Below are 70421 nucleotides of genomic sequence, written 5' to 3' on the forward strand. Positions count from 1 at the left end.
ACTACTTATTCCTTACTTATCTACAGATACTTTCATACATTGAGTCATACAAGTTCTGCATAGAGGTTATAGTGACCAGCCTAGACGTTGCCCGTGACAGAGCACTGGCCAGGTGGCCTGGACACGAGAATGGAGCCAAGTCCGTGTCAGATGCGCATCCGATGCTCCTGGAGGGTGGTGGCAGAACCGGAGACTGAAAGTTCTCAGTTCTCAGAGTCCATTTTTATAGGAATTTAGTCCTATGCCAGCTGTGCCAGTTAAGGGCTTTCCGCGGTTGTTGTTACAAAAAGTGCCAATCTCCATTACAAAGTATCAGTTTACAGAGTAGAGTCAATTGAGCAGAACCAATTGAGCAAGTCAAGTCAATTGAGCGGTGTCACGGAGTCCCTGGGCGATGCTCTGGAACTGCTCCCCATGAAGTCAGTCAGGACTCTGGCGTAGTCGCCTTTCTGTGAGCAGCCTGTCTTCAGGACACACAGCTCACACAGCTTCCACCTTCCTGGGTCTGACCTCGGAGCATTCAGCATCCTCTGCCCCTCCATGCGCTTCCCACAGCGAGTCCGCTCAGGCGGGGCTCCTGGGGAAGCCAGAGGGTCCTGCACCCCAACTTCGCAGTCAGACGTGACTCTCAGCCAGCCAGTAAAACAGAAGGTTTATTAGACTACAGGAACATGGTCTAAAACAGAGCTTGCAGGTGCAGGGAACGGGACCCCTCAGCTGGGTCCATTCTGGGGGGCAGTGAGCCAGACAACCACGTCTGCACTTCACTCCATGTCCCAGCCAGCCCCAAACTGAAAACCCCCTCCAGCCCCTCCTCCTCTGGGCTTTGTTCCTTTCCCGGGCCAGGTGGTCACCTGATTCCTTTGTTCTCCAACCCTTTAGCTCTCACCTTGCAGGGGGGAAGGGCCCAGGCCATCAGTTGCCAGGAAACAGGGTGTTGGCCATTCTCTGTGTCCAGACTCCTGCACACACCTGCCCTCTAGGGCTCTGCAATGATCATACACCCTTACCCCACCCCCTAGATACTTAAGAACTGCCTAGGGGAAACTGAGGCACCCCCACACTATTCAGAGGAAACATTAAGAACAGTCCCACTTCGTCACATCTCTCCCCCCTTCGAGATCGAACTGAGCGGGGTCACTTTAGCCGGTGACCTGGGGAAGTTCGAAGCCACCAACGTTCCCATGGATGCCCCAGCATCTCTCCCATTCCTTGGTAGGAGTTACACCAGGCCCTTCCAGTTTCACACCCTCCCTTAGGTCAGGGGTGGTCGATAGCACTCGCAGGCCGCATGTGGGAAGGTTTATGCAGCCCATGTCCTTTGGCCACCCCAAGAATGTCTCCCCATTGACCATCACCTTCTGCTCCCACTGGAGGTCCGAGGGGCCTGGCCCCAGGAAACTCCACACAGACATATAGGTTGGGGTCAGGAGTGGGAGCCTGTCCACATCCCCAACCATCTGGCTGACGGAGTCTATGGCCTTGGGACCCAGCAAGGGAGCTAGACACCGGGGCTTTTCCGCAGGGTCCCCCTGGTTCAAATCGTCAGCCTGCTCAAAGGCAGTGAGGTGGGCATCCACACCCCCCCCTCCTTAACCAGGGGCAGCCATTTAGTCTCGAGGTTCCCTGCGGAACTGGCCCCCCGGGATCTATCCCCACTCACCCCTGGGAGGTCCCCTAGGCCTCTCCGCCCCACCACCGCCAGTTCATGCTGCTGCTGCTTCTGCAGCTCTTTCTCGGGCTCTCGCTGTCTCCCAGGGTCCTCTTGCTCTCTCAGACTCAGCTCCAATCCCGTCCATCTCGATCCCCCGATGGGGAACCTGATCGTGAAGACCCCCGTCTGGTCGGGGACAGGAGTCTTGGCGATGCCTGGCTCCCGCTCCAGCTGCTCCCAGATCCTGCTATAGCCCCAGTTGGGGTCAGGAATCTGTTCCTTAGAGCAGTCATCCTCCTCCAGCTGCACGATTAACTCTGCTTTGGTGAACTTTCCAACACTCAACCCTCTCTTTTTGCACAGGGTTACAATGTCCTTCTTAAGGAGAAGGTGACAGGCCATCACTCCGCTCCTCCCAAGTTGTTGTGGACTCACAGGCCCGTGTGTTCTCAGCTCCCCACGGTTTCCAGGGAGAACCCTTAGTGTGCCAGCCCTTCTCGAGGTCACCACCTCTTTGCCAGGGTCGAGCTGCAGACTCCTCCGCCCCTAAGACTGCTCACTGCAGTCCCCAGGGGGACCCCATTACTGCACAGTCCTTCTCGCTGGTCACACACTCCCAGGGGTTAACCGCCCCCTGAAACCGCTCCTTTCTGAGCCTTCAGCAGGCCTGGTCCTCGGCAATCCCCCTTCGTGTTACTGCTCCCCAGTCACTTACTGCAGGAAGCGCCATCCACGGGGTGCAGTACATCCCACCGCTGCCACCAGTTGTCACGGAGTCCCTGGGCGATGCTCTGGAACTGCTCCCCATGAAGTCAGTCAGGACTCTGGGGTAGTCGCCTTTCTGTGAGCAGCCTGTCTGCAGGACACACAGCTCACACAGCTTCCACCTTCCTGGGTCTGACCTCGGAGCATTCAGCATCCTCTGCCCCTCCGTGCGCTTCCCACAGCGAGTCTGCTCAGGCGGGGCTCCTGGGGAAGCCAGAGGGTCCTGCACCCCAACTTCGCAGTCAGACGTGACTCTCAGCCAGCCAGTAAAACAGAAGGTTTATTAGACTACAGGAACATGGTCTAAAACAGAGCTTGCAGGTGCAGGGAACGGGACCCCTCAGCTGGGTCCATTCTGGGGGGCAGTGAGCCAGACAACCACGTCTGCACTTCACTCCATGTCCCAGCCAGCCCCAAACTGAAAACCCCCTCCAGCCCCTCCTCCTCTGGGCTTTGTTCCTTTCCCGGGCCAGGTGGTCACCTGATTCCTTTGTTCTCCAACCCTTTAGCTCTCACCTTGCAGGGGGGAAGGGCCCAGGCCATCAGTTGCCAGGAAACAGGGTGTTGGCCATTCTCTGTGTCCAGACTCCTGCACACACCTGCCCTCTAGGGCTCTGCAATGATCATACACCCTTACCCCACCCCCTAGATACTTAAGAACTGCCTAGGGGAAACTGAGGCACCCCCACACTATTCAGAGGAAACATTAAGAACAGTCCCACTTCGTCACAAGCGGTTTGCGTTCATAAGCGTTGTCATAAATATAAAGGGAAGGGTAAATCCCTTTAAAATCCCTCCTGGCCAGAGGAAAAACCCTTTCACCTGTAAAGGGTTAAGAAGCTAGGATAACCTCGCTGGCACCTGACCAAAATGACCAATGAGGAGATAAGATACTTTCAAAGCTGGAGGTGGGGAGAAACAAAGGGTCTGGGTCTGCCTGTGTGATGCTTTTGCAGGGGACAGAACAGGAATGGAATCTTTGAACTTAGTAAGTAATCTAGCTAGATATGCGTTAGATTCTGATTTCTTTAAATGGCTGAGAAAATAAGCTGTGCTGAATAGAATGGATATTCCTGTTTTTGTGTCTTTTTGTAACTTAAGGTATTGCCTAGAGGGATTCTCTATGTTTTTAATCTAATTACCCTGTAAGGTATTTACCATCCTGATTTTACAGAGGTGATTCTTTTTACTTTTTCTTCTATTAAAATTCTTCTTTTAAGAAACTGAATGCTTTTTCATTGTTCTTAAGATTCAAGGGTTTGGGTCTGTGGTCACCTATGCAAATTGGTGAGGATTTTTATCAAACCTTCCCCAGAAAAAAGGGGGTAAGATTTGGGAGGATTTTGGGGGGAAAGACGTTTCCAAACAAACTCTTTCCCAATAACTGGTGTTAGACGTTTGGTGGTGGCAGCGAAAGTCCAAGGGCAAAAGATAAAATAGTTTGTACCTTGGAGAAGTTTTAACCTAAGCTGGTAAAAGTAAGCTTAGGAGATTTTCATGCAGGTCCCCACATCTGTACCCTAGCATTCAGAGTGGAGAAGGAACCTTGACAGGGTCAATCTCAATTACAAGCAAGCGAAAGTGTCAACTCAGAGAGAGTATCCAGTGTAGCAGCCGTGTTAGTCTGTATCCGCAAAAAGAACAGGAGGATTTGTGGCACCCTAGAGACTAACCAATTTATTTGAGCATAAGCTTTCGTGAGCTACAGCTCACTGCATCGGATGAAGTGAGCTGTAGCTCACAAAAGCTTATGCTCCAATAAATTTGTTAGTCTCTAAGGTGCCACAGGTCCTCCTTTTCTTTTTTCAGAGAGAGTAGTGTCAATTGAGCGGTTTGTGTTGTAAGGTGTCCAAGTCAATTACAAAGAATCATAGAATCATAGAATATCAGGGTTGGAAGGGACCCCAGAAGGTCATCTAGTCCAACCCCCTGCTCAAAGCAGGACCAATTCCCAGTTAAATCATCCCAGCCAGGGCTTTGTCAAGCCTGATCTTAAAAACCTCTAAGGAAGGAGATTCTACCACCTCCCTAGGTAACGCATTCCAGTGTTTCACCACCATCTTAGTGAAAAAGTTTTTCCTAATATCCAATCTAAACCTCCCCCACTGCAACTTGAGACCATTACTCCTCGTTCTGTCATCTGCTACCATTGAGAACAGTCTAGAGCCATCCTCTTTGGAACCCCCTTTCAGGTAGTTGAAAGCAGCTATCAAATCCCCCCTCATTCTTCTCTTCTGCAGGCTAAACAATCCCAGCTCCCTCAGCCTCTCCTCATAACTCATGTGTTCCAGACCCCTAATCATTTTTGTTGCCCTTCGCTGGACTCTCTCCAATTTATCCACATCCTTCTTGTAGTGTGGGGCCCAAAACTGGACACAGTACTCCAGATGAGGCCTCACCAATGTCGAATAGAGGGGAACAATCACGTCCCTCGATCTGCTCGCTATGCCCCTACTTATACATCCCAAAATGCCATTGGCCTTCTTGGCAACAAGGGCACACTGCTGACTCATATCCAGCTTCTCGTCCACTGTCACCCCTAGGTCCTTTTCCTTCAATCTCCCTAGCATTGCTCCAATGCCTTAAAGGAACAGGGCACAGGTAACTCGAACCCCTTCATCCTGATAGATTTAATGCCCAAATAATTCCATGTAGACCAGAAGCACAGAGCTCCTCTGAGTGTCAGCCCTATCCCGGTGTAGGTCCCCAGCAGTGAGTGTGGCCTACAATGCAGAGGTCACTTTTTTATAGTTTGAACATTTGTGGTTCTCCGGTGGAGTTATTGTCTCTCATACGGCAGACCACTAAATCCCACTGGGGATCTGGACTGTGGAGCTGCCATGCAATCTGTAGCCGGAGCAGGATATCACTGTGAGGGGTGAGCCGCCCCAATGTGATGTTCAAGAGACAGTGACTCCGGAAAGGACTTCGGAGACATGGTGGAACTGAACATCAGCTCCCATTGCGCGGTGGTGGCGAATGGGATCCGTGGACACCTCCTTTCCATGTGTCAGTGCTTTGCTGGCTGGGTTGGATCCAGAACCCTGAGTCTGTCATGCTGAGTCATGTCTCCGAACACATTCCTTCCCCAGCCCCGGACCTCATACGGCCAGTGAAGAGCTGAGTATTATTGTCCAATGTAGAAGTTACAGAATTTAAACTAGGAAGAAGGGTCAATTTTCCCATCATTTCACATCTTTACGTCCAAACAAGATGATTTTCTGAATGACCCATCCTCGTTCACGCAGAAGATGTTGGGGGTGGGATGTAGGAGTCACTGGGGAAAACACAGAGACACAATTTCCTGCTCTTGTTAGTCCATGAAACATGCAAGGCTGAGTTCATGCACCAACCCCCTGAAAAATGTCCATGCCCCAGAGAAATCCTGACCCCTGCTATTGGAGTGATGTGCTGGAGATTTGACTTGGAAAGGGACTGTCTGAATTGTCAATTTGGGGAATGAACAATGATCTACAGCAATGTCGTTAACACAAACACACTCTCATCGTGCTCCAGCCGGAAGGGAAAAGGGCAGGAATTCTTGCTATTCAGCCATGGACACACTTACACTAATGCACAGCCGTGATTGTGCTGGGGAAGTGGATCTGAGCAATTTGAAGTGACAATTCTGTGAGAACTGAATCATAGTGTAGTGAAATAGCCATACATCACGTAGTTGTGGCCGAGTGGTTAAGGTGATAGACTTGAATTCCATTGGGGTCACCCCATGCAGGTTCAAATCCTGCCAACGATGGAAGCACAAGAATGTTATGACTACTGCAATCTTAGTGCTGCAGCATGTGAACTGGAGCCAGATCTGGTCTCACTCTGAGGTTGTCTACACTTCTTAAAGCACTGCTGTGACACTGCGATAGCACTTTGGAGTAGACAGTTGCTACAGCGAGTGGAGGGGTTTTCCCATTGCTGTAATAGTTACATTGACGGAACAATTTTTCCTTCTATTTAGCTCTATCTAACCAGCTGGCTTAGGTCAGCTTAACTATATTGGCTTGGGGGTGTGGATTTTTCACACCCTGAGACACGTAGCTCTGCCAGTTAAGTGTCCAGCGTACACCAGCCCTTAGATCCCTCTTAGGATTTCCATGCAGGCACTGAACTGTGAGAGGAAAACATCAGCTCACAAACACAGAGACTGAATTCCCCACAGTTATTCTCTCTGCACTTTCCAGAATGTCACAAAATTCAATTCATTCCTGCTAGGAGAGAGAAAAAATAAGTGACGCAAAGTTTTTGGCTTGATTAAATAAAGTTAAGATTTTAATTACTACAGTAAAAATATGTACCGATTCCTCTAAATAACACCATAACGTGAGATAAGAACAGAGACAAATCTTGTCAGTGACGACTAATTTAACAAATGATCTTCCCATTATTAATTTCCACTGTGCCCCCACTGCAGGTCTGGGCCCCTCCAGTGTAACTGCTCTGCATTCGCCTTCCCGTTAGAATTGGTTTTGGACACTCCCAACTTTGGAAAATTGTGCAATTCAGAATTTGAATAGTGACACCGGCTCCTTCCTGCACCTGCTCTACATCACTACACAGCACCTTCTCCACCTGCAGAGTCACCCGCAGGGTTCAGCCGGGACCCCTGGCAAGGACAGTGGGTGCAGCTAACAGCCCGGTGTGCCTGGCAGTGAGGCAGGGTCAGCCCGAGGCTGGAAGCTCTGAGTCAGCTGTGGAGAAACACCCCCCCACACACGAGTACAGCGATTGAATTCCCCAACTTTAGCATCATGACGCCCTGCAGAAAGCCCCACGTGTCCGCTGTTTTTTCACAGGGCGATGCAAAAATCAGGTGACACCAATTTTGAAGTTTGAGTAAATACAGTTTCGGAGATAGTTATTAAGCTCGCAAAAATATGCCAAAGATCCCTCTGCATAACACCGGAAGGTGAAATAGGAACAGAGACAAACTTTGCCAGCAAAGGCTAATTTCCCAAACGATCCTTGTTAGAATAGAGATATTCAGGCCCGCCTGTAAAGCCTATACTTTAAGAGTACAGGCTTTTTTTTATCACAGTGTATTTTTACTGTGTGTTTTCATCACTTAGCTAGTTACGGGGTGCAAAACAATGAATCAAAATCACAGTCTGCCTGTGTGCGGGCCTTCTCTCCCAAGGAGAGTCTGAGGTTGGGTTCTTAGGCTAAGGCCTTTGGCTAAGCTGCAGGGGCAGCCATAAACTGGGAAACGAACGGTCACATCCTCACATCCCCAACCCGTCCCACTGAAATACGGTGGTACTGGGCGGTTAGGAAGACGATCCTGTCCTGATAGTGCCCATCACTACCAGATACAGAAACAGATCTTAAGAGAGCCTCCTGTCTGGCAAGAAATCCCTTCTCAATGGTTGTGGTTGTGAAACCCTCATTTCAATATCTTTTATCTTTATGGCCCCCACTTTTCTGTTGTCAATCTGTCTGGTTCTCTAATTGTTTCTGACTGTTGTATAATTAATTTTGCTATGTGTAAGTTCATTAGTGTAGTGGGATATAATTGGTTAGAGAATTATGTTACAATATATTAGGATTGGTTAATTACATTTCAGTAAAATGATTGGTTAAGGTATAGCTGAGAATATTACCATATAATCTGGAGTCAAACAGGAAGTGGAAGTGGAAATTGGAATCATGTTTGCGAAGTGGGGGAATGGGAACAGGGAAGAGAGACACAGGCAAGGCTCTGCAGCATCGGAGCCGGGAAGGGGGACGCGGGGTAAACGCTTTGCAGTGTCGGAGCTGGGAAGGGAACACTGGGGAAAAGAGTCTATCGGTGTATAGAGATAAGCCCCAGTGGTGTGAAGGGCTTCAGAATATGCTTCCTTGGAAACTAACCCCAGGAAACATCGCATTGTCTGCACTTCGGACTTCTGGTCTTTTGCTGCTTGCTGCTTGCGTGACAAGAACTGGGGAAGAGGGCAAGGGAAGAGAAAGCCCTCTAACAAAATGGCTACCTTGCTTCTTTCCCTCCCCAGGCGTCAAGGATCCGCAGGACTTGAGGGATCCTGGCACAGTGGCTGGTGGGGGAGAAAGGATTGTAGATTCTGACCTGCACTCTGGAGGGGAGGGAATAATTGAAGGGGGCATTTTTGAGTCCTCCCCCATCCTCAGTGTCCCCCGGGCTGGCATTCTACACTCCACAGGGCCAAACAAACAAGTGGGTGAAGCCATTTGGTTAATGAAAACCAGTGCTCCAGGTGAGGCCTGAACTCACAACCTCAGCATAGCTCTTCTCAGCACTGCCCTATCAGTGCTGCGCGCTAACCAATTGCACCACTGGGGCACCTGGCTATGGCTGCTCTCCCAGGCCCCTAGGGTGAGAAAGGCGAGGCGTGACCCCCCAAAACTTCTCAGTGGAGCTGAGAGCGGGAGGAGACAAGTGTTGGTCCTTGGTGGGGTGGGTTCTTCTGAAGGGTTCCTGGCACCATTTGACCCTCTTGTTCTTCTCTGTCCGATACCAGAGCTGACTGAGACTCAATGGAGAGTCTTCACGCAGATCAACAGATCTGAAATCCCCAAGAACCAGGTCTAAGCGTTAGACCTGCTTTGGGACAGTGTCTCTCAGGCAGGAAACTGCCGAGTCTGCGCGAGCCGTGAGGCTCCCTCGCTAACAGCTGAGATCAGTGAGAGCTGTGTGAAGCGCCGGGACCCAGGGGTGCGTGAACGGGGGGGCACAATGCTCCAGGACTTTTAGAAATGGGAGGGCTCTGCCTTACCACTTTGTAATGACCGTAATGGCAAGGGAGGGTGGGGAGGGGGCGGAGAGCAGTGATCGGGAGGCGGGGTCTTGGGGGGAAGAGTCAGCGCAGGAGTGGGGCCTTGGGGAGAAGGGGTGATGCAGGTGCATGGAGTCAAGAGGAAGGGATGGGGCTACTGTTCGGGCTCTGGTGGCCGCTGCTTTTAGGGAGCCTGCACCGCTCTTAGTGGGACCGCAAGACATCCCAGAGGGGAGAGGGTGGGCAGCAGAGCAGTGACAGGGTGGAATGGCAAGTGACCGGCAATGTGGGCAGACAGGGGAGGGAGAAAGGGGCTTTCTCCCCAGGAGGTGAGAGGTGATCTCTGGGTTTTCATTGACCCAGGACAGCAGCTGGGAGTGAGGTGCAGTGAAGGGAGGGGCTCTTCCAAAGAGCTTTTGGTCTCTGGATTTCAGAGCCCGAGGCAAAAGGACACCGCCCAGCGTACTGTGGGTGGGTGTTTTGCTCATAGTGTCGTGTTATGAATCCTGATTGTGGTGTTTTCCAAAGTTAAGACAAGGTGATTTTCCTCCTTTTTATTAAAGTTTCTTTTCTCCACTCAGTGCTGGTGAGTGGGGAAAGTACTGCCTCTTAGAGGCACCCAGTGGCCCTGGTTAGTTTCCCCAGATTACTGGGTGGGGGCTTAAGCGGACTGTGTGCTGTACTGTTGAAGAGGAGCCCCAAGCGCCCGAACAGGGAATTGTAACTTCAGCCTTCAGATTAAGAGCCAGATGAGGGAAGAGCATCTTCGCAAGCAGGCTGGCTAATCTAGTGAGGAGGGCTTTAAACTAGGTTCACCAGGGGAAGGAGACCAAAGCCCTGAGGTAAGCTCTGAGCAGGGCTGGGGAATTCTGAGGGGAGACTGGGTGAGGAAAGTGGTCAGTGGAAGCATGTGACTAAAAGAACCAGGCAGAGGAAAAGACGGGCTAGTGAAGGAGAAATAGAGCTTAAGAATAGGTATGCAGAGTTGGAAAATGAAGAAGGGGCTCAGCAGGTAGTCACTGAAGGTGGAAGGGCAAGGAAGAAGAGAAGAGCAGCTAGTCCTATAGGAAAAAGGGGAAGAGTTAATGGAGATTACACCAAATATGGGCCCCAGGAGGATACAGGATGGGTTAAAGAGGATTACAAGGGAGAATAGGAATGGAAAGAACTTGCAGCCAGAGGGAACAGGAGATAGACTGGAGAATAGCACCGTCACTAGGAAAAGACAGGTCTATGTGATTGGGGACTCTTTACTGAGAAGAATAGATAGGCCTGTAACCAGAGCTGATCCGGAGAATAGGAGGGTGTGCTGTCTTCCAGGGGCTAAGATACGGGATGTAGACCTGAGGTTGAAAAGGATTCTAATGGGAGCGGGAAAGAATCCCCTAATTATCCTTCATGTGGGAACAAATGATACGGCTAAATTCTCGCTGGAAACTATTAAAGGAGACTATGCTAGGCTGGGGAAGACGCTTAAGGAAATTGAGGCTCAGGTGATCTTTAGTGGGATTCTGCCTGTTCCTAGAGAAGCACAACAAAGGTGTGACAAGATTATGACTATCAACAGATGGCTTAGGCAGTGGTGCTATAAGGAGGGCTTTGGGATGTATGGCCACTGGGAGGCATTCATGGAGAGAGGACAGTTCTCTTGGGATGGACTTCATCTGAGTAGGGAAGGAAATAGACTTCTCGGATGGAGGCTGGCACAACTGATTAAGAGAGCTTTAAACTAGGAATTAGGGGGAGATGGTTGGGAGATGCCCAGGTAATCTCCACACCAGAATTTAGCATTGAGAGGAAAGAAAATGAAGTAAGAGTGGATACAGCCATGGGTAGGAGGAAGGGCAGTATAGATACAAGTCTAATAGGTTATACTGGTAGTAAAATGACCGTGCCTAATAGGGTACAGAATGTGAGCGAGGCCAAACAGCAAAAATTAAGATGTTTGTACACTAAAGCGAGGAGCCTGGGTAACAAAATGGAGGAACTAGAGCTAGTGGTGCAGGAAGTGAAACCACATATTCTAGGGATAAAAGAAACAGGGTGGAATAGTGGTCATGACTGGGCTACAGGTATTGAGGGGTATGTGCTGTTTAGGAAAGACAGAAATAAAGGTAAAGGTGGTGGAGTAGCATTGTAGATCAATGATGAGGCAGATTGTAAAGAAATAAGAAGCGATGGGATGGATAAGACAGAGTCCGCCTGGGCAAAAATTAAATTGGGGAAGAAAACTATTAGAACCTCCCCTGGGATAGTGCTTGGGGTGTGCTATAGACCACCGGGATCTAATTTGGATATGGATAGAGCCCTCTTTAATGTTTTTAATAAAGTAAATACTAATGGAAACTGTGTGATCATGGGAGACTTTAACTTCCCAGATATACACTGGAGGACGAGTGCTAGTAATAATAATAGGGCTCAGATTTTCCTAGATGCGATAGCTGATGGATTCCTTCATCAAGTAGTTGCTGAACCTACTAGAGGGGATGCCATTTTAGATTTGGTTTTGGTGAGTAGTGAGGACCTCATAGAAGAAATGGTTGTAGGGGATAATCTTGGATCAAGTGATCATGAGCTAATGCAGTTCAAACTGAATGGAAGGATTAATAAAAATAAATCTGCAGCTAGGGTTTTTGATTTCAAAAGGTCTGACTTTCAAAAATTAAGGAAATTAGTTAGGGAAGTGGATTGGACTGAATAATTTATGGATCTAAAGGTAGAGGAGGCCTGGGATTATTTTAAATCAAAGCTGCAGAAGCTATCGGACGCCTGCATCCCAAGTAAGGGGAAAAAAATCATAGGCAGGAGTTGTAGACCAAGCTGGATGAGCAAGCATCTCAGAGAGGTGATGAAGAAAAAGCAGACAGCATATAGGGAGTGGAAGAAGGGAGAGATCAGCAAGGAAACCTACCTTATTGAGGTCAGAACATGTAGGAATAAAGTGAGACAGGCTAAAAGTCAAGGAGAGTTGGACCTTGCAAAGGGAATTAAAACCAATAGTAAAAGGTTCTATAGTCATATAAATAAGAAGAAAACAAAGAAAGAAGAAGTGGGACCGCTAAACACTTAGGGTGGAGTGGAGGTCAAGGATAATCTAGGCATGGTCCAATATCTAAACAAATACTTTGCCTCAGTCTTTAATGAGGCTAATGAGGAGCTTAGGGATAATGGTAACATGACAAATGGGAATGAGGATATGGAGGTAGACATCACCGTATCTGAGGCAGAAGCAAAACTCAAACAGCTTAATGGGACTAAATCGGGCGGCCCAGCTAATCTTCCTCCAAGAATATTAAAGGAATTGGCACAAGAAATTGCAAGCCCATTAGCAAGAATTTTTAATGAAACTGTAAACTCAGGGGTTGTACTGTATGATTGGAGAATTGCTAACATAGTTCCTATTTTTAAGAAAGGGGAAAAAAAGTGATCTGGGTAATTATAGGCCTGTTAGTTTGACATCTGTACTATGCAAGGTCTTGGAAAAAATTTTGAAGGAGAAAGTAGTTAAGGACATTGAAGTCAATGGTAAATGGGACAAAATACAACATGGTTTTACAGAAGGTAGATCGTGCCAAACCAGCCTGATCTCCCTCTTTGAGACAGAAACAGATTTTTTAGACAAAGGAAACGCAGTGGATCTAATTTACCTAGATTTCAGTAAGGCATTTGATACCGTGCCACATGGGGAATTATTAGTTAAATTGGATAAGATGGGGATCAATATGAAAATTGGAAGGTGGATAAGGAATTGGTTAAAGGGGAGACTACAACGGGTCCTACTGAAAGGTGAACTGTCAGGCTGGAGGGAGGTTACCAGTGGAGTTCCTCAAGGATCGGTTTTGGGACCAATTTTATTTAATCTTTTTATTACTGACCTTGGCACAAAAAGTGGGAGTGTACTAATAAAGTTTGCGGATGGTACAAAGCCTGGGAGGTATTGCCGATTTAGAGAAGGACAGGGATACTCTACAGGAGGATCTGGATGACCTTGTAAACTGGAGTAATAGTAATAGGATGAAATTTAATAGTGAGAAGTGTAAGATCATGCATTTAGGGATTAATAACAAGAATTTTAGTTATAAGCTAGGGACGCATCAATTAGAAGTAACGGAGGAGGAAAAGGACCTTGGAGTATTGGTTGATCATAGGATGACTATGAACCGCCAATGTGATATGGCTGTGAAAAAACCTAATGTGGTCTTGGGATGCATCAGGAGAGGTATTTCCAGTAGGGATAAGGAGGTTTTAGTACTGTTATACAAGGCACAGGTGAGACCTCACCTGGAATACTGTGTGCAGTTCTGGTCTCCCATGTTTAAGAAGGATGAATTCAAAGTGGAACAGGTACAGAGAAGGGCTACTAGGATGATCCGAGGAATGGAAAACCTGTCTTATGAAAGGAGACTCAAGGAGCTAGGCTTGTTTAGCCTAACCAAAAGAAGGCTGAGGGGAGATATGATTGCTCTCTATAAATATATCAGAGGGATAAATACCGGAGAGGGAGAGGAGTTATTTAAGCTCAGTACCAAAGTGGACACAAGAACAAATAGATATAAACGGGCCACTAGGAAATTTAGACTAGAAATTAGACGAAGGTTTTTAAACATCAGAGGAGTGAAGTTTTGGAATAGCCTTCCAAGGGAAGCAGTGGGGGTAAAAGATCTATCTGGCTTTAAGATTAAACTCGATAAGTTTATGGAGGAGATGGTATGATGGGATAACATGGTTTTGGTAATTAAATATTCATGATAAATAGGCCCAATGGCCTGTGATGGGCTACTAGATGGGGTGAGATCTGAGTTACTCAGGAAAGAATTTTCTGTAGTATCTGGCTGATGAATCTTGCCCATATGCTTAGGGTTTAGCTGATCGCCATATTTGGGGTCGGGAAGGAATTTTCCTCCAGGGCAGATTGGAAGAGGCCCTGGAGGTTTTTCGCCTTCCTCTGTAGCATGGGTCACGGGTCACTTGCTGGAGGATTCTCTGCTCCTTGAAGTCTTTAAACTACGATTTGAGGACTTCAATAGCACAGATATAGGTGTGAGGTGTTTTTTTTTTTAGGAGTGGTGGGTGAAATTCTGTGGCCTGCATTGTGCAGGAGGTCAGACTAGGGTAGAGGGTGGATAAAAATCAATGACTTTTTTTAAAAAATCAAATAATCTGATTTTTTTTATTTAAATTGGATTTTTGAGGAAAAAATATCTAAAGATTGTTTTCTCATAATGGTTCCTTCTGACCTAAATATCTATGAATCTATGAAAAGAGCTTGGCTTGAGTCAAGTTCTTGTCCTGGTTAAGTGAGGACTCTGGGCTTTTAAGGGAACGCTGCTCCAGATTCATGCCTTCCTGTCATCCTGGAGCAGCCAGGGAAGCAAATCCTCATGGAAGGCCCTGCCCACATCCCTGTGCTCCAGGCTCCCTTGTAGGGAGAGAAAATTAAGGGTCTAGTTATAGCTCCTATTCTCTAGCATCTCCTGCAGAGGGGCTAAGGGGAAGGAGAGTCCTGGCCCGGGCTGGGGACTGGGAGCTGACAGGAAAATGCTGATGGAGTTCCCTCTCCCTCTCCCTTCCATTAAAACTCAGCCGAATTCCCCAGGATGTGTCACCATGTGGCAAATCTGGCTTTGTTCATCTGTGACCCATCGAAGGACATCAGCCAGCAGGCTAGGGAGGGGGTTTACTGGCTCTACCAGCTGCTGCTGCACCAGAGGGGTAAGGAACTCAGCTGGGAAATGGCACCCGCTAGAAGAGTGAGACTGGGACCCCAGCCAATTTCTCTCAGATTGACCCCTGCTGGGGGATGAGTCTATCTCTATCTCTTTCGGTGTTCTACACCACCCCCTGCAATTGTGTTGGGCCAGGCACGCAGCGAGGACTCTGCCCACTGTGCAGCCACCAATGGGATTAGAAGGATACAAATGTGTGTGTCTCTCTTTCCTGGGCCTGACCATCCATGAGGCCGAAGACCTGTGGGTCTGGGACTGGCACCAGGACAGCAGGCTCCTGGGCTACAAGAACACAGCCAGGGTCGGGGAGGTAAGGACGCTCTGCCAGAGCATGGGAGTGGGGGTGGCTGCCTCCTGGAGCCACTAGACGGAGATGCCATTCTAGTCCAGAATTTGGAGCCTGGTTCTGGGCAATCTGCTGAAGCCTCACATATGGTTGGTTTTAGGTCTTCAGGAAGTTCTTTTCAGAGAAGCAGAGAAGATTTTTCCTCCGCACGGCAGTGCTGGCCATCCACGACCCCCTGCTGCATGTCAGGCAGGCTGGGCTGCTCCTCACATACTCCCTCCTAGGGAAAGGCCAGCAGCTGATGGGGGACAAGGTAAGGGGCTGCATTAGACTCAGGAGATTGAGGCAGGGCCCAGGCCTCATTCCCATCCTATGGCCATTCGCTGGCCTGGCAGCAAGGAGCCTGGTGGGGAATGAGGGTGAGAGGAGGTGCTCCTGGGAAGGGAGATGAATTCACCTCCATGAGCAGGAGGGAGCCAGCTTGTCCCTGGAGCAGCTCCAACCCAGCTCTTTAGCAAGGTTAATTAATGACAAGCATTGCCTCATCAGGGACTTATGTTCTTAGGACACGGTGTTATCGCTCTTGGGAAGAGCAGCAGTGTCCCCTAAGTGCCCTCTGCAAGCCTCTCCTGTCACCCGAGCCACCACCCAGAGTTGCTCCCATCACTTGCAGCCTGGGAGGCCAGGGACTGACGGGTCATGGTGACAGCCCAGGCAGTTGTGAGGCACATGGGCGGGGGAAGCTTGTCCTGCTGCTGGCAGGGTTGGACCCGCTCTAGAGAGAACGGGAGGATTCAGTCAGCAGGGGCTGCTGATCTGCCCCATTCCCCAGGGCTGCCATGCTGTGGCTTCAGCATGAATGGCCGGGATGACTTTGGGACAGGTCTCAACCTCCCCCCATCCCACTTCACTGCTGCCAGAATCCCTTCTCCCTCCTGCTAGAGCCGCCTCCCTGCCCTTCCTGGGTAGAGGTGGAGGAGATGGTTCTGAGAACTTGGGCTGAGGATTGGAGGTGGAACAGCTGTCAGGGGCACTGAGGGGGCGGTGGCAGGAGCTCACCCTACAAGGAAGGGGGTTGCCACTGGAGGTCACTCGAAAGGACAACAAGACTCCATTCTGGGGGTCAGGAGGGTGAATCCATCCCGCAGAGGTGGGCAGGCGCTGGGTGCAAATGCTGCTGGTTCCAGGTGCCCTTAATCCCCCCTGATTCCTCATGAGCGTCTGAGTCTATGACAGGTTCTCAATCCCTTGCAGCAGGAGGCCGTCACGGCCAATATTAGGCACCAGGTCCACATCATCCGGCACTTGCGCCAGGTGCCCGAGGCACTGGAGGGGCTGTGCCTCTGAGGCCACCAGCAACTCCCGCTCCCTGCTGCAGGTACTGCTCTGGTCCCTGTAAGTGGGGAGCTAGTGGAAGGGGAAATGGAGCCCCCTGGCACTCTCTCCCCTCTCAGATTCCTTCCTCTGGGACAGGAGCTCTTTCCCTCAAACCCATCCCCATCCCATTCCCCCTGCTCCCAGGCAGAGCTCTCCCTGCCCCATATGGTGCAGAAAGGCCGTTGTGTCAGGGCCACGGCCCCAGCCCCACTGAAGCTCGGAAAGATCCACTTTTGAGGAGGTGGGGGTTGGACAGATGCTCAGGACTAGCTTCACCTCCTGCCCTTTATTCTCCCTTGGCCCTTCTATGGGGTCTCTGGATGGGAAATAAATAAGAGCCTCCTTCCCAGCTCTCTCCCAGGCCCTGGGATCTGGCACAGCCTCCCAACCTCCCGGAGCTGAGCCACATCACAGAGCAGTGCGGACTGGTCACCTCGTCCCATCAAAGCAAGCAACGCCGGCTCTCAAAGAGGCTTAGATGGAAGACCCTGCTCCTTCCTGGAGGTAAGAGCCATGGACTCCTCGGGACATGGGGGTCTCTTGGGGGAGAAATGGGATCCCTGACACATCGTCTGGCTGATAGCTTCCCCCACCCCTTGATCCCAGCCTCAGGACAGAGACGTTTCCATCAATGTTCCACACTTGTTTGTTCCCTAGCAAGAGGCTCCCCAGAGATGTCCTTGATACTGGACTCCTGAGAGTGTTTCTGGAAGAGAGCATCATGCCGTCTTGTTCCCATGGCATCTCCGCTTTCCACTTTCCCAAGCAGAACAAACGAACCCTTCAGCTCCCAGAGTCTGGACTCTTTGACCTCCTTCTGATCAGCAGTGGGGTTTCTCCAGCCCCCTCATCACACCTGTCACCCTCTGAAAGATGAAGGGCCTGAATGTCACAGTCCCCAGAAGAAGAAAAACTCCAGCTGTAGCTGGTGGAGCCTGTGTGTACTCGGCCCCTCTGGAAACCAGCTCTGAAATGGGGAGCAAGGACCCCAGCCCAGTATCAGCAGGACTGGGCAGAGAAGGCTTGTAATAGGGTGCTTTCCCCTGGGCTGCAGAGCTTGGGGCCCAGCCAAACTGATTACAGAATGAGCCCTACCTGAGGGGGACCATGTAGCTCCCCCTATAAGGCCAGACTTCAGCGGTGATAAAAACCCAGCTGGACTATGAACTGGAATGAGAATAAGGTAGGAAGCTCAGAGCAGCAAGAAAAGTCCTGAGGGGAACTTGAGAAGACAGGTAGGAAGTAGCCAGGGAAAACTTCAGCAAAGAGAAAAGAGCAGACCTAGCTGTTGGGTACAGGGCCCTGGGCTGCTACCAGTGTCAAAGAAGGGGGCATACATGCACCCAGAAAGGGTTACCAAAAACAGCAAGGGGGCTGCAGGCTGAGCAAGAGCCCCACCGAGGGCACAAGGGCTTCTTTCTGTGGAAAGACCTCTTTGGACTTTTAGTGTGAGGCAAGCTGGGCCCTGGAAGGGTGGACTATAGGTGGTGACCTGGCCAGAGGCTGAGAAACTGCCATGGTGTTCGAGGGACCATCAATGGGGGACATTAGGCCAGCGAGAGGGTTGTGATTCTGTGCCTGGTCACCAGGGAGCATGTAACAATGAACAGATTTGTTTATGATTTGCATAGTCGGCAGGATTTAATTCCCCCTGTGATCCGTGAGGGCTGATGGAAGTCTTGGTTGCTGAAGGAAGGTCTGTCCTTCCAAGTGGGCCTATTGAGGGACCAAGCTGGTCACTGGATTTTCCACTTCAGTTCCAGGAACTGGTTAAGCAGCCAAAGCAGGTCTAGGGGTTCTCCAGAAGCTCCTAGAAAACCAAGAGAAGCAGTAGGAAGTGCAGAAGAGCTCCAGATGCAGCTGGCAATCTTCATGGAGTAGCAGCAACACCTGTCAGAGATCCTGCAAAGGGAAATCAGCGCAGGACGTGCTCTGCCCATTGACAAAAAGAGCATGCCCGGGCTGTGGTGAGAAGGTTAGCCCAGGAGAGCAGGGCATGCGACAGTGCACTTATGCCTAATACTTAAAGCCTGATCCCAAGATGGGGACAATGACCTCTTGGAGGTAAGAGCTATTTACTCTTTGGGGCATGTGGGTCTCTTGGGGGAGAAATGGGATCCCCGATGCATAGCCTGGCTGGGAGCTTCCGCCATTCCTGGCTTCCTAGCTCTGGGACAGACATCTCCATCATCGTACCACCCTGGTTTTGTTCCTAGGAAGGAGCTCCCCAGAGAAGTCCTTGAACCTTCACTCCTGAGAGCGTTTCTGGGAGGAGGCTCCAGCCTCTCGGACATGAAGAGAGCATCAGATAATCTTGTTCACATGGTATCTCCAGTCTCCAGCTCCACTTCCCACAGCAGGGCAAACGAACCCATCATCTCCCAGAATCCCCATCCTTTAACTTCTTTCCGCTTAGCAGTGGGGTTTCTCCAGCCCCCTCACCACACCTGTCACCCTCTGAATGATGAAGGGCCTGAATGTCAGAGTCACCAGAACAAGCAATCTCCAGTTCCAGGCAGTGGGGCTTGTGTTACTCGGACCCTCTGGAAACCAGGTCTGAAATGGGGAAGAAGGACCCCAGGCCAGTAAGAGTAGGAGTGGGCAGACCAGGCCTGTAACAGGATGCTTTCCCCTGGTCTGCACAGCCTGGGGCCTAGCCAAGCTGATTACAGAATGAGCCTGGAGCTAAACCAAATGGATTAGAGAGTGAGCTCCACCTGTTTCCCTCCTCTCCAAGGGTATCTGGGAGGTATCTGGGCCTGTGGATCCCTGGTGTGATCCCGGTGCAATGAACTGTAATCTGTTGGGGTTCTTGGGGCAGTTGGCCTTTACATGCCCCAGATTGTTACATTTAAAACATCGTCCAGCTGACGGATCACTGGGGCGAAGCGGGTTGCTGGAGAATGGGGTGGTGGGACGATAGGGTGTCTGGAGGGTTCTTTGGGAGGTAGGTGGGGCCTTGGGTGGCCCCTGGTAATAGGGTGTGGTCTGGGGTTGTCCCTTCTGCGACCAGTTTTCTTCTTCTCTGCCACCTCCACCCATCTGGCTCCAATCTCTCCTGCCTCGATTACAGTTTTGGGCTTCCCATCTAGGATGTAGCTTTCTATTTCCTCAGGAACACTCTCTAAGAATTGTTCCATTTGCATTAGGAAGGGCAAATTTACTGGAGATTCAACACTTGCTCCTGATATCCAGGCATCCCAATGTTTCACAATGTGGTAGGCAAGTTGGGTAAATGACATGTCTGGTTTCCACCTTAGGGCTCTGAACCTCCGACGAGAATGCTTGGGTGTTATCCCCATTCTGACTCTCGCCTTGGATTTAAACAGTTCATACTTGTTCATGTGTTCTTTAGGCATTTCAGCCACCACCACAGCTAAGGGTCCACTGAGCTGCGGCCTCAGCTCTACCATGTATTGGTCGTTAGAGATGCTATACCCAAGGCAGGCCCTTTTGAAGTTTTCTAAGAAGGCCTCCGTATCATCGCCTGCCTTGTAGGTGGGGAACTTTCTGTAATGGGAAGTGGTACCTGGAGAAGGATTGCTAGGGTTTGTTGGTATATTCTTCTGAGCCTTTACCTTCTCCATCTCCAGTTCATGCTTCCTCTCTTTTTCCTTCTCCTCCTCCACATGCTTCCTTGCCTCCATTTCCCTCCTGTGGGCAGCCTCCTGTACCTCCTTCTCCAGCTGCATGAGTTCTATCTGTCTTTCATGTTCCTTTTGTTTTTCCTCAGCCTGAAATCTGGCTAATTCCAGCTTTTGTTGAGCTGTGGAGTCTGTCATCCTAACCTCTCTGTTTTTAACTAACTTTACATCCGAGGTTTAGAAATAAACAAACAAAACTTGGCTGTAAAATTTTGCAGTGCTGGAATAGGATACCTATTCTCTGATAGTGATTGTCAGCCTACAGAAAAAGACAATTCCCTTTGTCTCTGCTCTGGCCCCAAATCAAAGCAAAAAACCTCCACTACTTGGAAACCTCCGTTCCAGCAGTCCCAAAGGGAAAAAAAATTGCTTTTCAAATCTGTGCTCCTTGTAAAAAAAATCAAAATCCTAAAAAAAAAAACCCTACCACTTTTGTTTCCAGGCAAATGGGTATAGAACACCCCACTATTTACTTTTAGGGGAAAAAAACCTCAGGTTTGTGAAGACTGTGAATTTCCCTGCAGGAGGTTAACTACTCTGCCTCCAGGCAAAGAAAACCTGCAATTCACAAAGATAATCCCCTTTTGTCTCTGCTCTGGCCCCAAAGCAGAGAAAAAACTTGCTGCTTTCAGTTGGACCTCCTTTCCAGCGGCCCCAAAGGAAAAAAATATTTCCTTTTTAAAATCTGTTTTTCTGGTTCAAAAAATCTCAAATTGATCTGAAAATGATTTCAGGTTAATCCCACCACTCTGCCACCATGTCAAGGTTCCTTCCCCACTCTGAACTCTAGGGTACAGATGTGGGGACCTGCATGAAAACCTCCTTAGCTTACTTTTACTAGCTTAGGTTAAAACTTCCCCAAGGTACAAATTAATTTTACCCTTTGCCCTTGGATTTCCACTGCCACCACCAAACTTTATCTGGGTTCCTGAAAAAACAGAGTTTGGACACGTCTTTCCCCCCAAAATCCTCCCAACCCTTGCACCCCACTTCCTGGGGAAGGTTTGGTAAAAATCCTCACCAATTTGCATAGGTGACCACAGACTCAAACCCTTGGATCTTAGAACAATGAAAAAGCATTTAGTTTCCTTACAAGAAAACTTTTAATAGAAGTAAAAAAGAAAAGAATCACCTCTGTAATATCAGATGGTGAATACCTTCCAGGGTAATTAGATTCAAAACATAGAGAATCCCTAAAGGGAAAACCTTAAGTTACAAAAAAGACACACAGACAGGAATATTCATTCTATTTAACACAGCTATTTTCTCAGCCATTTAAAGAAATCATAATCTAACACATACCTAGCTCGATTACTTACTAAAAGTTCTAAGACTCCATTCCTGTTCTGACCCAGGCAAAAGCATCACCCAGACAGACACAGACCCTTTGTTTTTCTCCCTCCTCCCAGCTTTTGAAAGTCCCCTGTCTCCTCATTGCTCATTTTGGTCAGGTGCCAGCGAGGTTACCTTTAGCTTCTTAACCCTTTACAGGTGAGAGGACTTTTCCTCTGGCCAGGAGGGATTTTGAAGGGGTTTACCCTTCCCTTTATATTTATGACAAAGACATTTTTGGACTTTTAGTTTAGGATGAGCGCGACCCAGGAAGGAGTGGACTAAAAGATGGTCACCTGGCTGAAGGGCTGAGTTCCCAGGCAAAAAACTGCCAGAGTGCCCTACCGACTCTTGGCCAGGGTGCTAGCCCAGCAAGAAAGCTGTGGCACCAGGCCTTGCCAGGAAGGGGAACCTATCGGTGAGTGAACTCTGTTACAAGCCTGCTTCCATTGTGGAAAAAGCCAGTAATGGAGAGTGGTGGGGATGGTCTCTGGGAGAGGATGGCCGGAGTGGTCATACAGAAGGGGCAGCAGGGTCCAGGGATGAGAGCAGGGAACAGGTTTTAGTGCAGCCCTGCCACTGAGTGGTAACATGATCCTGGCCACGTCATTCTCCCACCTGGTGCCTCACTTTCTCTATCTTTGAAGTGGGGATCATCCTGACCCACCTTAACAACATGTTTGATCCTCTGCTCTTGTTTCTCCAATCCCTGCCCTCCTAGCCCCACACAGGCCTCTGCTCTGTTCCTCAAACTTCCATGCCCATGTTAGTGCCTGGGTCGCCCCCCAGCTGCAAGGTCTCCTGTACAGTCTCCTGCTAGCAAACTGAAGCCGCCTCTAGATCCAGAATAGGAAGTGGTTGGTTCAGTTGCTTATTCTCTGGGGTTCAGACCCTCTGTTCTCCCCCTGGGGTGACAGAACCCTGCTTGTCATACGTGTCTTTCAGGCTCTGTCCCAGCCTCTCAGATATATCCTGCAGCCAGCCCAACTCAGGGAGCAGTGCGGACAGGTTATCTCATCCTGTGAAACCAAGCAACATGGGTCCCATTGAGACTCAGATGGAAGATCCCATACATCTCCTGGAGGTAAGAACTGTTCACTCGTCCTGCCACTTGGGGCCCTTGCTACAAACAGGGGGCTCCTGCTACATATCCTTGTTGGGAGGTTTACCTGTCCCTGGATCCCAGCCCTGGTACAAAGACCTATTTCTCATCATGATATCCTCATGTTATTCTCAGAGGATGTGTCCAGGATCCTGGAGACTGTTTCCTGCAGGAAGTTTGACAGGGCAGAGATCACTCACTGTCATGACCCACGGGTCTGCAGGGTTCACGGAAGCAGCCACGCTCCAACCCTCCACCTGGAAGCCTGCTGAAAATTGCTTACCTAGGACCCACGACGTTCAGCCCCAGTTTGAGGCTCCACTCCTGAGGTCCTGTTGGAGGAGTTGGAGAGCAGCTAATTGGCCCCCTGGCCCTGCGTAAGACAGCAGCAGGAAGAGGAAGCTGTCTGAACACCAGGGCTGCTCCCTGTTCTGGACCATGTGCTGCCTCTTTCTGCTGCCGCTCCCCTAGCTTGATTTCCTGGCATCTGATTTGTGGTTGTGACCGCAAGTTTGTTTTTTGCTTCTGATCTTCCAGTATCCTGACCCAGCTGACTCATGACTCCTGTCCTGTGAGTGTGGACTCTGGCTCTGACCAGTAGGTCTGGCTGTCTTTGACCCAGCCATAACAGTCATAAACTCATAGACTTTAAGGTCAGAAGGGATCATCATGATCATCTAGTCTGGCCTGCACAATGCAGGACACAGAATCTCATGCACCCACTCCTGCAATAAACCTCTCACCTTTCTCTGAGGTATTGAAGTCCTCAAATCATGGTTTAAAGACTTCAAGGTGCTGAGAATCCTCCAGCAAGTGACCCGTGCCCCATGCTGCAGAGGAAGGTGAAAAACCCCCAGGGTTTCTGCCAATCTGCCCTGGGGGAAAATACCATCCCGACCCCAAATATGACGATCAACTGAACTCTGAGCATGTGGGCAAGACTCACCAGCCAGATACCCAGAAAAGAATTCTCTGTAGTTACTCAGATCCCATCCCATCCAACATCCCATGAAAGGCCACGGGGCCCCATCTACCACGAAGAGTCAAAGATCAATTAATTGCCAAAATCATGTTGTCCCATCATACCATCTCATCCATAAATTTATTGAGCATAATCTTGAAGCTAGATAGGTTTTTTGCCCTCACTGCTTCCCTTGGAAGGCTGTTCCAGAACTTCACTCCTCTGATAAAAAGAAAAGGAGTACTTGTGGCACCTTAGAGACTAACCAATTTATTTGAGCATGAGCTTTCGTGAGCCACAGCTCACTTCATCAGATGTGTACCGTGGAAACTGCAGCAGACTTTATATACACACAGAGAATATGAAACAATACCTCCTCCCACCCCACTGTCCTGCTGGTAATAGCTTATCTAAAGTGATCAACAGGTAGGCCATTTCCAGCACAAATCCAGGTTTTCTCACCCTCCACCCCCCCACACAAATTCACTCTCCTGCTGGTGCTAGCCCATCCAAAGTGACAACTCTTTACATAATCAAGTCGGGCTACTTCCTGCATAGATCCAGGTTTTCTCACTTCCCCCCCCACCCCCATACACACACAAACTCACTCTCCTGCTGGTAATAGCTGGTAATTACCAGCAGGAGAGTGAGTTTGTGTGTGTATGGGGGTGGGGGGGAAGTGAGAAAACCTGGATCTATGCAGGAAATAGCCCGACTTGATTATGTAAAGAGTTGTCACTTTGGATGGGCTAGCACCAGCAGGAGAGTGAATTTGTGTGGGGGGGTGGAGGGTGAGAAAACCTGGATTTGTGCTGGAAATGGCCCACCTGTTGATCACTTTAGATAAGCTATTACCAGCAGGACAGTGGGGTGGGAGGAGGTATTGTTTCATATTCTCTGTGTGTATATAAAGTCTGCTGCAGTTTCCACGGTACACATCTGATGAAGTGAGCTGTGGCTCACGAAAGCTCATGCTCAAATAAATTGGTTAGTCTCTAAGGTGCCACAAGTACTCCTTTTCTTTTTGCGAATACAGACTAACACGGCTGTTCCTCTGAAACTCCTCTGATAATGGTTCGAAACCTTTGTCTAATTTCAAGTCTAAACCTCCTGCTGGCCAGTTTATATCCATTTGTTCTTGTGTCCACATTGGTACTGAGCTTAAATAATTCCTCTCCCTCCATGGTATTTATCCCTCTGATATATTTATAGAGAGCAATCATATCTCCCCTCAGCCTTCTTTTGGTTAGGCTAAACAAGCCTAGCTCCTTGAGTCTCCTTTCATAAGACAGGTTTTCCATTCCTCGGATCATCCTAGTAGCCCTTCTCTGTACCTGTTCCACTTTGAATTCATCCTTCTTAAACATGGGAGACCAGAACTGCACACAGTATTCCAGGTGAAGAATGCCTTTTATAATGGTACTAACACCCCTTATCTCTACTGGAAATACTTTGCCTGATGCATCCCAAGACTGCATTAGCTTTTTTCACAGCCATATCACATTGGTGGCTCATAGTCATCCTGCGGTCAACCAATACTCCAAGGTCCTTCTCCTCCTCTCTTACTTCCAATTGATGTGTCCCCAGCTTATAACTAAAATTCTTCTTATTAATCCCTAAATGCATGACCTTACGCGTCTCACTATTAAATTTCATCCTATTGCTATTACTCCAGGTTACAAGGTCATCCAGATCTTCCTGTATAATATCCTGGTCCTTCTCTGAATTGGCAATACGTCCCAGCTTTGTGTCGTCCACAAACTTTATTAGTACACTCCCACTTTTTGTGCCAAGGTCAGTAATAAAAAGATTAAATAAGATTGGTCCCAAAACCGATCCCTGAGGAACTCCACTGGTAACCTCCCTCCAGCCTGACAGTTAACCTTTCAGTATGACCCACTGTAGTCTCCCCTTTAACCACTTCCTTATCCACCTTCCAATTTTCATATTGATCCCCATCTTTTCCAATTTAATTAATAATTCCCCATGTGGCACCGTATCAAATGCCTTATTGAAATCTAGGTAAATTAGATGCACTGCGTTTCCTTTGTCTAAAAAATCTGTTTCTGTCTCAAAGAGGGAGATCCGGTTGGTTTGGCACGATCTACCTTCTGTAAAACCATGTTGTATTTTGTCCCATTTACCATTGACCTCAATGTCCTTAACTACTTTCTCCTTCAAAATTTTTTCCAAGACCTTGCATACTACAGATATCAAACTAGCAGGCCTGTAGTTACCCGGATCACTTTTTTTCCTTTCTTAAAAATAGGAACTGTGTTAGCAATTCTCTAGTCATATGGTACAACCCCTGAGTTTACCGATTCATTAAAAATTCTTGCTAATGGACTTGCAATTTCTTGTGCCAATTCCTTTAATATTCTTGGAGGAAGATTAGCTGGGCCCCCGATTTAGTCCCATTAAGCTGTTCGAGTTTTTGGCTTCTACCTCGGATATGGTAATATCTATCTCCATAGCCTCATTCTCATTTCTCATGCTATCGTTATCCCTAAGCTCCTCATTAGCCTCATTAAAGACTGAGGCAAAGTATTTGTTTAGATATTGGACCATGCCTAGATTATCTTTGACCTGCACTCCATCCTTAGTGTTTAGCGGTCCCACTTCTTCTTTCTTTGTTTTCTTCTTATTTATATGGCTATAGAACCTTTTACTATTGGTTTTAATTCCCTTTGCAAGATCCAACTCTCCTTGACTTTTAGCCTTTCTCACTTTATCCCTACGTGTTCTGACCTCGATAAGGTAGCTTTCCTTGTTGATCCCTCCCATCTTCCACTCCCTGTATGCCTTGTGCTTTTTCTTCATCACCTCTCAGAGATGCTTGCTCATCCAGCTTGGACTGCAACTCCTGCCTATGAATTTTTTCCCCTTTCTTGGGATGCAGGCTTCTGATAGTTTCTGCAGCTTTGATTTAAAGTAATCCCAGGCCTCCTCCACCTTTCGATCCATAAATTCTTCAGTCCAATCCACTTCCCTAACTAATTTCCTTAATTTTTGAAAGTCAGCCCTTTTGAAATCAAAAACCCTTGTCACAGATCTATTTTTGTTTATCCTTCCATTTAGTTTGAACTGAATTAGCTCATGATCGCTCGAACCAAGGGTGTCCCCAACAACCATTTCTTCTATGAGGTCCTCACTACTCACCAAAACCAAATCTAAAATGGCATCCCCTCTAGTCGGTTCAGCAACTACTTGATGAAGGAATCCATCAGCTATCACATCTAGGAAAATCTGAGCCCTATTATTATTATTAGCACTTATCCCTCAGTCTATATCTGGGAAGTTAAGATTTCCCATTATCACACAGTTGCCATTAGTATTTACTTTATTAAAAACATTAAAGAGGGCTCTATCCATATCCAAATTAGATCCCGGCAGTCTATAGCACACCCCAAGCACTATCCTAGGGCAGGCTTTAGTAGTTTTCTTTCCCAATGTGAGTTTTGCCCAGACTCTGTCTTATCCATTCCATCGCTTCTTATTTCTTTACAGTCTACCTCATCATTGATAGACAATGCTACTACACCACCTTTGCCTTTATTTCGGTCTTTCCTAAACAGCACATACCCTTCCATACCTGAACTCCAATCATGACCACTATTCCACCGTGTTTCTGTTATCCCTACAATATCTGGTTTCACTTCCTGCACCAGTAGCTCTAGTTCCTGCATTTTGTTACCTAGGCTCCTTGCATTGGTGTACAAACATCTTAATTTTTGCTGTTTGCCCTCAATCAGATTCTTTACCCGATTAGGCACTGATATTCTACTGCCAGTATGACCTATTAGACTGGTATCCACACTGCCCTTCCTCCTTATGTCCATTCTCCTACTCACAGCTGTTTTCTTCCCTCTCAATATTAAAATCCGGTGTGGAGATTACCTGGACATCTTCCAACCATCTCCCCCAGATTCCTAGTTTAAAGCTCTCTTAATCAGTTGTGCCAGCCTCCATCCGAGAAGTCTATTTCCTTCCCTACTCAGATGAAGTCCATCCGGAGAGAACAGTCCTCTGTCCATGAATGCCTCCCAGTGGCCATACATCCCAAAGCCCTCCTTACAGCACCACTGCCTGAGCCATCTGTTGATAGTCATAATCTTGTCACACCTTTGTTGCCCACCTCTAGGAATAGGCAGAAACCCACTGAAGATCACTTGAGCCTCAATTTCCTAAAGCTTCTTCCCCAGCCTAGCATAGTCTTCCTTGATACATTGCAATGAGAATCTATCGGTATCATCTGTTCCCACATGAAGGAAGATCAGTGGATTCACAAACACACACACACACCTCCTGGTGCTGGGAGGAGAAGAGGAGAAAGGACAAAAGATGCAAGAGAAGAAGAGAAAGGAGGGAGGAATGGAGGAAAAGGTGAAATAAAAAGGACAAACCCTCATGTCCCCAGTGATTCTAAGAGATAGAATTTAGGTGCGGAATAAAATTCTGCCTCCTTAAGCTTGTGTTTTCCACACCTAGAATTCAACTGGCATCAGATGGATCCGACTGAAGAAGTTTCAGACCTGAGGAGGCTCTTACCTTCTCAAGGGACATCTGTTTTCTATCAATAAATCAATGAAAGGAAAGGAGAAAACTCTACAGAGGTTCCCCCTGGTGCTCACATACGTGACCCCTGATCCCCTCTCAGTCCTCATGGAGAGACCTCGAGAAGGAGACTCGCTGAAGTGAAGCCACAGGGGTCGCCGAGGTTTCCCTGGCCCCTCCCCGTCCTGCCTGGCTGATGTCAGCATCTGTCTGTGAGGTCACCACCTCCCCACCACCTTTGACCAATCGGCTGAGCTCCTGCAAAAGGCCTGTGTGATGTCACTGCCACCCCCCTCCCTTGCCGTGCTCATGTCCTGCCACTGGCCAGACACCTTGGAGGTTTGAGCTGCTCCCTGGGGATCGCCCCACTCAATGAGGGTTCATTCTAGGAACAGGGCAGCATTGACTTTTTGTGGGCCTGGCACCAAACATATTTGTGGGCCCCCCTGGGGAATGAAGAGGCCGGGGCAAGAGCACAGCGGGCAGGGTGGATTTGATTTAAATCACTCGTCAGGAAGACTCCATTTAATCATGGTTTTCTACATAAAAGTGCATTCTTGTTGGTTTTTATAACCTTAATACATATTCTTCACAACTCAGAGTTCGATGTAGGTTTCACTTTTAGAAGGGAAACACTATATATTTTTAAACCGTGATTTATTTTGAAAACTTTTCAGATGAGTTTTACAGCTATGTCACAAAATGAATGAGTGTTTGGGTATTTCATTTACCAAAGGTAACTGAAGCAGAGATTTATGAAGTTATTGGGAGGTGGACTCTCTCCAGTTCAACAGGTTAATCATTAATATTTGGAGGATTTTCTTGACAGGCTGTATTAGGAAGAGATCATCCCCAGACAGATATTTAAATTGTTTTATTTAACTAAAACAACTACGTGAAGTATTCTGGATATTCTTCTTCAACAGCAAACATAATAGTTTAACAAAAAGCATATGTCCCTCATTCTCACGTTTATCTCCAGACTTCTTTTCCTTGTCCAGATCTATTCTGCCCCCAACAATCTTCTATTCATTAAAAGAAAAGGAGGACTTGTGGCACCTTAGAGACTAACCAATTTATTTGAGCATAAGCTTCGTGAGCTACAGCTCTATTCATTGAACTTTTTGAAACTTTTCACTTTTAAAGAGAGGTAAGGGGTTGACCCTGTGTCCACATATTTGCAGAGGGACAATAGAGTTGAGGTCTGTTATTTCTCACTTCTCTATATTATTTATTTATTTAAAACATTTTTGCTGTTAACAAGCATGTTACCTCTGGAGACACAAATCCACAGTTTGAGAACTGCAAAACTAAGCATCTCTCTGATGTACCTTAATTAAAACAATCTTTAGATATTTTTTCCTCAAAAATCCAATTTAAATTAAAAAAATCAGATTACTTGATTTTTTAAAAAAAGTCATTGATTTTTATCCACCCTCAAAGTTGGCATGAGGAGCAGGGGGAAGGATTGGTCCCCAGCTGGAGTGAGGCAGGGGACAGGGGCAAGATGAGCACAGAAGGGGATGGGGGGAGGATTAGTCCCTGTGACTGGAGAAAGGCAGGGGCTGAGGGCAAAAGCACAGTGGGGCAGGAGCTAGGATTGGTCCTTGAAGCAAGAAAGGGGCCGGGGGTAAACTTGAAGCACAGCAGGTCTGGGGAGGGGGTAAACAGGATCCCCCCCACTCCTGCCCACATAGAGTGTGTACCTACCTTCTCCCTGGTCTAGCCCATTCTCTTTGTCTCTCTCTGCACTGAGCTGAGGGTGGGGGTGCAATGAGTACAGGGCTGGGTGTGAAGGAGAAGGCTGGGGGTTGGGGTGCAGGGTCTGAACAGGAGGTAGAATGAGGGAGGGGGCTCAGGGTTTGGGCAGGAGGTTGGGGGTGTGGAGTGCTTACCTGGGGCAGCTCCCATTAGGTGCGAGGGGTGCAGGTTGATATGTGGGCGGGGAGGGTGCAAGAGCTCCAATTTGGTGCTCAGGGTGGGGGTGGGGATGTGTGGGAGGTGCAGGAGTCAGAACTGGGGACTGGGTGTGTGTGAAGGGGTGGGTGCAGGAGTCAGGGCAGGGTGTGTGAGGAGGGTTGCACGAGTCAGGTCTGGGGCGTGCAGGAGTCAGGGCAGAGGGCTGCGTGTGTGGGAGAGGGCTGCAGGGATCAGGGCTAGGGAGGTGTGCTGGAGTCGTGGGGGTGCTCCCAGCCCCCTGCCCTGAGCGGTTCACAGGAGGGAGCTGGAGGGGGTATACCCCGATTCCACCCCCTTCCTCAAGGCCCTGTCCCTGCCTCTTCTCCATGTCCCCCTCTCTCTGCCCAGCACACCGCAGACCGGGGCAGGGGGCGGAGGTGGGGCGAGTCTGCAGCGAGCTGCAGGGCGAGGTGGGAGCTTGGCTGCCAGTGGCCTCGGAGCAGCAGGACTGAGCCTGGGGCGCAGCCCCACCAAGCTTCTCCCCCGCAGGAGAGAGTGGGGGCAGAGAAGAGTGGCTGGGCTGGGGTTCCCTACCCCAGACTCCCCCGCCCCCCATCTCCAGCAGTCCGGCTGCCCCCCCTTTTTTTTTTGCGCTTGGGCCAACCCTGATTTGGGTGTGCCTGGGCCCACCCCGTGCGCACGCCTCTGAAGCTAGCATTAGTGTGTGATCCTTGAGAGCCCCGGAGCTGTGCTGCCCCTGAGTAGTGTGAGCGGGAATTGTGCTTTTTCACACTGCTTGTGAACACACGGGGGTCTAGCTAGCCGGCTTTCAGCTCCCCAACTATAAAAAGTGATCAAGCCCTTTCTGTACCACAAACCCAGGGCCTTGAAGGGACGGGTCAGCATGGAGAATTCAGGGCTTGCGAACAGGGGGACACTCAGCAAAACTAATTTTGATTAGTAGAAGGTGTGACTTGAAAGTGGATTAGTTAAATGGCATTGAACCCCTCACTAACCCCATCAAAGAACTGCCCTTACATAGCGCATCAGAGCTCAAAGCTATTTCTTTATGTTTTTTGGGAGAAAGCTCCATATTCCACAGTCCACACCCCTCTTCAAATGAGAGTTTTGGGGAGGTTGCAGAGAGGTTCCCTGTGCCTCTCTGGTGACTTGGCTTCTGGATTCTCCTGGTTTTTACCTTCTCCTGCTCCTGCAGTGTTGATTTTCTCTCCTTCACCATCCTGCAACCTCCTCCTTCTCTTCCTGTTGAAATAGCAGCAGGAGTTGCTCTGGTATCTTAGACCTTGTCTACTTCCTGGAATGGGGGGGTGGGGAGGCTATCCCCATTGGCCTATATACAGCCCCCCTGTGTAACCTAGATGTGGCTGCATCTTAGTACCAAGACACCAGGGGTCACGGCGCCAGTGGAGATGGTACACACAGGCCACTGCCCTACCTGGCCAACAGACTGTGCCCTGTTTTAGCTGGCTACCACACTTCACTGCCCCAAGACGTGAGGTACACGCAGGCTACACATGAGGTACACAAAACCTGTTCTCAAACTGGGCACCAGGGGTCACTGCAGCACTGGCCGGGGCGACACATGCAGGGCACTGCCTCACGTGGCCACCAGGAGTCACTGCTGCAATGGTGGTGGTGGGGGAATGATAAACAGGCCATGGCCTGAAGTGGCCACTACCACAACGGTGTGTGTCTGTCTGTTGTGGGAGGGAGATACCAGTAGGGCACTGCCACACCAGGCCACCACGGGGAGGTCACGGCTCCAATTAGTAGATACACACATCAGGCAGTGCCTCAACTGGCCAACAGGGGGCACTACCTCAGATGTGGGAGTGCGGGGAGAGAAGAGGAAATCAAAGGCCACTGCCTCACTTAGCCACCAGCAGTCACTACCCAAATAGGGGATGTCATAAAAATAAAGGGAAGGGTAAAACTCCTTTAAAATCCCTCCTGGCCAGAGGAAAAATCCTCTCACCTGTAAAGGGTTAAGAAGCTAACCTCGCTGGCACCTGACCACAATGACCAATGAGGAGACAAGAGACTTTCAAAAGCTGGGAGGAGGGGGAAAAAACAAAGGGTCTGTGTCTGTCTGTATGCTGCTTTTGCCAGGGACAGAACAGGAATGGAGTCTTAGAACTTTTAGTAAGTAATCTAGCTAGATATGTGTTAGATTATGATTTCTTTAGATGGCTGAGAGAAGAACTGTGCTGAATAGAATGACTATTCCTGTGTGTCTTTTTTGTAACTTAAGGTTTTGCCTAGAGGGATTCTGTATGTTTTGAATCTAATTACCCTGTAAGGTATCAACCATCCTGATTTTACAGAGGTGATTCCTTTACTTCTACTAAAAGTCTTCTTGTAAGAAAACTGAATGCTCTTTCATTGTTCTCAGATCCAAGGGTTTGAGTCTGTGGTCACCTATGCAAATTGGTGAGGATTTTTACCAAACCTTCCCCAGGAAGTGGGGTGCAAGGGTTGGGAGGATTGTGGGGGGAAAGACGTGTCCAAACTACGTTTCCCAGTAAACCCAGTTAAAGTTTGGTGGTGGCAGTGGAAATTCCAAGGGCAAAGGGTAAAATTAATTTGTACCTTGGGGAAGTTTTAACCTAAGCTAGTAAAAGTAAGCTAAGGAGGTTTTCATGCAGGTCCCCACATCTGTACCCTAGAGTTCAGAGTGGGGAAGGAACCTTGACAGGGGAGACGAACACACACGCACAGAGCACTGCCCCAATTGGGGGATATATAGAGGGTATTGCCCCACGTGTATGCCAGGGATTAGTGCCTGCCATAGCTGGCCACAGAGGGGCTGGGGGGCTACACACAGGGAGCTGCCCCACTTGGCCACCAGTGCACATCCCTAGTGGGGGAGTGATGCGCACCAGGAACAGGGCTCACTGCCACAAGGGGGTTGGAAGATACCCAGGGTACTACCTAACATGGCCACCCAGGCACCCTGCCACCTTGGGGGAGGTGAAGAGCACACCTAGAGCACTGACTCATCTGGCTACCAGTGGTTCCTGGCCGGCAGGGGTCACTATCACAGTGCTGGGGGGGGAGATACACATAGGGCACTATCCCACCTGGGCAGCAGTTGTCAGTGCCCCAACAAGAGCGATATTCACCATGCAATGCCTCACCTGGTCACCAGGGGACCCTGCACCCTGACACCGACCCACACATACCCCCGGTGAGCAGGCGTGTGCCTGTGTGTTACCCTACACTTTAAGGAATGAGGCAAAGGCTAATTTTATTTAAATTTCTGATGAAGAAAGCTCTGAGTTACAACCCTCGCCTTGCTGAGCACCTGCCCATAGCCAGAGCAGTGTCCCTGATGACAGCAGAAACCCCAGAACAGAGACCCAAAAGGGAAGCAGCTTTTAGGTGAAGCAATGACAGACTCTGGGGAGGGGTTCTGGGGAAGCAGAGAAAGACCAACTAACCAGTGGCACTGTTGGAAACCCAGTACTGAGTGTGGACCCCGAGCGGGGCTTTTGGGTGATGCAGTAATGGAGCCAGGGATGATAAGGGGGTTTCTAGGCATCTCTAATCCCAGCCCCACTTCCCCTGTGCCCAAAGCCATGACCACAAATCCCCTCTCCGTCTCAGACCCCACAGTCCCAAAGACATGACTGGCCACTCATGCTGTGACCCAGTTACACCAATGAAGTCTCCTCAAACTCTCTAGGAAGATACGGGGTGGGAGGGGCAAGCCACTTAGCGCAGTAGGGCAGAGACAATGGCCACAGGCAGATAGACCCAGCCTAGCCCAGAGGAGACTGGGGGAGGGGGAGCAGAGGAAGAGGATGCAGGCAACTGAACATAACAAGTGTCCATGAAAGGAGAGAGAGAGTTTGAGTGTGAGTTGGCCAACACAGTAGAGAAGACAGAAAGAGAGAGAAAACTAGGAGGAAGGAAAGAAACTCAGAATCGGGAGTCACCCTCATGGATTCAGCCTTCTGCTAGGGAGCACACCCCACTCCTGTCCAGAGAGATGATCAGCCCCCGCAAATGGCAACATCATCTCCCTTAAAGCCACAGCTAGTCAGGAAACCCACATCCAGCTAACGGGAAGTCCCTGCTTGGAGCCAGGGGGGCTGTGACCAGAGCCCTCCCCAAACCAGACACTTACCTCACTGACAGCGACAGCTGCTTCGCTCCCAGCTGGACAGGTCTTGCCTGGCATCAACAGGATTCACGCTGTCACTGCTCTCGCTCACTTTCCATCTCACCTCGGGGCTGGACTCCATCCTCATGACTTCTTTCACCTTGGTATTAAACACAACAAAAGAGGGAAAGAAAAAGCAATGGTGGCGAGGCTCCTCTTCTCGCTCCTCCCGCACCCCAGGGCTCTGGCTTCAACCCTCCTCCCATTATGCCATCACAGATACAATTAGAAATCCCCCCTCTGCACCTGCACCCAAAGGAGTCACTCTGCACAGGAGACGATTGTCTCTTCCCCTGCCCTTAATACCACGCGCAGCTCATGGCCTCTGAAGAAAACTAACCTGGGAAGAGCTGAGGAAGAGAGTGCCGTCACCGCTGACTCACACCCAGTGCTGGGAAAGGCAGAAAGCTCAGGACTGTTCATCTCTGCTTCCCGGGATGTCCAGCCTGCTCAGCTCCACTTCTTCCAGCTTCTCCTCTGCCTGGGGCTCCTGGGCGACGCATCTGCAAGCGCAGGAAATAACCGATGAGCGAGGCAGCCCTGCCCACAGCTCTACTGGTGCGCGAGAGCTCGGCCTCCCTCCGTCTCCCACATGCTCTAGAGCAGCCCCACGCGATGAAAAGAGACAGAGCCAACCGGCTATGTGGCCAGGCACCCCACCTCCCCCATTGTCGCCTCCAGGACCCGCTATGATTCTCTTCCCTCCTGCTAGATGGTGCAGGCTCTCGAGACCAAGCCTGTGGGGATCAATGTGCACTTCTCCTGCCCATGGCCTGCAGTAGGAGGCAGTAAAAAGAGAGAGAGGGTGAGCTGGACAGGTCTTGCCTGGCATCAAGACACACACACACTTACACACTTCTTTTCCCTTGGTGCCAAACACAACGCAAGAAGGAAAAACAAAAGTTATCGTCACACTCTGCCGTGATGGCGGGGCTCTTCTTTTCGCATCTTCCACACCCCAGGGCTCTACCCTGAACCCTCTTCCCATGATGTTCTCAGAGCTACAATTAGAAGCACCCCAGTGCACCTGCACCCAAAATCGTCACTCTGCACAGGAGACTCTTGTCCCTTCCACTGGTCTTAACCCCGCAGAGCCCCGGGTCCAGCTAGGATGCACCTTATTATTCTTGAGTACTGGGGCGCTCGTCCTCTCCTTCCTATCCCTCTTGGATTCCATCTGTGAGAGAGGACAGGGAAGTGTTACAGACACAGACACCCTCCCCCAGCTCTCTGCACCCTGGCTCACACCTGGTTGTCTCCCCAATCCTTGGCATTGTCCAGCATGTCTCCCTCCACAGAAGGCACCTGGCCTCGTCTTAGACGCCATCTTCATATTGCTCTTCTCCTTCCCACCTCCCATTCCAGACACTCCATCGCATCCACAGGGCTCCCAAACTGTGTCTCCTTTGGCCAAAAACCACACCCCACCCTGAGGGAGCAAAGAGTCTTTGTGAGCCTAGCACACACCAGACAGGAAAAGATTCACATCCACACCCAGCCCAGCCACATTGGGAGCTTGCCCCCCCCTTCCTGGCCACAGGGCCACGGGGCTCATGGATGGAGAAGTTTGGTGGACTGTGGGGGCTGAAGGACTAGCTCAGCGTGTGAATGAGTGATCAGGATATATGTGGGGGGCAGACTGTGGGGTTGAGGTGTCTAGGAGGACCCAAGGGAAGGGAATAGGGGAATTCGAGGTAGAGGAGGGAAGGGTTACCAAGGTGCACTGTGGGAATAGGGGATTTAGAGACCCCAGAGGGGATGGGTGGGGGCATGTTTGAGGGCCCCACGGTGGCTGAAAAGGGGAATCTGGCAGGTTGGGGGGTAGCAGAGATTGGCAATGAGGAACCTGGCACACTGGGGATGGACTGGGGGAGGGGTGACGGGAAAGGGGGGCCAGCAATGGGGAAAGGGGTGGGAGTCCGTTGGGGTGGGGTGCTGAGGATGGGGGGAGGAGCTTGGGGGCGGCACCACATTTTGGGGGACGCTGGGGGCCGAGGGATGAGGAAAAGGTTTGGGGTGGACTAGGGGGGAGTTTGGGGAGTGGGGTCTGAGGGATCCCCTGGATGGAGGGCAGGGCTGGGGTGGATGGGGGGATAGAGGGGCCCATGGGGGGGCTGGAGGAGATGTTGGGGGCCAATGGCTGAGGAGGGTGTGTGGGGGACTATGGGAGGGTTGGGAGGGGGGGCTGAGGGAGCGCATGGGTGGGGGAGGGATCAGGGGGCACAGACACGGACTGGGGCAGGGCGGGGTCGTGGCCGGGCTGCTTGTGGCATGCGGGTGACACGTGGCTGAGGACGGGAGGGGGACACGCTCCTCCCACGTCACCCTATGCACCTGCTGAGATAGCAGGTCATGCGGGTCGGAAGTGAGCACCGGCAGAACAGCGAGTGGGGAGCTCAGGGCTGGGAGAGCAGGGGCTGTGGGTCGGGAGTGAGGGGCACCGGCAGGCAGTGACTGGGGATCCCAAGGCTGGGACAGTAGGGGCTGCGGGTTGCGAGTGAGGGGCACCGGCAGGCAGTGACTGGGGATCCCAAGGCTGGGACAGTAGGGGCTGCAGGCAGAGATGGATTTACAATGAAACACACAGTTCCCTGTCTCATTATTAAGGATCCGTGACCCTCAGGGAGGTTGTGGAAGTGACGGATTCTGTGACTTCCTGTGACCTCCACGACTTCTGCAGCGGCCAGCGTGGCTGACTCGAGGGCCGCCCAAGCAGCTGGCCCCAGGGACCACCAGAGCAGCGGCCAATGCAGCTGGCCCTGGGGACCATTTCAGCAGTGGTCCTGGAGGCAGCGGGAGCAGCTGCAGCTCACTGGCTCCCGGCAGCTGTCCTGGGGGCAGTGGGAGCAGCTGCTCAGCCCCTTGGGCTCCCCCCCTGTGGTGGCAGCTGGACCCCGGGGCTTCTCCCCTGGTAGCTGGTGCTATGGGACCCTCCAGACTCCCTCCCCACATAGCTGGTGCTGCAGACTCCCTGGGATCCCCTCCCTGCAAGATTCAATGAGGGGTATCTATGGTATAAGTCATGGACAGGTCACGGGCAATGATTTTTTATTTCTTGCCTGTGACCTGCCCATGACTTTTACGAAAAATACCTGTGATTAAATCGTCGCCTTACTCATTGTCAATAAAATAAATTGAAACACTTCCACCTGCAAGTGGATTTAGCCCAGGACCCTCAGAGTCAGCAGCTGTTACACCCCCCACTGAGCTCTCTCTCAGGTGTCCCAGTGCTGGAAGCCTCCTGTTTACACCCTAAGATAGCGTTTTTGCACCGGGGGGCTGATATTTTGGACTGGACACTGTAGCAGGTAAAGGTGCTGCTGTGCTCCAGAAAACAAGCCACCTCTGCACAAAGAGGGAGAAAAGGACCTGCCAAAGCCCGGGATTGAACCGGGGACCTTTAGATCTTCAGTCTAACGCTCTCCCAACTGAGCTACTTCGGCAGCTGCATAGTGTGCCTTTGGCCTGCTGCTTCTCTGTCCGGGATGTTTTTGTCAGCCTTGGCACACAAAAAGGATGTTGTTGTGAGCAGCCCATGAAGGCAAGACTTGCTTTTGCCTGCCTTGCTCAGCTTGACTTGCTTCCTCACCCCATTCCTGCCTTAGTTCCTAGGTTGACCTGGTGGCCGAAGCAGACTGGGGGCCAGTCGCCCATGGAGGAAGTTGAGCTGAACCCTGACCTAGACTAGACCCTGGTGGCGAGAGTCTGGCCACCAAACTTGCCACCCCACCCTGTTGTCCTGGCTTCCCCTACTGGACGTCATTTAGGGAGGGAAGTGGGGCTTCTGCCTCCCCTCCCCGATTGTCATACCGCAGAGGAGTGTGAAGAGGAAAACGAACGGCTGCTCCACACTTCCACTAGAGGAACCTGACGCCCTTAGCTGTTGGCTGACAGGCCTGTCCCCGAGGAGTGGGAACAGCAGCTGCCGCCTCCCCCTCGGCTCCAGGCTGCATTTCCCGTCTCCTAAGGGCCAGGCTCTCTGCCATGGAAACAGCTGCCACTGTTCTCCATGGGTCTGTGTTCCACACAGCAACGTACAAACCTGCTCCCAACTGAAGCGGGGTCAGACAGTGACAGGGCTGGTGACACAAACACTTCAGACTATGAACCCTAGGGCCCTTTCTTTCTTTAACCCGGGACGTGCCAGTCAACTGCTAACCAGGGTGTTGTTTTCATCTTGAAATACCTCTCAGGACATTTGACAGGGGAAGGGAAACCCCCTCCCACCAATGGCTCCCTGTGAAGGAGTTGTACCATACCTGCCCCTGGAGACTGGCTGTTTTTATGCTCTTGGAGCTTTTTCTTTTCAGACCCATCCTGATCCCAGTCTAGGGGCCAACCTCCGCAGTTCAGAGTTGAGAATTTACTGCCATCACCCCCGTATGGCACTTTCTAGGTGAATGAGAGAAAGTCAGTGGGGGAAGTGACATGGCTCATGAACACTGATGCTGTGGGCGAGGCCTGGACTCACAACCCCAGCAGTGCATCCCCCCTGCCCTCGCCAGTTGCACCCCTGTAGGTGCTGCCGAAACAAACCTGGGAAGTGGGCAGTTACCTGAGTCTGTGGTTATCAACTGTGGCTGGTAGCTGAAAGGCTGATGATTCCAACCCACCTGAAGATGGCATAGGCGCCGACTTCTGCTGGCACTGGTGGGTGCTCGACCCCCCTCTGCCCCTGGCCACTCCCTGACTCCCCCCTGCTCAACCCCCTGTCGTTGCAGGAGGGGAATGTCACACCAGGAATCCTGGTGCTCAGGCTCTCTGATGGGACTGCCCTGGGATGGGGAGTGCCGTGGCCGGATCCATTAGGTAACCAGACTGAGCCAACTCATACCCTTGGCATGCTGCCCACTGCAACGATGGGGCCTTTTAACACACACATCCTGGCCCGGGGTGGGATCCGGCTGCCACATCTGGTATCTATGCCCCAAGCACTGGTCGTCACGCAGAAGTTGTTGGTTTCCCTGATGAACGTATGGCAGAGGGGAAGGCGGCAGCCCAGCTGGCTGGAGAAGAGGGATCCATTCTGCCCCCTGAAGAGAGAGGGAAAAGGTCCATCTGACTGTCCTGGTAGCAGCACAGCGAGGATCCCTCTGGCCTCCCCCAGCCACGTCCATCCAGCCTCTCCACAGGATGGGGGCACCCAGCGCTCGGCAGCCCCAGCTTTCGCTCCTGAGCTCTCCCGGCAGACGTGCGGCAAGCCCACTTAGGGTGACCAGCTCACAAGAGTGAAATATCAGGACACATTGGGCGACTGGGTCGGGGGGGAGAAAGACAGACACAGGTGCACAGCCCCGACCGGAGCCAGAGCACACTGGTCTGCCGGTCCCTGTGCTACCAGCGTGCCCCTTCCAGTTGGGGGTGGGCCCACGCTGCACCACACAGCTCCCCTGCCCAGCGCCCCTGGATCCACTATGCCCAGAGCCCCCCTACAACCCTTCCACCACGAACGCACAGTGCTGTGCACACACACACCCCGCCCAGCGCCCCCCCTGCCCCTGGCCCCACCACAGCTGCCCAGCACCCCACCCAGAACCCCCGACTCGCTCGTTTCCCAATACACACACATTCTCCTCCTTCCCAGTGCCCTTCCCCACAGCCCCACCGCCACAACTACATAATGTCCCCCACAGACCCCACTGCCCAGTGCCCTGACACACACAGCTCTCCCCCACTGCCCAGCACCCCCCAACAGGCCCCCACCGCCTAGCCCCACAAAACACACAAATCTCCCCACTGCCCAGCACCCTCCACACCCTCACAGCCCAGCACCCCCCACACACCTCCCAGATACTCACCTTCACACCCTGCCCCCTTCCCTGGCCGCACTCACCAGCCCTGCTGGGCGGTCTCTGGCCCCTAGGGTCACAGCGGTGAGAGGGGGGGGGTCTCCAGACAATCCACGTCCTGCCCCTGCCACAAGCGCGAGCTCCGTGGCTCCCACTGGCTGGGAAAAGCGCCAACGGGAGCCACCAGAGCCTCAGAGCGGGGCTTGCAGGTGCCGGCAACACGCAGAGGCCCCTTTGCCCCCTGCCCTGACCCTAAGAACCAAAGGGACCATCCGGGGGGTGAGATGGGGAGTCCCAGCGGTGCTTACATGGGGCGGCTTCCGTCCCGGGAACCATCTGGCAGGCGGGTCCCTCTGGCACCAAGGGTCACGGGTGGGGTCGGGTGGGTGGGGGGGCGGAGGGCTCTCTGCCCACTCCCGGCCCCTGCATGCCCCGCCCCGGCAGCACGCGGCACTCCTGCCGGCGGGCGGGCACCGAGAGCTGCCCCAGGAAGCAGTGAGCGACGGCGCCGCGGCTGCGGTCCGGACGGTCCCGATATTGGGACAAAGGGCGTCCCAACCGATGTAGGGTTACCCTATGTGCACGGGGGGCACGGCGCACACATGGGCCCGAGAGAACTAACCGATGGACTCCAGGGACAGACAGCCTGGCCAGGCTCCCCAAAGGAGCATTGCAGCTCTGAACAGGGGTTTCCTGGCGAAACCGGCTTTGGCTCCAGGCTGGGAAATGGGGACAATGGCTGGTGCTGGCGATGCAAGTGAAGCTGACACACACACTGTGTCTCCCTCACAGGTCCAAACCCGCCCGCAGCCCACAGGGCAGCCCCTGCTTCCGGCGCTCCAGTCCTTAGAGCAGTTGGAGGTGAGCCGAGAATGGGAGCCTGCCTAGCTGCCTGGCAGCTGCCTATTTGGGTTCAGCTGGAAGCCCGATAAGCCAGGATCCCCAGAGGCCTCAACCGGAGATACAGCTATGGCAGAGATGGGGTGGGGCACCCAATTCCTCCCCCTCCCCATGTGAGCTCTGCTGGAGGGACAGGCCCGGCAGTGCGCATGCCGCACCCTTGATTGGGGCAATGGAAGCGGATTTAGCCCATGTCAATAGGACCCATCAACATTTTTCTGTAGAAGCTATTTTTGATGGAAAAGTTCATTTTCCGTTAAATGCTTTCCACACAAACGTTCGGTTTTTACAGAAAAAAATGGAAAATCCCAAATTGAAAACTTTCCACCCAAAACCTTTTGGGTTTGCAATGAAAATGTTCAGTGTGACAACCAGAAGTCACCGTTTGCCCTGGAAACATGTCCCTGTTGGACCCGCTCCACACGGCGGGGGAAGAGGTGGCCCAGCAAGAGCAGTCGCTCCCAAGTGACCTCGTTCCAGGCTCCGCACAAAGGGGACTGGCTGCTTGGGCCCCAGGTGGGAATCCCCTCTCTTTAGAGCAATGCAAAGTGGGCAGGGGGTGGCTCTGGGCCTGTTCCCACCCATGTCATAGAATTGCCTTGGTGCAGAATAAAAAGTGCTGTTGGCCTGGAGCAGGAAGGTAACAAGAGAGGCAGAGTCTCTAGGAGAGAAAAGTTCTCCAGCCGCGTATTGCCTGGCACACTTTGGCCAGCCTCCTAGGTAGGGTCTGCTCCTTGAGCTGCACTGGATAGAATTTATTTAGCACGTGCAACTGGATATATAATGAACCGACTTCAAAGCACTCGCCCCACACCCCCTTGCAGGCGCAGCATGCTGCTGTCAGTCCCTGCGCTGCAATGCTCGTGTTGGAAACAAACCATCTTCTCCGTGCCTGGGCACAACAATTCCTCTCTGCTGCCAATTCTGCCAGGTCTGGGCAGGTAGCACAGGCCTCCCGGGCTGCTGGAGAGTTCAGGCAGCTCATGGTTGCACAAGGTTGTATGTAAAACTGAACAGTCCCCTGGGGTCCCTAGAATGGGCTGCAACAGCACACGGTGTAACTTTGGGGACTCTCAGCAAAAGGGGCTAAGAGCCGTGCTGTTGTCCTTGTAGGACTCACAAAAGATTCTTTCCATACATGGTATTTTGCAAGCTCCCCCTGGCATGACCAAATCTGCATGTGGTGTTTGAAATGAAGGAATCAAAGCAGAACTCCCAAGCCTGGAAGTCTGGCTCTACACCAGGCAGAAACGTTCCTCAGCCGGGTTTTTTTAGTTTCTGACCTCTTTGCCCATGTGCAGCAAGTGGATGGACAAGCAGACCCCCGGGGCTCCCAGCATCATGACTGGAGAAGTGAAGAGGATTGTCCCAGTGGGCTTTGAAGACTTCAAAAAAGCTGGGATCATCTGTTCTACTCAAAAGCCTTTCTGTTGGCAGTGCCTAGCTGGGGGGTCACATCACGGACAGAACCTGCTCTCGGGAAAGTAACAGTGACTCCAAAGCAACAGGGGCTCCTCTTGGGGTATCATTTATTCAAAGAGACCAACATCCTACGGGCCTGGCTATGCTATGGGTGCGACAACAACACAGCGACATATCGCAGCATCTGTAGCGCTGGAGTGTAGACACTTCCTGCATTGGGAGATGGGGGTTACCGCGATGGTGGGAATCCACTTCTCCAAGTGGCGGTAGCTACGTTGATAGAAGAATTCTGCTGTCACCCCTCACCATGTCTACACCAGGGGCTAGGTCGGCTTAGCTACGGCGCTCGGGTGGGTAAATTCCCCCCGCCCCCTAGACATAGCTAGGTCAATCTGAATTTTAAGTGTAAACCAGCCCTAAAATAGACAAATAAATGCACATGGCCATAAAACAATCAGATAGATAGATAGATAGATATCTGAGTGAGTGAGTTTTGGTTTGCTCATATCTAATTCTCAGTTGCTGATCTGTGGGGTCCAGAGGCACCATTTCTTTCATGCTCCATGCATTTTAAGATACAGCTTCAATGTCTTTCTTTCATTTTTATAACTAGGGGGATGCCATTTGAGGGCTGTGAAGCCTTCCCCACTTCAGCTTGGAAATTATGAATACTTTGCCAGACACTTTAGTTCTGAGGTAACTAAATATTAATACAATAATGTTACATGATCAAACATTTAATTCTTTCCCCCCAATATTTCTACCCATATAGATGCCCGTATAGCTGCTACACTTTGTCCTGCTTTCCCTCCAGCTGCATAACTCCTTCTAATGGAGGAAATTGGGTATTCAGAAAATGAACACAGTGGCCACTTGTGAAAATTTTGGTTTACATGACTTGCCAAACATAACACAAGAACTCTGGGGCAGAGGCAGGGAGAAAATCCAGTTTACCAGGGCAGCATTCATCTGTCTAAACCATGGGACCAGCCTTTCTCCTCCTGAAATTCTGTGCCTCCTTCACTGCGCACTTTCCAACTTCTGCAGCACATGAGGCTGGGGTCCTACAGGCGACAGCCTCCTTCAGTCCACAGCTTGATTTATCCCCACAGCACTATCCATTCTGTGCACTGGATGAGGCCGGGATCCCGTGGGAAAGTGTGTGACCGTGCAACTAATGCATATGCTTCCTGGCAGGTGCCATCCACAGATGCTCCTTACAACCTGCCTGAGCAGCGTCTACTCAGCCTGAGTTGCAAGCAGGTGTATAAGGCGCCAACCCTGCTGTCAATCTGTTTTATGCACGTTTAAAAGAAGACAAAAAGAAAAGGAGTACTTGTGGCACCTTAGAGACTAACCAATTTATTTGAGCATGAGCTTTCGTGAGCTACAGCTCACTTCATCGGATGCATACCGTGGAAACTGCAGCAGACTTTATATACACAGAGAGATCATAAAACAATACCTCCTCCCACCCCACTGTCCTGCTGGTAATAGCTTATCTAAAGTGATCATCAAGTTGGGCCATTTCCAGCACAAATCCAGGTTTTCTCACCCTCCCCCCCCCCCCCCCACACACACACAAACTCACTCTCCTGCTGGTAATAGCCCATCCAAAGTGACAACTCTCTGCACAATGTGCATGATAATCAAGGTGGGCCATTTCCTGCACAAATCCAGGTTCTCTCACCCCCTCACCCCCCTCCAAAAACCACACACACAAACTCACTATCCTGCTGGTAATAGCATAGCGAGCAGATCGAGGGACATGATCGTCCCCCTCTATTCAACATTGGTGAGGCCTCATCTGGAGTACTATTTCCAGTTTTGGGCCCCACACTACAAGAAGGGTGTGGAAAAATTGGAAGGAGTCCAGCGAAGGGCAACAAAAATGATTAGGGGACTGGAACACATGACTTCTGAGGTGAGGCTGAGGGAACTGGGATTGTTTAGTCTGCAGAAGAGAAGAATGAGGGGGGATTTGATAGCTGCTTTCAACTACCTGAGAGGTGGTTCCAGAGAGGATGGTTCTAGACTATTCTCAGTGGTAGAAGAGGACAGGACAAGGAGTAATGTTGCAGTGGGGGAGGTTTAGGTTGGAGATTAGGAAAAACTTTTTCACTAGGAGGGTGGTGAAACACTGGAATGCGTTACCTAGGGAGGTGGTGGAATCTCCTTCTTTCAAAGTTTTTAAGGTCAGGCTTGACAAGGCCCTGGCTGGGATGATTTAATTGGGGATTGGTCCTGCTTTGAGCAGGGGGTTGGACTAGATGACCTCCTGAGGTCCCTTCCAACCCTGATATTCTATGATTCTGTGATTCTATGATTCTCGTCCACTGTCACCCCTAAGTCCTTTTCTGCAGAACTGCTGCCTAGCCATTCGGTCCCTAGTCTGTAGCGGTGCATGGGATTCTTCAGTCCTAAGTGCAGGACTCTGCACTTGTCCTTGTTGAACCTCATCAGATTTCTTTTGGCCCAATCCTCCAATTTGTCTAGGGCCCTCTGTATCCTACCCCTACCCTCCAGAGTATCTACCTCTCCTCCCAGTTTAGTGTCATCTGCAAACTTGCTGAGGGTGCAATCCACACCATCCTCCAGATCATTTATGAAGATATTGAACAAAACTGGCCCCAGGACCGACCCTTGGGGCACTCCACTTGATACCAGCTGCCAACTAGACATGGAGCCATTGATCACTACCCGTTGAGCCCAACAATCTAGCCAACTTTCTGTCCAGCTTATCGTCCATTCATCCAGCCCATACTTCTTTAACTTGCTGGCAAGAATACTGTGGGAGACCGTGTCAAAAGCTTTGCTAAAGTCAAGTCCACTGCTTTCCCCTCATCCACAGAGCCAGTTATCTCGTCATAGAAGGCAATTAGATGAGTCAGGCATGACTTGCCCTTGGTGAATCCATGCTGACTGTTCCTGATCACTTTCCTCTCCTCTAAGTGCTTCAGAATTGATTCCTTGAGGACCTGCTCCATGATTTTTCCAGGGACTGAGGTGAGGCTGACTGGCCTGTAGTTCCTAGGATCCTCCTTCTTCCCCTTTTTAAAGATGGGCACTACATTCACCTTTTTCTAGTTGTCTGGGACTTCCCCCGATCACCATGAGTTTTCATAGATAATGGCCAATGGCTCTGCAATCATATCCGCCAACTCCTTTAGCACTCTTGGATGCAGTGCATCTGGCCCCATGGACTTGTGCTCGTCCAGCTTTTCTAAATAGTCCCGAACCACTTCTTTCTTCACAGGGGGCTGGTCACCTCCTCCCCATGCTGTGCTGCCCAGTGCAGTAGTCTGGGAGCTGACCTTGTTCATGAAGACAGAGGCAAAAAAAGCATTGAGTACATTAGCTTTTTCCACATCCTCTGTCACTAGGTTGCCTCCCTCATTCAGTAAGGAGCCCACACTTTCCTTGACTTTCTTCTTGTTGCTAACATACTTGAAGAAACCCTTCTTGTTACTCTTAACATCTCTTGCTAGCTGCACCTCCAGGTGTGATTTGGCCTTCCTGATTTCACTTCTGCATGCCCGAGCAATACCTTTATACTCTTCCCTGGTCGTTTGTCCAATCTTTCACTTCTTATAAGCTTCTTTTTTGAGTTTAAGTTCAGCAAGGATTTCACTGTTAAGCCAAGCTGGTCGTCTGCCATATTTACTATTCTTTCTGCACATCGGGATGGTTTGTCTCTGTAACCTCAATAAGGATTCTTTAAAATACAGCCAACTCTCCTGGACTCCTTTCCCCGTCATGTTATTCTCCCAGGGGATCCTGCCCATCAGTTCCCTGAGGGAGTCAAAGTCTGCTTTTCTGAAGTCCAGGGTCCGTATTCTGCTTCTCTCCTTTCTTCCCTGTGTCAGGATCCTGAACTCGACCATCTCATGGTCACTACCTCCCAGGTTCCCATCCACCTTTGCTTCCCCTACTAATTCTTCCCGGTTTGTGAGCAGCAGGTCAAGAAGAGCTTTGCCCCTAGTTGGTTCCTCCAACACTTGCACCAGGAAATTGTCCCCTACACTTTCCAAAAGCTTCCTGGATTGTCTGTGCACCGCTGTATTGCTCTCCCAGCAGATATCAGGGTGATTGAAGTCTCCCATGAGAACTAGGGCCTGCGATCTAGTAACTTCCATGAGTTGCTGGAAGAAAGCCTCGTCCACCTCATCCCCCTGGTCCGGTGGTTTATAGCAGATTCCCACCACCACATCACCCTTGTTGCTCACACTTCTAAACTTAATCCAGAGACTCAGGTTTTTCTGCAGTTTCATACTTGAGCTCTGAGCAGTCATACTGCTCCTTTCCATACAGTGCAACTCCCCCACTGTTTCTGCCCTGCCTCTCCTTCCTCAACTGTTTATATCCATCCATGACAGTACTCCAGTCATACGAGTTATCCCACCAAGTCTCTGTTATTCCAATCACATCCTAATTCCTTGACGGTGCCAGGACTTCCAGTTCAACTTGCTTCTTTCCCAGGCTTCTTGCATTTGTGTATAGGCACTTTAGATAACTCGCTGATCGTCCCTCTTTCTCAGTATTAGGCAGGAGCCCTCCCCTCTCGCACGCTCCTGCTCGTGCTTCCTCCCGGTATCCCACTTCCCCACTTACCTCAGGGCTTTGGTCTCCTTCCCCTGGTGAACCTAGTTTAAAGCACTCCTCACTAGGTTAGCCAGCCTGCTTGCGAAGATGCTCTTCCCTCATCTGGCTCTTAATCTGAAGGCTGAAGTTACAATTCCCTGTTCGGGTGCTTGGGGCTCCTCTTCAACAGTACAGCACACAGTCCGCTTAAGCCCCCACCTAGTAATCTGGGGAAACTAACCAGGGCCACTGGGTGCCTCTAAGAGGCAGTACTTTCCCCACTCACCAGCACTGAGTGGAGAAAAGAAACTTTAGTAAAAAGGAGGAAAATCACCTTGTCTTAACTTTGGAAAACACCACAATCAGGATTCATAACACGACACTATGAGCAAAACACCCACCCACAGTACGCTGGGTGGTGTCCTTTTGCCTCGGGCTCTGAAATCCAGAGACCAAAAGCTCTTTGGAAGAGCCCCTCCCTTCACTGCACCTCACTCCCAGCTGCTGTCCTGGGTCAATGAAAACCCAGAGATCACCTCTCACCTCCCGGGGGGAAAGCCCCTTTCTCCCTCCCCTGTCTGCCCACATTGCCGGTCACTTGCCATTCCACCCTGTCACTGCTCTGCTGCCCACCCTCTCCCCTCTGGGATGTCTTGCGGTCCCACTAAGAGCGGTGCAGGCTCCCTAAAAGCAGCGGCCACCAGAGCCCGAACAGTAGCCCCATCCCTTCCTCTTGACTCCACGCACCTGCATCACCCCTTCTCCCCAAGGCCCCACTCCTGCGCTGACTCTTCCCCCCAAGACCCCGCCTCCCGATCACTGCTCTCCGCCCCCTCCCCACCCTCCCTTGCCATTACGGTCATTACAAAGTGGTAAGGCAGAGCCCTCCCATTTCTAAAAGTCCTGGAGCATTGTGCCCCCCCGTTCACGCACCCCTGGGTCCCGGCGCTTCACACAGCTCTCACTGATCTCAGCTGTTAGCGAGGGAGCCTCATGGCTCGCGCAGACTCGGCAGTTTCCTGCCTGAGAGACACTGTCCCAAAGCAGGACTAACGCTTAGACCTGGTTCTTGGGGATTTCAGATCTGTTGATCTGCGTGAAGACTCTCCATTGAGTCTCAGTCAGCTCTGGTATCGGACAGAGAAGAACAAGAGGGTCAAATGGTGCCAGGAACCCTTCAGAAGAACCCACCCCACCAAGGACCAACACTTGTCTCCTCCCGCTCTCAGCTCCACTGAGAAGTTTTGGGGGGTCACGCCTCGCCTTTCTCACCCTAGGGGCCTGGGAGAGCAGCCATAGCCAGGTGCCCCAGTGGTGCAATTGGTTAGCACGCAGCCCTTATAGGGCAGTGCTGAGAGGAGCTATGCTGAGGTTGTGAGTTCAGGCCTCACCTGGAGCACTGGTTTTCATTAACCAAATGGCTTCACCCACTTGTTTGTTTGGCCCTGTGGAGTGTAGAATGCCAGCCCCGGGGGACACTGAGGATGGGGGAGGACTCAAAAATGCCCCCTTCAATTATTCCCTCCCCTCCAGAGTGCAGGTCAGAATCTGCAATCCTTTTTCCCCCACCAGCCGCTGTGCCAGGATCCCTCAAGCAGAGCCTCAAGTCCTGTGGATCCTTGACGCCTGGGGAGGGAGAGGAGCAAGGTAGCCATTTTGTAAGAGGGCTTTCTCTTCCCTTGCCCTCTTCCCCAGTTCTTGTCACGCAAGCAGCAAGCAGCAAAAGACCAGAAGTCTGAAGTGCAGACAATGCGATGTTTCCTGGGGTTAGTTTCCAAGGAAGCATATTCTGAAGCCCTTCACACCACTGGGGCTTATCTCTATACACCGATAGACTCTGTTCCCCAGTGTTCCCTTCCCAGCTCCGACACTGCAAAGCGTTTACCCCGCGTCCCCCTTCCCGGCTCCGACGCTGCAGAGCCTTGCCTGTGTCTCTCTTCCCTGTTCCCATTCCCCCACTTCGCAAACATGATTCCAATTTCCATTTCCACTTCCTGTTTGACTCCAGATTATATGGTAATATTCTCAGTTATACCTTAACCAATCATTTTACTGAAATGTAATTAACCAATCCTAATATATTGTAACATAATTCTCTAACCAATTATATCCCACTACACTAATGAACTTACACATAGCAAAATTAATTATACAACAGTCAGAAACAATTAGAGAACCAGACAGATTGACAACAGACAAGTGGGGGCCGTAAAGATAAAAGATATTGAAATGAGGGTTTCACAACCGCAACCATTGAGAAGGGGTTTCTTGCCAGACAGGAGGCTCTCTTAAGATCTGTTTCTGTATCTGGTGGTGATGGGCACTATCAGGACAGGATCGTCTTCCTAACCGCCCAATACCACCGTATTTCAATGGGACGGGTCGGGGATGTGAGGATGTGACGGTTCGCGTCCCAGTTTATGGCTGCCCCTGCAGCTTAGCCAAAGGCCTTAGCCTAAGAACACAGCCTCAGACTCTCCTTGGGAGAGAAGGCCCACACACAGGCAGACTGTGATTTTGATTCTTTGTTTTGCACCCCGTAACTAGCTAAGTGATGAAAACACACAGTAAAAATACACCGTGATAAAAAAAAGCCTGTACTCTTAAAGTATAGGCTTTACAGGCGGGCCTGAATATCTCTATTCTAACAAGGATCGTTTGGGAAATTAGCCTTTGCTGAGAAGGTTTGTCTCTGTTCCTATTTCACCTTCTGGTGTTATGCAGAGGGATCTTTGGCATATTTTTGCGAGCTTAATAACTATCTCCGAAACTTTATTTACTCAAACTTCAAAATTGGTGTCACCTGATTTTTGCATCGCCCTGTGAAAAAACAGCGGACACATGGCGCTTTCTACAGGGCATCATGATGCTAAAGTTGGGGAATTCAATCGCTGTACTCGTGTGTGGGGGGGTGTTTCTCCACAGCTGACTCAGAGCTTCCAGCCTCGGGCTGCCCCTGCCTCACTGCCAGGCACACCGGGCTGTTAGCTGCACCCACTGTCCTTGCCAGGGGTCCCGGCTGAACCCTGCGGGTGACTCTGCAGGTGGAGAAGGTGCTGTGTAGCGATGTAGAGCAGGTGCAGGAAGGAGCCGGGGTCACTGTTCAAATTCTGAATTGCACAATTTTCCAAAGTTGGGAGTGTCCAAAACCAATTCTAACAGGAAGGCGAATGCAGAGCAGTTACACTGGAGGGGCCCAGACCTGCAGTGGGGGCACAGTGGAAATTAGTAATGGGAAGATCATTTGTTAAATTAGTCGTCACTGACAAGATTTGTCTATGTTCTTATCTCATGTTATGGTGTTATTTAGAGGAATCGGTACATATTTTTACTGTAGTAATTAAACCCTTAACTTTATTTAATCAAGCCAAAAACTTTGCGTCACTTAGTTTTTCTCTCTCCTAGCAGGAATGAATTGAATTTTGTGACATTCTGGAAAGTGCAGAGAGAATAACTGTGGGGAATTCAGTCTGTGTGTTTGTGAGCTGATGTTTTCCTCTCACAGTTCAGTGCCTGCATGGAAATCCTAAGAGGGATCTAAGGGCTGGTGTACGCTGGACACTTAACTGGCAGAGCTACGTGTCTCAGGGTGTGAAAAATCCACACCCCCAAACCAATACAGTTAAGCTGACCTAAGCCCTGGTTAGATAGAGCTAAATAGAAGGAAAAATTGTTCTGTCAATGTAACTATTACAGCAATGGGAAAACCCCTCCACTCGCTGTAGCAACTGTCTACTCCAAAGTGCTATCGCAGTGTCACAGCAGTGCTTTAAGAAGTGTAGACAACCTCAGAGTGAGACCAGATCTGGCTCCAGTTCACATGCTGCAGCACTAAGATTGCAGTAGTCATAACATTCTTGTGCTTCCATCGTTGGCAGGATTTGAACCTGCATGGGGTGACCCCAATGGAACTCAAGGCTATCACCTTAACCACTCGGCCACAACTACGTGATGTATGGCTATTTCACTACACTATGATTCAGTTTTCACAGAATTGTCACTTCAAATTGCTCAGATCCACTTCCCCAGCACAATCACAGCTGTGCCTTAGTGTAAGTGTGTCCATGGCTGAACAGCAAGAATTCCTGCCTGTTTCCCTTCCAGCTGGAGCACGATGAGAGTGTGTCTGTGTTAACGACATTGCTGTAGATCATTGTTCATTCCCCAAATTGACAATTCAGACAGTCCCTTTCCTAGTCAAATCTCCAGCACATCATTCCAATAGCAGGGGTCAGGATTTCTCTGGGGCATGGACATTTTTCAGGGGGTTGGTGCATGAACTCAGCCTTGCATTCCATCCTTGATGTGTCATGGACTAACAAGAGCAGCATAAAGAAAGAGCTGAGCCAATATCTCCCTGTCAGTGATGCAGGGGGCCACATCCCCTCTGTCTGACCATTGCCATTGCAGGAGAGAAGGGTTCACTGGAGTTGAATGCCCTGGCTCAGAAAAGACCTTAGAAACAGTTAGGTCACAACAAGCCCACATCACAAAGTGGTCGAGTAGTTAAAACAATAGCCTGCTAATCTTTTGTCATCCTTGTGGGCAGGAGCTGCAGAAGCCCTCTAAAAGTCTGGGGGCCACAGGCACAAAAACTGTGGCCCACCCCTTCCCCCTGAGCTCCCACTCTCCCCCCAAGATCCCAACCCCACATCGTCCCATCTCCCCAAGACCCTGCCCTCCGCCTGCTCCTCTCTACCCTCTCCTGCAGTCCCTTTTCCTTAGTGCTGGTAAAGAGTTGGAGGGCATAGTTCCCCCACCTTTAAAAGTTGGGTGTCAGGCCCCACTCCGTCCTCCACCCATTCCAGCACCTCTGCTTCTGGGACTATTTTATTCTCCCCCATCTCTCTCAACCAACCATTTCCGTCCTTCAGCTCAGTGACAGTCCCACACTCTTTGCTTCCTACACACAAAGATTCACACACAGACCTTGCAAGGAAAACCTCCCCAAGGAGTCAGAAGCACCTGAAGTGCTGGCAAATCAAGGAGAACTGACAGTGGCACCCAGAGAGGTTCCCCAGCAGATGAAGGGGATCCCCTGCTGCCCAGGGTCACCAATTGTAGAGAAGAACCAATTGGGTTTGCTTTTGGGAAGCTGCCAGGAATCAGATCTAAAATCATTTTTCAGTCTGAGATACGGTTACAGCATCCACAACCCCAGTGTCACAACTCTTGAAATCGCTTGGTCCTTATATTTTACCAGCCACAGAACTAAAGGGATTTGAAATAAACCCCTGTTCAGAGTCAATGAGGAGTGAGGGATCTTGGGGCTTTTCATTTCTTAGCCTCTGGCACCATCGCATGGCCATTTCAGTTTACTCCTTATAACAGTGCTCAGCACCCGTCGATCCTGCAGCCTCGGCCTGTCGATCCCGATCTCTAGGCCGCTAAAAGTCCAGCAGCACAGCGGGGCTCAGAGGCTGCCTGCCTGCCCTGACCCCGGGACCCTCCCAGACCAGGCTGGCTGCTGGCACATCTCTGCGTCCCATGGGGAAAGGGGAGGGTGATGCAGCGCCACGCGCTGCCCCCACCCCCAGAACTGTCCCCGCAGCTCCCATTGGCTTGGAACTGGCCAATGGGAGCTGTAGGGGCAGAGCTGCAGGTGCGGGCAGCACATGGAGACCTGCTGCCCCCCTCCCTCCCAGGGGCCGCACCGAGATGCCAGCAGCCAGCTGCTGACTGGGAGCCACCTGTGGTAAGCGGCTCCCAGCAGGAGCCTGCACCCCAATCCCCAGCCCGGCGCTCCCTCCAGACCCCACACCCCAACACTCTGCCCCAGACCAGAACCTCTCCTGCACCCAAATTCCCCCCCCTGAGCCTCCACCCCACAGCCCCCCCTACACCCCAATGTTGCCGGCACCCAGTGCCAGAGGCAAGCAACAGCAGGGGTTCGTTGCCTGGTGTGCATCACCCAATAATCACAGCGGGATGGAGAAGCAGAAAAGTTTATTCGAAGATTCAAAGAAGGTACAGGGAGAATAGAATCTCAAATCCTGCACACAGAGCAGGAAGTTACACAGGCTTTTATACATCCTTTCTTCGACATACTTATCCAAGAGCAAGCTGCCCTAAGTATCCATATAGCCAGCCAATCCAGTTACCAGCTAGTTCCCTTGTTCTCTGTACCATCTGTTAAACCATACATAAAGCTGCTTTATTCAGCATAGTTCTTCCATATCTGCCCTGTTTGGCCTTGGTTAGTTTCAGGCAGTCTGACTCTGCAACATATTGTTGCAGATCCTCAGCATAACTGCTGCGAGTGCTTCCAGGCGGGGGGCCAAGGACACTTGGGCCTAGTGCGAGGGGGCTTCATTGACACTCGTGGTCTTCCATCCCCTCAAGTTACCTAGTGGCCATGCCCAGTGTCCCCAACACCAACACTCTGCCCCAGTCCGGAGCCCCCTCCTGCACCAAGCTCCCTCCCAGAGCCTGCAGCCCTCATTCCCTCACTCCCCGACACTCTGCCCCAGACGTTCAGGCTGCTAGGCAGCAGCTTTGGTAACAGCACATCAGTCTCTATGTGTCCCTGTGGTGCAAGGGGTCAGCTCGATTGGCTGTTAACCGAGAGGTGGTTCGAGCCCACCCAGGGAGGACGATAAGCCTGGGCTACTTCCTTGCTCCTCAAGACCTGCTGGAAGCCTCAAAGGCCCTTTTTTCCCACCTCAAAACCATCCCTCTTGGCCTCAGCGGTTTCAGCTGGTGGCCCTCAGATTGCGCTGGATGCGACCCAGAATCCCATCTCCCAGCAGCCATGCCAGAGGTTCGGGCTTAATCCTCAAGGCCAAGTGCAAAACGTTCAGCCAGGAACATTTCACTCCCTTCCCACCCAAGCAGCAAGGGAGAAATGGACGAGACGCACCAGCTCGAAGACGCCTCCCTCCCACTTCCCTGTTGGCTGTGCAAAGCTCTTGGCCTGCCTCATGCCTCGTCAGGGAAGTGCGGCCATGTTGCCCCAGACTGAGTCCCGGCAGCAGCCTGGCCTGCCTCGGCTGATGGAGTGCAGAGCCCCGTGACTCAATGGCAGGTTGAGTCGGGAGCCTCGGCTCTTTCCCTAGACAGCCACACAGACCTGCCCAGAGCTGCCCAGCGTCCCGAGAGCCTCCCTCGTGTTCTCCTGCAGCAGCCGCCTGCCGGTGCGGGTGGGAGAAGGGGACGAGGAAGCATGGCTGTCTCAGGCCGGGACAGGAGCCCTCACCACACGCAGGCCTCTTGTCTTCAGCCCAGACAGCCAGAGGTGCCAGGGAGCTCCCTGGCAGGCCCCCGCCTCAGCCACCTCTGGCCTCATGGCCTAGGCTCTTGGCACTCTGTTGGTCGCCGACTCACTTGAAGGCCCAGAGCAAAAAGAAACAAGTGCAGCCCTAGCAGGGGACGGTTTCGATCCATTGACTTGTAGATTATGGGCCCACCACGCTGCCACTGTGCCACTCTGCTGGGTCTTCACCCACAGCCCCTGGCATCTGGATTTAGGGGCAGATTAACCTTTTGTGGGCCCTGGTGCCAAACATATTTGTGAGCCCCTATGTCGTCACTGTGGGCTCCGAGCATGGGCAGGGCCATTGGTGCCCTAGTGTCCCCGGTCCTGAATCTCAGAGACATTTTTCATTTTGATCACACACCTCTACATGACTAGCTGCATTGCCATACACAGCTCCCTCAGCCCCCAGTTCTTCTCACTGAGCTCTACCCATGTGGGTTTACCAGTGTCCACAGTGAACAGAACTTTCAGAGTGATCAGGGAAGCTCCCCACAGATTTATCTCCTTCCTCATTCAGACCTTCTATAGCCACATCTCCAGTGCCACCCCATGTCACCAGTCACTGTGTGTGGTCCCACTCTCAGCTCAAAGATCCAAAGCCAGCAGATACCTGGTAGGTTCTGACAAATCCCTTCCCCAGCACCCATCCTGCCATTCGACCAAGCCCCTTGCCAACACCATTTCCCCAAAGTGAGGACTTAGCCCTTGGGAATCTGAACACACCAGCCTTTCTCCCTCTGCTCCCATCTACAGGCTAGTCTACTGCCTGGTCACCACCACCTCTCCCCATGCTTGTTTCCTTTCTACTTTGGACATGCTCCCCAACCAGCTGGGACTATTCTCCCACTGCAAGCCTCACCTGCTTTCTCATTCCCTGATCCCCTTGACATTCCTTTCCTATGGGTGACCTCTGTTCCTTGAGGTTAATTCCAGTTTCTTTATTTGCTCTAGCTTTATGGTCCTCAATAGTCACAGAGCCATCTGCAGCTTCTCTGACTATAGCCATGGGGCCAATTGTCAGAGGCCAGCCTTAGATAGCCATAGCTACTAGTCAAGGGAGGGGTGGCAATTCCAAGGCTGAGTATGCTTGAACCTAGCAACGGCGGCACTAGGGCCTCTAAATCCTCAGCACTGGCCCTAGGCAGCTGCAGACTCTGCAGTTAAGCGCTTCCCTCCTCTAGGCCATGGCTTTAAGTGCCTGAGATGCCCATCACCTGCAGCAGAGGCCACCAATTCCCACGCACCCTCAGCTGGCATGTAGTTGTGCAGAAAGTGCAGCCTGGATGATTTTGGAGGCTGAGGTACCAGGAAGTTCCCATCCCTGAGCAGCAGCTCTGCAACAAGCTCACATGTCCCCCCTCCGCTCTGGGACCAGGACCAGTTCTGCAGCGCTGTGAGAGGAGAGGAAGCGAGTGTTATGGGCCCCGTCTGAGCTCGGGCCTGGCACGATGGAGCCATTGGTGCCACGGTGAATCCGGTCCTGTCCGGACTAGCACCTTGCAAGCTCTAGCGTGGGCAGGAGATCTGCAGGCTGCACAGCCTTGGTAACAGCAGACAGGTCTCTAGGTGTCTCTGTGGCGCAATGGGTCAGCGCGTTCGGCTGTTAACCGAGAGGATGGTGGTTCGAGCCCACCCAGGGACGCTAGTAACCTCGTGCTATTTCCTTGCTCCTTAAGATGTGCTGGGCGCCTCAAAGGCCACTTTTTGCCAGCTCAAAGCCATCCCTCTTGGCCTCAGGGGGTTCAGCTGGTTGCCCGAAGAGTGCGCTGGGTTCGAATCAGAAACGCATCTCCCAGCAGTCACGCCGGGCACTCGGCCTTAATCCTCAAGGTCGAGGGCTAAACCTTCAGCCAGGAATGTTTGGTCCCTTCCTGCCTCCACCAAGCAGCAAGGGAGAAATGGACGAGACGTGCCAGCTAGAAGACACCTCCCTCCCACTTCTCTGTTGGCTGCGCAAAGCTCTTGGTGTGTCTCATGCCTCGTCAGGGAAGCGTGGCCATGCTGAGTCCCGGCCGCAGCCTGGCCCGCCCTGGCTGATGGAGTGCAGAGCCCCATGAGTCTACGGCAGGTCGAGTCAGGGCCGCATAACCCGCCCTTTCCGTGCTCCGGGGCTGGGGAGCCTGGGGCCGCACAGCCCACTCTGGGGCTGGGGGGAAGCCTCGGGGCACAAGCCTCTGGCGGGAGCTGGCTGCTGCAGTGGAACCCAGGGTGTCTCTAGAAGAACTTTTGGAGCTGACCGGGGGAAAACGCCTTTGATAACAGGTAGCTCACGTTTAAACTGACTTTTTTTAAACCATTTTTATCACACTAACTAACCCTTGAATCCTAGTGTCACCCCCCATAAAATGACTTCAGCCTTGTATTTTACCCAGGGTAAAACTAAACATCCCTTCAGGTACAATGGAGTGGAGATCAATCCCTTTTCAGAGTTAATGCACATGAAAGAACCATGTTATGTTTCATCCTGTATGTCCTGGTCCCATCGCCTTTCCCACCTCTCCGTTACAAGTTGTGGTATTTTGCACAGAAACTTTATTTCCTCAGAGAGACCTGGGAACAAGGCCTGCCTGCTACACGGTACCAGATAAACACCTTTAATAGGAGACAGCCGTCCCTGTCAGCAAATCATCTCCCACCTTCAGTTCAGTGACATCTGAATTGTTCCTTGTCCCGGTGGAGCCCAAGGATTGAAAGCAGCAAAATCAAACTCCTCTGTACGGAGCAGGAACACTCAGCTCTTTCTTCCTGCTGCTGCTGTTAGTCCGTGAAACAATAAGGCTGGAACGCAAGGCTGAGTTCACGCACCAGTGCCCTGAGACATTTCAGTGCCCCAGAGAAAACTTGACCCCTGCTATTGGAATCCCTGAGTGGCTGGAGATTTGAATGGGAAAGGGACTGTGTGAATGGTCAAAGTTGGAAATGAACAGTCTACAGCAATGGCATTAACACAAACACACTCTCATCGTGCTCCAGCCAGACGGGAAATGGGCAAAAATTCTCGCTCTTCAGCCTGGACACAGGTGCAGAATGGCACAGCAGTGAGTGTGCTGGGGGAGCTGGTCTGGGCAAACAACGGGAAGTGAGAACTCGCAGAGTACAGAACTATAACGTAGTGAGAAAAACTGAAAAGTCAGTTAAGGCGATGGACTAGAAATCCACTCGGGGCCCCCTGCGCAGGTTCGAATCCTGCCGACTATGGAAGCTTTAGCATGATCTCTTTGTTGCAAGGTCAGTGTCTGAGCATCCACAGTGCCAACGGGACCCAGAGCTGGTCTCACTCTTAGGGCTTATCTCTATGTGCCGGTGGATCGATGCGTGGCAATTAATCCACCGGGGTGGGGGGGGGGCAGTCGATTTAGTGGGTCTAGCGAAGTCCTGTTAAATCGACCCCTGATCGCTCTCCCGTCGACTCCGGTACGCCACCGGAAGGAGAAGCACAAGGTAAGTCGTAAGAGAAACTTTCCCGTCGACCCAGCACGGCGCAGACACCGCAATAAGTCGATCTAAGCTACATCAACTCCAGCTCCATTATTCACGTAGCTGGAGTTACGTAACTTAGGTTGACTGAGCCCCGTAATGTAGACCTGCCCGTAGGCTGTCTGCACTTAAAACATGGCTGTAGGACGTTGGAGTAGACAGTTGCTACGTTGATCGGAGGCATTTTCCCATCTCCGAAGTAGCCAGGTGGAGAGAAGAATTCTTCCATCCACCTAGCGCTATCCACGCCAGGGCTTTGGTCAGCTGAATGACATCGGTTAGGAGGGTGGATTTCTCACACCCGGAGAGACGTAGCTCTGCCCGTTAAGTGTCCAGAGTACATCAGCCCTTAGATCTCTCTGAGCATTTCAGTGCGTGCAATGAACCGTGAGAGGAAAACATCAACTCACAAACACAGAGACTGAATTCCCCACATTTAATCTCACTGCATTTTCCACAAAGTCACAAAATCCAGTTCATTCTTGCTAGGACAGAGAAACATTAAGTGACACTAATTCTTAGGCTTGAGTAAATAAAGTTATGGGTTTAATTAATATAGTAAAAATGAGGACTGTCGATTAATTGCAGTTAACTCAAATCTACAATCACAAATTCAAATCTACATCATAAGCAAAACTCCCACCCCAGAGTACGCTGGGCAGTGTCCTTCTCCTCAGTTTCTCCCCTTGCTGTGTGACAGTCCCATCCAATGTTCCTTTAACAGACCCCCCCCCGCGCTCCTTCCCCTAACCCCCACTCCCCACGGTCAGCAAACCCCAGGGGTGGGGGAGGGAGGGGAAGGCATCAAGCGATACCTCAGCTTCTGCTGCTGCCACTCCCTCAACTGGCTCTCAGTTTGCCCTGTTCCCTCTGCGTCACTGCTGCTCCACGGCATTGTTGTTTCCCTGCTGCTGGGAGCTCCCGCATCGCCCCTTCCCCTGCCATCACCCGCCTGTCTCCCGCATCGTCCCTTCCCCTGCCATCACCCGCCCGTCTCCGGTGTCGCCCCTTCCCCTGCCATCACCCGCCCATCTCCCATGTCACCCCTTCCCCTGCCATCACCCACCCGTCTCCCGCGTCACCCCTTCCCCTGCCATCACCCGCCTGTCTCCCGCGTCGTCCCTTTCCCTGCCATCACCCGCCTGTCTCCCACGTCGCCCCTTCCCCTGCCATCACCCGTCCATCTCCCATGTCACCCCTTCCCCTGCCATCACCCGCCCATCTCTCGCGTCGCCCCTTCCCCTGCCATCACCCGCCTGTCTCCCGCATCGCCCCTTCCCCTGCCATCACCCGCCCGTCTCCGGTGTCGCCCCTTCCCCTGCCATCACCCGCCCATCTCCCATGTCACCCCTTCCCCTGCCATCACCCGCCCATCTCTCGCGTCGCCCCTTCCCCTGCCATCACCCGCCTGTCTCCCGCATCGCCCCTTCCCCTGCCATCACCCGCCCGTCTCCGGTGTCGCCCCTTCCCCTGCCATCACCCGCCCATCTCCCATGTCACCCCTTCCCCTGCCATCACCCGCCCATCTCTCGCGTCGCCCCTTCCCCTGCCATCACCCGCCTGTCTCCCGCATCGTCCCTTCCCCTGCCATCACCCGCCCGTCTCCGGTGTCGCCCCTTCCCCTGCCATCACCCGCCCATCTCCCATGTCACCCCTTCCCCTGCCATCACCCGCCCATCTCTCGCGTCGCCCCTTCCCCTGCCATCACCCGCCTGTCTCCCGCATCGCCCCTTCCCCTGCCATCACCCGCCCGTCTCCGGTGTCGCCCCTTCCCCTGCCATCACCCGCCCATCTCCCATGTCACCCCTTCCCCTGCCATCACCCGCCCATCTCTCGCGTCGCCCCTTCCCCTGCCATCACCCGCCTGTCTCCCGCATCGCCCCTTCCCCTGCCATCACCCGCCCGTCTCCGGTGTCGCCCCTTCTCCCGCCGTCGCCCGCCCGTCTCCCGCAACACACCTTCCCCTGCCATCACCCGCCTGTCTCCCACGTCGGCCCTTCCCCTGCCATCACCCGCCCATCTCCCGCATCGCCCCTTCCCCTGCCATCACCCGCCCATCTCCCGCATCGCCCCTTCCCCTGCCGTCGCCCGCCTGTCTCCCGCATCGCCCCTTCCCCTGCCGTCGCCCGCCCGTCTCCCGCGTCGCCCCTTCCCCTGCCATCACCCGCCTGTCTCCCGCATCGCCCCTTCCCCTGCCATCACCCGCCCGTCTCCGGTGTCGCCCCTTCCCCTGCCATCACCCGCCCATCTCCCATGTCACCCCTTCCCCTGCCGTCGCCCGCCCGTCTCCCGCAACACACCTTCCCCTGCCATCACCCGCCTGTCTCCCACGTCGGCCCTTCCCCTGCCATCACCCGCCCATCTCCCGCATCGCCCCTTCCCCTGCCATCACCCGCCCATCTCCCGCATCGCCCCTTCCCCTGCCGTCGCCCGCCTGTCTCCCGCATCGCCCCTTCCCCTGCCGTCGCCCGCCCGTCTCCCGCGTCGCCCCTTCCCCTGCCATCACCCGCCTGTCTCCTGCAGCCTTTGCACGGCCACGTAATGGGGGAACCTCGCTACAAGTGCATAGTGGGCAGCCTCTTTCATTGCAACACCAGGGGTGGGGTATGAACCACCAGCTGGGGGAGACTAACCCCTTGCCCCGCCCCTGCCACCTGAGGCCCCGCCCCTTCCACAAACCCCGCTGGAGCCCAGAGCCGGCCCCCCACTGCAGCAGCCAGCTCCTGCCAGAGGCTTGTGCCCCCAGGCTTCCTCCCAGGCCCAGAGTGGGCTGCACGGCCCCAGCCGCCCCAGTCCCGGAGGACCGGGAGGGTGGGTTACGCAGCCCTGACTCGACCTGCCATTGAGTCGCGGGGCTCTGCTCTCCGTCAGCTGGGGCAGGCCATGGTCGCCCTTCGCAGCCAACAGGGAAGTGGGAGGGAAGCCGGGGCTGGGAGCTGGTGGAGTAGATTGGGCTGGGGCCGGGCTGCTCAGCGTCCCACCACGGCCGGTGAGTGCGGGCTGGGGCGGTTTTCCCTTTCCCCAACCCCACCTCCCGAGCGACACAGCTGGGTCCAGGGCAAGGGAAGCAGAGTGGGCTGCTCCCCGCCCCCCGCTAATGCCTGTGGGGCCCCCAAAAGTGCCCCCACAGCTCCTGCCTCCCAGACCGTGGGGGGAGGGGGAGGCCTGGGGCCCCACACAGCCCCCCAGAGGGCGGGCTGCGTAGGGCACTCAAATGGCTAGGGACGGCCCTGAATGTGGTCATGTGGTTTTCCCAAACACAGGCTTGATTCTCTTTCCCTGTTACTAGAAGGTCTCATTGGCTCTCTGCCCCCGCACAGCTGGGGAGTGGGGACGTGTGGCCTTTTCCCCCAGCTGAAGGGTGATGCCTGCCTAGCGAGTGAGGGTCGGTTTGGGGGACCCCGCACTCCGGGCAGGCTAAGTGCAGATCTCTGCCCTTCACTCAACCAAGAAGGAATGTTTTTCGCTAACATCCCAAGTGGGCAAGTCTGTCCCCGCAGAGCAGCCCCATGCTCCGCACTCCCTGAGCCCCGGGGAGAAGGGACCTTCTGCGGCTGGAATCCCGCCCGGCTGGTGCCTTGAACTCGGGGTCAGCTGACACGAGAAAAGGAAGTGAGCGAGCTCGGCGCTCTCCGGCGCCACCTGCTGGACAGCAGAGGGAATTGAGTGAACGACATCCTGGCAAACCTGGTGGCTGAACTTTCTGGCTTTTCCTCACCCATAACTATTTCACATTTGGGAACAATGTATACCTTCAAATCAGCGGCACTGCGATGGGTACCTGCATGGCCCCACAGTATGCCAGCATGTTTATGGCTGATTTAGAACAACGCATCCTCAGCTCTCGTCCCCTAATGCCCCTACTCTACTTGCACTATATTATTGACATCTTCATCATCTGGACTCCAGCGAAAGATTACTGAATTGAAATGAATTGGAATTAATTTGCAAACTGGATACAATTAACTTAGGCTTGAATAGAGACTTTGGGAGTGGATGGGTCATTACACAAAGTAAAACTATTTCCCCATGTTTATCCCCTTCCTCCCGCAGACGTTTTTGTCAACTGCTGGAAATGGCCCATCTTGATTATCACTACAAAAGGTTTCCCCTCTCCCCGACCCACCCCCCCCTTGCTGGTAATAGCTCACCTGTGAGCTCACAGTGATCACTCTGCTTACTGTGTGTATGGTAAGACCCATTGTTGGGAGATGGGTTTCTGACTCGCACCCAGTGCACTCTGCGGGCCACCAGCTGAACCCCCTGAGGCCAAGAGAGTCGGGTTTGAGGTGGCAAAAAGGGGCCTTTGAGGCTCCCAGCACATCTTGAGGCGCAAGGAAATAGCACGAGGTTACCAGCGTCCCTGGGTGGGCTTGAACCACCATCCTCTCGGTTAACAGCCGAACGCGCTGACCCATTGCGCCACAGAGACACCTAGAGACCTGTCTGCTGTTACCAAGGCTGTGCAGCCTGCAGATCTCCTGCCCACGCTAGAGCTTGCAAGGCGCTAGTCCGGACAGGACCGGATTCACCGTGGCACCAATGGCTCCACCGTGCCAGGCCCAAGCTCAGACGGGGCCCATAAGACTTGCTTCCTCCCCTCTGGCAGCGCTGCCGAAGTGGAGCCTCGGAGCAGCAGGGATCCAGCCTGGGAGCTGAGAGCCCGTGGGGCCCTGGGAGCTGTAGTTCCTTGGCCAGCTCCCTGCCTAGAGAGCCAGCCCTGGAGCAGGGAAGGAACTACATTTCCCAGCATTCCCTTGGCCACCATCCACAGGAAAGGGAGCAGGAGGGAGTGGGGTAGCTGAGACCCCATGCGCTGCAGCTTGCTGTGAATGGGGAGCTGGCTGCTCGAAGGGGGTGGCGCTGTGAATGGGGAACAAGTGTGCCCAAGGAGTAGAAGGCTTTGGTCCAGATATCACCCTCAAAGACTTCCCCAGGCTGGATGAGGGATGCTGGTGTGACCTCGCCTGGCAGCCCCCAAAGGAGGAACTGGGTGGACTGAATGGACAGTGCCCCTCTCTGTCTGAAGCCTAGCAAGGGAGGGTCTGTGGATCCCACAAGAAGTGAAAATGAAAAGTAAGGGAGGGGAGGCTCTACTCGAGGACCTGGGCAGCTGTAGATACAGTACCAGGCCCGTAGGAGGATTTCCATTCTGAGCCAGGGAAGCAGAAATTGGCTTTTCCTTTCTTGATTTATCCAATATTCAGAAAGGGAATTGAGCACCTGCCTTCCACATTTGAACATTCTCGAAACTCAGGAGTGCTCAAGCTCAATTTGGGCTGCTTGTTACTTCATTTCTCCCCAATCAAATATGCTGATCCACTGAAACGTGCTGTGGAAAAAATAGAATAAAATTGAGCAACAAATGCTGGCATCTCCCCAGTGCTAACTTGGACTGGAATTGCTATTTTCAACAGCCATTCTCATTTGTTTTAGTTTTGATTGTTGAAAAGGAAGACAGTCATATTGCACTGGCAAATTCCCCACAGAAACAAAGAGTGGAACAAGAGAATAACAAAAGCACCTCACTTTTTCCTCATTTATGTAGGACAGTCTTATCATATGGATCCAGATATCCTCCAATCACACAAGCTGAAAATTGTTCCACTTTACCGCAGTTCTGTAACCGTGCAGGGACCAGTCCCATCTGTGTTCTGTGCACATCGAAAATTCCTCCTGAATTCAGAAGGGCCTTGCTTTTGTGACCACACTACCAGATATTTTCAGCCCTTGTAAGCGAAGCAGGTTTACATTTCGTAATTGGGCAGGAGGCCTCTCAGAAAAAGTTAGGTGTTGTAGAAGGTGTTGCTTATTCACTGGGGAGTGTGAGACCTTCCTGTTACCATAGTAAACCAGTACAGCACAGAATGCGCTTTGCTCCCAGAGTCGAGAATGGGGTCCTTTGATTCTGTACGCAGCCCATTAAAGATAATGAAAAGACTCCCACTCACTTCAACAAGCTTTGGACAGAACTGGTTATACACAGGGTAACTCCACTGTCTTCCCAGGGTCCTGGGCCCACTGCGGAGGGGGGCCATGTGAGCTTGTTGCAGAGCTGCTGCTCAGGGATGGGAACTTCCTGGTACCTCAGCCTCCAAAATCATCCAGGCTGCACTTTCTGCACAACTACGTGCTAGCTGAAGGGTGCGTGGGAATTGGTGGCCTCTGCTGCAGGTGATGGGCATCTCAGGCACTTAAAGCCATGGCCTAGAGGAGGGAAGCGCTTAACTGCAGAGTCTGCAGCTGCCTAGGGCCAGTGCTGAGGATTTAGAGGCCCTAGTGCCGCCGTTGCAAGGTTCAAGCATGCTCAGCCTTGGAATTGCCACCCCTCCCTTGACTAGTAGCTGCGGCTATCTAAGGCTGGCCTCTGACAATTGGCCCCATGGCTATAGTCAGAGAAGCTGCAGGTGGCTCTGTGACTATTGGGGGCCATTAAGCTAGGAGCGGATAAAGAAAGTGGAATTAACCTCAAGGAACAGAGGTCACCCATAGGAAAGGAATGTCAAGGGGATCAGGGAATGAGAAAGCAGGTGAGGCTTGCAGTGGGAGAATAGTCCCAGCTGGTTGGGGAGCATGTCCAAAGTAGAAAGGAAACAAGCATGGGGAGAGGTGGTGGTGACCAGGTAGTAGACTAACCTGTAGATGGGAGCAGAGGGAGAAAGGCTGGTGTGTTCAGATTCCCAAGGGCTAAGTCCTCACTTTGGGGAAATGGTGTTGGCAAGGGGCTTGGTCGAATGGCAGGATGGGTGCTGGGGAAGGGATTTGTCAGAACTGACCAGGTATCTGCTGGCTTTGGATCTTTGAGCTGAGAGTGGGACCACACAGAGTGACTGGTGACATGGGGTGGCACTGGAGACGTGGCTTTAGAAGGTCTGAATGAGGAAGGAGATAAATCTGTGGGGAGCTTCCCTGATCACTCTGAAAGTTCTGCTCACTGTGGACACTGGTAAACCCACATGGCTAGAGCTCAGTAAGAAGAACTGGGGGCTGAGGGAGCTGTGTATGGCAATGCAGCTAGTCATGTAGAGGTGTGTGATCAAAATGAAAAATGTCTCTGAGATTCAGGACCGGGGACACTAGGTCACCAATGGCCTTGCCACACCAGACCCATGCTCGGAGCCCACAATGACGACATAGGGGCTCACAAATATGTTTGGCACCAGGGCCCACAAAAGGTTAATCTGCCCCTAAATCCAGATACCAGGGGCTGTGGGTGAAGACCCAGCAGAGTGGCGCAGCGGCAGCTTGCTGGACCCATAACCTACAAGTCAATGGATTGAAACCGTCCCGTGCTAGGGCTGCACTTGTTTCTTTTTGCTCTGGGCCTTCAAGTGAGTCGGCGACCAGCAGAGCGCCAAGAGCCTTGGCCATGAGGCCGGAGGTGGCTGAGGCGGGGGCCTGCCAGGGAGCTCCCCGGCACCTCTGGCTCTGTGGTGAGGGCTCCTGTCCCAGCTGGAGGCAGCCGTGCTTCCTCGTCCGCTTCTCCCACCCGCACCGGCAGGCGGCTTCTGCGTAGAACAGGAGGGAGGCTCTCGGGACACTACACAGCTCTGTGCGGCTGTCAGGGGAAAGAGCCGACGCTCCCGACTTGACCTGCCATTGACTCGCGGGGCTCTGCACTCTGTGAGCCGGGGTGGGCTAGGCTGTGGCCGGGACTCAGGCTGGGGCAGCATGGCCGTGCTTCCCTGACGAGGCATGAGGCGGGCCAAGGGCTTTGCGCAGCCAACAGGGAAGTGGGAGGGAGGCGTCTTCGAGCCGGCGCGTCTCATCCGTTTCTCCCTTGCCACTTGAGTGGAGGCGGGAAGGGAGCGAAACATACCAGGTTCAAGGTTTTGCACTCTGCCGTGAGGATTGAGCCCAAGCCCGTGGTATGGCTGCGGGGAGATGGGATTCTGGGTCGCATCCAGTGCCCTCTGAGGGCCACCAGCTGAAACCACTGAGGCCAAGAGGGACAGTTTTCAGGTGGCAAAAGGGAAACTTTGAGGCTCCCAGCAGGTCTTGAGGAGCAAAGAAGTAGCACAGGGTTACCACCGTCCCTGGGTGGGCTCGAACCACCAGCCTTTTGGTTAACAGCCAAACACGCTGACCCCTTGCACCACAGAGACACCTAGAGACTGATGTGCTGTTACCAAAGCTGGTGCCTAGCAGCGTGCGCGTGTGGGGCAGAGTGTTCGGTTGTGGGAGGCAGTGAGGGGTGCAGGCTCTGGGAGGGAGCTTGGTGCAGGAGGGGGCTCCGGGCTCGGACAGAGTGTTGGGTTGTAGGAGGAGCTATGGGGTGTAGGCTCTGGGGGGGGGGGAATTTGGGTGCAGGAGGGGTTCCGTGCTGGGGCAGAGTGTTGGGGTGCGGGGTCTGGAGGGAGCCCCGGGCTGGGGTTTGGGGTGCAGGCTCCGGCTGGGAGGTGCTTACCACAGGTGGTTCCCAGTCAGGAGCTGGCTGCTGGCACGTCTATGCATGCGACCCCTGGGAGGGAGGGGGGCAGCGGGTCTCCGTGTGCTGACCACACCTGCAAGCACCGCCCCTACAGCTGCATTGGCCGGTTCCAAGCCAATGGGAGCTGCGGGGATAGTTCTGGAGGTGGGGGCAGGGCATGGAGCTGCCTAACCCCCCACTTTCCCCACGGGCCCCAGAGATGTGCCAGCAGCCAGTCGGGTCTGGGAGGGGCCCGGGGTCAGGGCAGGCAGGCAGCCTCTGAGCCCCGCTGCGCTGCTGGACTTTTAGCGGCCCAGAGATCGGGATTGACTGGCTGAGGCTCCAGGATCGACCAGTTGATCGCAATCGACGGGTGGTGACCACTGTTATAAAGAGTAAACTGAAATGGCCATGCGATGGTGCCAGAGGCTAAGAAATGAAAAGCCCCAAGATCCCTCACTCCTCTTTGACTCTGAACAGGGGTTTAATTCAAATCCCTTTCGTTCTGTGGCTAGTAAAATATAAGGTTCTAGCTATTTGAAGAGTTGTGACACTGGGGTTATGGATGCTGTAACCATATCTCAGACTGAATAATGATTTTAGATCTGATTCCTGGCAGCTTCCCAAAAGCAAACCCAATTGGTTCTTCCCTACAATTGGTGATCCTGGGCAGCAGGGGATCCCCTTCATCTGCTGGGGAACCTCTCTGGGTCCCACTGTCAAATCTCCTCTATTTTCCAGCACTTCAGGTGCTTCTGACTCCTTGGGGAGGTTTTCCTTGCAAGGTCTCTGTGTCAATCTTTGCGTGTAGGAAGCAAAGAGTGTGGGGCTGTCACTGAGCTGAAGGCGGGAAATGGTTAATTGAGAGAGATGGCTGAAGAATAAAATAGTCCCAGAAGCAGAGGTGCTGGAATGGGTGGGGGAGGGAGTGGGGCCTGGCCCCCAACTTTTAAAGGTGGGGAGACTATGTCCTCCAACTCTTCACTCTCTGCCCTCCAACTCTCCAAGTCTTTCTCAAAACACTCAGCCCCGGGTCTGAGTGTTATGAGAGAGAAAGATCCCAACTTCTTAAACAATCCTCTAGTAAGACAAAGAACCTCACGTCTATCGATTCGCAAAACACTCCCAAGAAATTGTAACAATAGTTTGTCATAAAGAAAGTAAAGCACTAGAATGTTCCAATTTTTTCCAGCCCCTTGAAGAAATCTGCTCTCAAGAAGCCTTGTCACAGTAAAACTTTCTGCTTTTCTAACCAGAAGATTCTCCCCAAAAGGAGTTGCACCGTTCCTGGAGACACTGCAATACCAGGCCGATGCGTGGGGTGGACAGAGCAAACTCCTAGTCCATCCCCCTGTTTCAAAAATCAATTTAATAGACAGTCCTCAAATAAAGGACATATCAGCTATTAAACTGATAAGAACAGGGCGGTCTGAGGAGCGGCTCTGGCTCCTCCGGAAGTTGGAGTTCACGGGGCAGTCTGAGGAGCGTCTCTGGTTCCTCCGGCAGTGGGAGTTCGCGGGGCGGTCTGAGGAGCGTCTCTGGTTCCTCCGGCAGTTGGAGTTCGCAGGGCGGTCTGAGGAGCGTCTCTGGTTTCTCCGGCAGTTGGAGTTCGCGGGGCGGTCTGAGGAGCGGCTCTGGTTTCTCCGGCAGTTGGAGTTCGCGGGGCGGTCTGAGGTGCAGCTCTGGCTCCTCCGGCAGTTGGAGTTCACGGGGCGGTCTGAGGAGCGTCTCTGGTTTCTCCGGCAGTTGGAGTTCGCGGGGCGGTCTGAGGAGCGGCTCTGGTTCCTCCGGCAGTTGGAGTTCGCGGGGCGGTCTGAGGGGTCGCTCTGGTTCCTCCGGCAGTTGGAGTTCACGGGGCGGTCTGAGGAGCGTCTCTGGTTTCTCCGGCAGTTGGAGTTCGCGGGGCGGTCTGAGGAGCGGCTCTGGTTCCTCCGGCAGTTGGAGTTCGCAGGGCGGTCTGAGGGGTGGCTCTGGTTCCTCCGGCAGTTGGAGTTCGCGGGGCGGTCTGAGGAGCGGCTCTGGTTCCTCCGGCAGTTGGAGTTCGCAGGGCGGTCTGAGGAGCGGCTCTGGTTCCTCTGGCAGTTGGAGTTCGCAGGGCGGTCTGAGGAGCGGCTCTGGTTCCTCCGGCAGTTGGAGTTCGCAGGGCGGTCTGAGGGGCGGCTCTGGCTCCTCCGGCAGTTGGAGTTCGCGGGGCGGTCTGAGGTGTAGCTCTGGCTCCTCCGGCAGTTGGAGTTCGCAGGGCGGTCTGAGGTGTAGCTATGGCTCCTCCGGCAGTTGGAGTTCGCAGGGCAGTTTGAGGAGCGGCTCTGGTTCCTCCGGCAGTTGGAGTTCGCAGGGCGGTGTGAGGTGTAGCTCTGGTTCCTCTGGCAGTTGGAGTTCGCAGGGCGGTCAGAGGTGTAGCTCTGGCTCCTCTGGCAGTTGGAGTTCGCGGGGCGGTCTGAGGTGTAGCTCTGGTTCCTCCGGCAGTTGGAGTTCGCGGGGCGGTCTGAGGAGCGGCTCTGGTTCCTCTGGCAGTTGGAGTTCACGGGGCGGTCTGAGGGGCGGCTCTGGCTCCTCCGGCAGTTGGAGTTCGCGGGGCGGTCTGAGAGGTGGCGCTGGCTCTTCTGGCGACAGTATCTCGAGCAGCTCTGCGCAATGGGGCGCTGATCCTTCTGGGGACGGGGATGTGCTGGGCAGGGGGCAGGGTAGTACTGAGTCGTCTCACTATGGAGATTTGCTTGGCAGTGTGAGAGGGTGAGACGGGCCTCCTGCTGGCGAGGACCTGGGTGGTTTTCCCCGAGGCAGCAGGTACCTTCTTGATTGCAGAACCCCGTTGCACTGGCCTGGTGATGGGGGCAGGCTTCTTGATGGCAGCTTGCAGAATCGCTGTTCTTTGTTGAGGCACAGGAGCAGTGGGCCGGCGCGCAGCAGGAGGGCTGGGAGCCGGGGCAGGAGACTGTGTTGTTCCCTTGAGGCGTTTCCTGCAGGTGACTTGGTGCATCTTGCATTGCTTCTGTGTCTCGAAGGGCAGGCTGCAGAGGGCACAGCTGAAGGCGACCTTCTTGCTGTGGCATCTCTTCAGGTGCCTGGTGATGCCACCGAGGAGGTGGAAGCTTCGGGGCGGAGAGCAGATGGGGAGATGAGCATGTCCGCAGTGAGGGGGGGGTTCCAGCAGCATCAGTGGTATCGCTGGCTGGTTCATCCTGATGTGGGCGGGTGGGGTCGAGAGGTCCGGCTGGGCGGGCATCCGGCATGGACCTGGTGTCTCTCTGGGTGGTTTCAGATGCTAGACAGGTATCCGGCGAGGCGCTGGTGACCCTCTGGGTGGTCTCTGGAGAGATGCTGGTCCCGTCTATGGAGATTCCTCTCTTGATGGTGTGTAGAGCAGCGAGAGCACCACCAGCTTCGGGGACCTGGGCAGCTGCGGGGCGTGGGAGGTGCTCGCCTCAGAGCATCTTGCAGCATGCTATCAGTTCTGGAAGGGTTCTAAGGAGAGCGGTTTAGGAACCTAAATAGAATAGAGTAAGAAACTATTAAACTGGTTACTAACCTGCAAACAATGACAAAGGAAAATCTGCAAGAGCAGCCTTTCAACTGAGAGGCCTAATAATAAGATGTTACTAATAACTAACCAAAGGGTTAGAAATGACTCAAACCATACTCTTCGTACAAACCAAATGTTGACATGGACAACATCACATTTCTTTGCTACTCTTCAACCATGATATTCTCCCCATACGGAGGTCCACCGGTCCTGGAGGTTCAGTCCTGCAATAACAGGGTGATGTGTGCAGTGGATGGAGCCAGTTGCTATTCCATCTCCCGATTCCAAAAATCAGTTGAATAGATAGACCTCAGATAGAGGAAGTCTCAGTTATTAAAGTGATAGGAACAGATTTAACATTTGTATTCAAGCTAGTCCTCTGCATATAATACTTAAATTATCCCAAAATAGCACATTTGGTTTAAAAAGTCAAAAAAGGCACATCGCCTATAATCTGAAGTGGGACTGTTCTTAACGTTTCCTCTGAATAGTGTGGGGGTGCCTCAGTTTCCCCTATGCAGTTCTTAAGTATCTAGGTGGTGGGGTAAGGGGATATGATCATTGCAGATCTAGAGGGCAGGTGTGTGTAAGGGTCTGGACACAGAGAATGGCCGACACCCTGTTTCCTGGCAACTGATGGCCTGGGCCCTTCCCCCCTGCAAGGTGAGAGTGAAAGGGTTGGAGAACAAAGGAATCAGGTGACCTCCTGGCCCGGGAAAGGAACAAAGCCCAGAGGAGGAGGGGCTGGAGGGAGTTTCAGTTTGGGGCTGGCTGGGACATGGAGTGAAGTGCAGACGTGGTTGTCTGGCTCACTGGCCCCTCAAAATGGACCCAGCTGAGG

At 52.2% G+C, this 70421-nt stretch overlaps 6 non-coding genes and 1 pseudogene across 6 annotated transcripts; 2 read left to right on the forward strand and 5 right to left on the reverse strand.

Moving 5' to 3' along the window:
- Nucleotides 1-6091: 6091 nt before the first annotated feature.
- On the forward strand, nucleotides 6092-6173 carry TRNAS-UGA (transfer RNA serine (anticodon UGA)). Its single transcript has one exon. It is a non-coding gene; the product is annotated as a tRNA-Ser (tRNA).
- Nucleotides 6174-37593: 31420 nt separating this feature from the next.
- On the reverse strand, nucleotides 37594-37666 carry TRNAF-GAA (transfer RNA phenylalanine (anticodon GAA)). The gene has a single exon. It is a non-coding gene; the product is annotated as a tRNA-Phe (tRNA).
- Nucleotides 37667-55738: 18072 nt separating this feature from the next.
- Nucleotides 55739-55812, forward strand: TRNAN-GUU (transfer RNA asparagine (anticodon GUU)). The gene has a single exon. It is a non-coding gene; the product is annotated as a tRNA-Asn (tRNA).
- A 6193-nt stretch (nucleotides 55813-62005) lies between these two features.
- Nucleotides 62006-62079, reverse strand: TRNAN-GUU (transfer RNA asparagine (anticodon GUU)). Its single transcript has one exon. It is a non-coding gene; the product is annotated as a tRNA-Asn (tRNA).
- Nucleotides 62080-65678: 3599 nt separating this feature from the next.
- On the reverse strand, nucleotides 65679-65752 carry TRNAN-GUU (transfer RNA asparagine (anticodon GUU)). The gene has a single exon. It is a non-coding gene; the product is annotated as a tRNA-Asn (tRNA).
- A 1576-nt stretch (nucleotides 65753-67328) lies between these two features.
- Nucleotides 67329-67519, reverse strand: LOC142068688 (U2 spliceosomal RNA). Its single transcript, XR_012664622.1, has one exon. It is a non-coding gene; the product is annotated as a U2 spliceosomal RNA (small nuclear RNA).
- A 2255-nt stretch (nucleotides 67520-69774) lies between these two features.
- Nucleotides 69775-69955, reverse strand: LOC142068689 (U2 spliceosomal RNA; annotated as a pseudogene).
- Nucleotides 69956-70421: the final 466 nt, after the last annotated feature.

This window comes from Caretta caretta, chromosome 12 (assembly GCF_965140235.1).
Source record: "Caretta caretta isolate rCarCar2 chromosome 12, rCarCar1.hap1, whole genome shotgun sequence".
Taxonomy (NCBI): domain Eukaryota; kingdom Metazoa; phylum Chordata; order Testudines; family Cheloniidae; genus Caretta; species Caretta caretta.